General features: G+C 35.2%; 4 protein-coding genes across 4 annotated transcripts; 2 read left to right on the forward strand and 2 right to left on the reverse strand.

Moving 5' to 3' along the window:
• Positions 1-7,031: 7,031 nt before the first annotated feature.
• LOC110898414 (membrane magnesium transporter) lies at positions 7,032-9,006 on the reverse strand. The gene is made up of 4 exons (XM_022145196.2): positions 8,796-9,006; positions 8,646-8,698; positions 8,451-8,551; positions 7,032-7,310 (listed from the first exon to the last, which is right to left on the reverse strand). Exons 1-4 carry the CDS (start codon positions 8,872-8,874, stop codon positions 7,220-7,222), a joined length of 324 nt encoding a protein of 107 aa, XP_022000888.1. The 5' UTR covers positions 8,875-9,006; the 3' UTR covers positions 7,032-7,219.
• A 2,692-nt stretch (positions 9,007-11,698) lies between these two features.
• On the forward strand, positions 11,699-14,003 carry LOC110901158 (NAC domain-containing protein 1). The gene is made up of 3 exons (XM_022148003.2): positions 11,699-12,113; positions 12,940-13,220; positions 13,315-14,003. The coding sequence occupies exons 1-3, from the start codon at positions 11,699-11,701 to the stop codon at positions 13,852-13,854; spliced, it is 1,236 nt and encodes a 411-aa protein (XP_022003695.1). The 3' UTR covers positions 13,855-14,003.
• Positions 14,004-15,040: 1,037 nt separating this feature from the next.
• On the reverse strand, positions 15,041-18,881 carry LOC110898415 (trichohyalin). The gene is made up of 5 exons (XM_022145197.2): positions 18,023-18,881; positions 16,570-16,836; positions 16,316-16,489; positions 15,729-15,953; positions 15,041-15,641 (listed from the first exon to the last, which is right to left on the reverse strand). The coding sequence occupies exons 1-5, from the start codon at positions 18,557-18,559 to the stop codon at positions 15,171-15,173; spliced, it is 1,674 nt and encodes a 557-aa protein (XP_022000889.1). The 5' UTR covers positions 18,560-18,881; the 3' UTR covers positions 15,041-15,170.
• An 11,331-nt stretch (positions 18,882-30,212) lies between these two features.
• On the forward strand, positions 30,213-32,037 carry LOC118485800. Its single transcript, XM_035982256.1, has 5 exons — positions 30,213-30,331; positions 30,437-30,749; positions 30,853-30,930; positions 31,026-31,181; positions 31,894-32,037. Exons 1-5 carry the CDS (start codon positions 30,213-30,215, stop codon positions 32,035-32,037), a joined length of 810 nt encoding a protein of 269 aa, XP_035838149.1.
• The last annotated feature ends 40,052 nt before the right edge of the window (positions 32,038-72,089 follow it).

The raw sequence follows: 72,089 nt of genomic DNA on the forward strand, positions 1-72,089 counted from the left end.
GTTTAAACACTTGTTTCACCTTGAGTCGAATGATTACAATGAAAAGCAAAAGGTTACAATGCAAGCTTACAGACTAAACTCCCCCTCAGCCTGATACTCCAGGGTTGGTTGCACAAAATGAAAGGATTGAATTGAGGAGAAGAACTCACTCAAAACGAATCAAATATAACAGTACAGAGTACTGTTATATTTATAGGCAAACCAAACTACTGATGTACTTCAGCTGACGTCACCATGATAGTGACATCTAACAGCCTAACAACCTATAGACACTGATCTATACAAAACTACTGATGTCTAACAACTGATTGATAATACAATACAATACAAAACAAGTCTAACACTGTTCACGTTCCACTGTTGTAGCCTAAGCACTGATTACTTGAACATCAGTGCTTTCTTCAAAAGGTGATCAGTCTTTGAATGAGCAGTGCTTGGATCTTCAGCAGTACTTAAGAGACAGCAGTAGATAGAGCTCAACGTTTGCCCTTTAGCAGTCTTTAGTTGTTTCATCAGTGTTTGGTTCATCAGTTGTTCTTCTGAGCAGTGTTTAGAGTGTATCAGCAGATAGGTAGCCACTGTCAAGGGGAGAGCTTAGTGTAAACATCTGCTTATTGTGAATCCACTGTTGTGTTCAGGTTTTGGCTTTACATTATCTGTTCCTCTAGTAGGGTTCAATCCCAACAAACAAAAATTAATTAGCAGAAAACTCTCATCAAGCAACCATCATCAGGTATCTCGATTTGATAGCGCAATGTGATCAGCACAAACAAACGGAGAACAAATGCAGAAGAGTAAGTATCGAAACAAAAAACCTAAAAAATATTACTAAGCAGGCCCAACTTTTTAGCATAAACAATGCAAGTGATGTAACAACGAATAATAAAAAACCTATAGCAAACACGTTCTTAGCCCTTAGGTTCTACAATAAGCGTAAGGCCACATCCCAACCCAATACCAGTAGCGAGCAATCAACATGATTTAAGGTTTTAGATAATATGTTTTGGGTGTATGACTATGAACCTTAATAAACAATCCTCAAAACTTTTATTCAAATTTTATATCATTCTATTATTCGAATCTTTTAGTTTTTGTGAAATATTTGTTAAATTTTATAAACAATAATGTTTCCACGCTAATGATTATTCTGGAAGATGACCCGCATTAAATTTAGAATTTATTCCTAATCTTTTGTTTTAAACTTGATTGAAGTTCTAATGTTCTATAAGGTTTTGATCACGAAATGGGAAGGTCAAGTTGTGCTCTATATATGCTTACTAACAACAATGGAGACTTTCTAAAACTTCAAGATTCATGAACCGATTAACATACTACCAAAAATATTATGCATCTAGCATACCTTAAGTTGCCGCCCCCTTTGGAGATATGAGAGCTGACCATGGCTGTGACCTAGCTGGTGTAGACCAGCTGCTATGGTGACTGCACTGGCTTCTGTCACTGGGAACATGATTGAAAAGAAAGCTAAGGAGACCTTTCTTTCACCCAACTTTGTAGTCTCTTCAACCTCTGCAACTAAACGCTCCAACCCTATTCATCATTGACCCACCCCCGACACCTCCAACGCAACAACCATCGTCACCGCCATCTCCAACGCAACAACCATCATCGCCGCCACCGGCACGTCAAAGCTTATCGTGGTCGTTGGATTAAAGCTAGCCTCGTACGCCTCTGTGTGTGTATGAAAATAGTTCGATGCATCGTCTCCTCTGCTAGCGGTGGTGGTGCGAGCGGATATAATGATGGTGCTTCCGGTGGTGGTGCTGTACCATCTGGCATCTCTCTCTCTGTCTATGAAAACCAGTTTGACACGTCGTATTCGCCGTTTAGCGATGGTGGTGCGACCGGAGATGATGGTCTCAGTTAGGAAGTGGGGGTTTTGTCGAAATTGTTGTAGGGGAAAGGGTTAAAGGAGTGTGGGGAGGTGTCCGGTGGCCGGATTTGGTGGTGCCTGGATGGTGGAACGGTGATGGCGAGTTGGTGTGAGGGTTTCTTAGATGAGAATAGGGTGGAGAGGATGGAAAAGTGAGGATGGGTGGTGTACGTGTCTTGGGATATGATACAAGTATAATAAAATTACCAAACTGCCCTGATACTGTTCACAAACTTGGTTTATTAGGGTACAAGGAGTGGTTAAACAGTTTAAAGTGGCAAAACATTAAACCGACCAATCAGAGCGTGCCATGTCAATTAGGCAAAAGTGTTTAAACTTTGCTGAAAATTGTTGGCATTGGTTTAAACACTTGCTGAGTGGCAAACTTTATTTTTATTTTATGTTTTTTTATATTTAAGATAAAATGGAAAAAAATAAACTTTTTAAAAATAAAAATAAACCATTACATTATAATTAAAAATAAAGCATTACATCTTAAATAAAAATAAAACATTACATTTTTAATAAAATCTAACTTAAAAAAAAAAAACTAAAAATCACAAGGCCATCCATATTTTTTTGCGATCTCCCGTTTTCTAGCGAGTGCGACTTCCAACATCTTCGGGTTAAGGTCGTCGGTAGGCCGATTATACCACTCAAAGTCCTTCTCGTACATTGTTTGTCGCAACGCCTCTCGTTGCTCATCGGCCAAGGTCAAATATTTTTCTTCTCGTACACGTTTAATTTCCATTATCTCTTTTTTCATGGCCTTGTACTCTTCGAATTTGCTTGTTATATCTCTTGGATCTTCGTTTTTTGAAGACGGCCCTTTGTCCTTTTTCTCCTTTCTCGTTTGTCGTCTTGGTGGTGGTGGTGAAGGATCCTCGTTTATGTCGGGAATAGTGAAACCGCTTGAGATTTCGACATTCGGTGATCCTCGGGCATAATTTCCCGAATCCGAAGACTTTCTTTTTAGACCCGAACCGGAGCTTTCTTCATTCAACAAAGGTACCGGCGACCACTTTTCACTTGTTCTAACAACCTCCCAAGCCGCAACATGAGCGAAGTCAATATTTTCTTTGCTTTTGTAATCCTTTAACGCTTGTTTCATTACGTATGCGTCGTCACTCCCGCTAGGACGTAAACGATCCTATAAACCGTATAAAAAAATTACCGTATAAAAAAAAGCCGTATAAAAAAAAGCCGTATAAATAAAAAAGCCGTATAAAAAAAAGCCGTATAAAAAAAAGCCATATAAAAAAAATTAAACCGTATAAAAAAAATAAATCGTATAAAAAATAAACCGTATAAAAAAAATAAACCGTATAAAAAAAATTACCGCTTGATGATATAGACCGTTGAATGTGTTAATTTTTGTTTGCATCGTCACCCATTTTGATCGAACTTGGTGGTGGGTTCGATTACTTCCGCCGACCGTTTCGTTAAAGTGGTTAAGAACTTTCTTCCAAAAGCTATCCTTCTTTTGTTGATTGCCTTTTCTTTTATTCAAAGTGCAATGAACAAAAGCCTTTGCCAACGCCTCTTCTTGTCTAGGCGATCAATTTTCCCGTTTGGCTTTTGCTTTTTTTTCCGGTTCATCCGCAACATCTTCATCATCCGCAACATCTTCATCAATATCATGTAACTCATGTTCTTGTGTTTCCGGCACGAACTCCTCATCGGCGTCATCTTGTTCGTCTTGGGTTGGTGATTGTGACATTGGGTTTTGAAAAGCAAACGGGTCAAAAGCATTTTGCGCTTCTTGGGAGTAATCATAATAACCGGCTTGAGTCATCCTCGGACCGTATTGCATCCAATTTTGGGTGGGTTGGGTATCATAACCGAAAGGTTGATGCATGGGTTGGTTAAAATAAAATGGAGGTTGGGTGTGACTCGCAAACCCAAGTTGCGGATTAAACGGGACACTACTACCACCCGAACCACGTTTATCTTGAGGCCTCGACTTTGAACCGGACCCTACCATTTTCTTCTTGCCTTCACCCTTCTTTGAGCCTTCCATATTTTTCAAAGTGTAGAATAGAATGAGAGAGTATAGAGAGATAGGTGTATTTTTTTAAAATGTGTGAGTGGTATTTATATAGGGTGAAAAAAAATTTTAAAAACAATTTTTTTTTTTAAGGTCAAACGGTAATATTACCGTTAGGGGGGTAATTAATTTGCCAGCTTTCTTCTTTCTCGATCGGTAATCCCTCACCGCCCTTTATGTTTTGCCGCAGATGATGTTGGTTGGCGGCAGTGTTTGCCGCGCGGCAAACAGCTTTGCCGCCCCCATCTCTCAACCACAGCGTATGCCCTTAATATATAGGATAATTTGCACGTCAAAGTTTAAATATCAAACTCTTCACAGTACGTAACATGCATGCATGCATGCCCCAACCTACGTGCTTTGCAAATCAATTCAACAAATAACCACGATTAACTATAAACCGTCACAACCATTCAAAAACGAAAATGAAAACAACTATTAACCGTCACAGCCATTCAGAAAAAAAAAAACCCTCATTAACCGTCACAAAACCGCCATGCAACCGTCGTACCCGTTCCGAACAGGCACGTACCCCTACATACTCATATATAAACAACACACTTTCACACAAACAAAATCAGCGAGATACACATAATTACTCTGTCCTAAACAAAACAAATTCGAGAAGAAGATATGGAAAACGTGGAATACGGTTGGGGCGTTGGATCAGTCGTCGCGATGCTTTTGGTGGTCGGATGCTTGTTGTTTCTGCCGCTGGGGATGGGACCAGTATTGACTCCTCCGTCGATTCCGGCGCTGGTTCTGGTTCCGGTGTTCTTGGTTGTGGTTATCATCTTTCTCTCCGTTGCCTCTGACCCGAATCGTTGATTAGTTTTGTTCTTCTTGGATGTATCTCGGATATGATATTATGAATATTGTGATTGCATGTTGGAATTTATTATTGTTATCATTATGAGTAATATGTATGCCAGCATGTTGTTTTATCTGTGTTGAATCTCAGTTTCTTTTTATTGATTCAAAATTTTAAATCCAATATTATTAAAAATGAATGATTTAACGATTAAGTGTTTTTGAATTCGTAGGTTGATTCGAAAAAGTTGTCATTTCATTTGCGTGTGCGTGTTGAGATTCCGGTCTTGTCTGAAACAGTATATATATGTTTGTTATGTTTATGAAGATTATATATTCAGATCAATGTGATTGGTGTCTTTGATATTTATATATTTTAAGATTCTGTACAATACAGTTTTTAGTTATTAATACGATGGGATTACTAAACCCTTGTTCGTTTAAATATTGTGATTGTATGTTGGTATTGATTACTAGGATTTTATATATATATCCACTACAAAAAATATGAGCATTAGCAACAACCTTTTTAGCAGCGACACCAAGCATGTCGTCGCTAATGGTCACAATCTGAAGCGCTCACATAATACCAAGTCCTGACCGTTGATTAGTTGAAGGATCGGCTAGGTTTTTTTGTCGCCTCCACTGCCAAACGAAAAACAAGCGCCAAGATTTCCCCCTGCCTTAACCCTAAACCCTCACTTTCTCCCCCCAAATTCACGCTTTCTCTCCCAAAATTCCCTTCCTTCTCTACCCCACGCCGCGCACCACACTGCAAACCGCCTGGAATGTCTATGAAAAAAAGCCTTTCCATTTAGCCCCCAAGAAGAAAGTGACAACACAGGTTCTTTTCGTGTTGCAGACACCTTTTCTTTCCTGTGTTTATTTAATCAATCTGGTCTGATTATTAATTTTAAGTTTTTGGTCGCAACTTAAAAAGTTTGGTAACAATGTATTTATGTATATAAAATAGTCATTCTGAAAAGTAAAAGGTTTTAAACTTTGATACTAAATTGAAACACTGTGTACTATCTCAAAGTTCTCAATATTTGTGTACGTACCGTTGTAATTTAACAACCTCAAATGCATATAATTTCCATACTATATATTACACCCGAAAAAACTGACCCGCAGGCACGAGTTTGGTATAAATATAATGGCGTCTTGTAAGTATGGTTATTTTGTGGGAAAACATTTGTCCTTTGGATTGCTTATTTCTTAAGGTTACGCATATGTGGAAAAATTTATTGATAAGTTATTGTAACTTATCGAACGCTTTGTCCAGCCGGCGCAATGCGCGAAACGAAGAAAAAAAAACTGTTTTTGCTAAAAGTCTCAAAAGTCGCTGCTAAAGTGATTCATTTTTAGCGACGACATCAATAGTGGCGACAAATTGACACTAGCGATGGGGCAACAGCGGCGACCTTTTAGCGACGATAAGTCGCTGCTAATACCTTTAGCGACGATTTTATGTGATAAATCCCTGTTTTTTTAATCCAATTTTTGATGTTAGAAGCAGAAAATTATGTGATACAATGTTGGTTTTGATTAATGAGTAATATATATTTTTTTAAATCATTTACCTATGTTATCCGATTAAAAACCGGTGAGGTAATCTCGTAATTGGTATGCAACTAAGGTTTTTCATCTTGAATACACGTAATAATTGTATATAATCAATGGGTTTGATCGGGTTTAAACAGTAAGGCGGGTTTAACATGCATAGCCACGAAACCTGTATAGCCCAAACCCAAGCCCGTTTAACTCTACATTGTTTTCGTAGGTCCTTATCAGAAATTACCAGCCCTACTTAATTGCATTATATAGATGTGAGGGTGTGTGATTGATCCCCATCTACTTGTTATTCAATCTTGGGTAATTTATAGGGTTTACCACTCTAACCCGACAAAATCGATTTTTCTAAGATCTCTAGCGTCACGCTTTCATCGCAATTGTGAAATTCCAGTCTGAGTTTGTACAGATCCACTTCCAATTTCAAATTCCCACAAAGCAAGCAGTGCGCTCTAACGTTCAATTTTGTATTGCACGTAGCAAATTGCGGCATTAGCAATGCATCTACATCACTAAGGTTCCAGTTCTCTTCCAAATTCTCCATTTCGGATGAGTTCAATATTATTGTTGCAGAGCTCTTAACGATACGAGTGGCATTCATACAATGTAAGTTTCTTTAAGAAAGTAAGATGTCATTTTGACCACTGAACAAGTTATTAATGTGATCATGTGGTTGCAAAGATGATTATGGACTTGAAAACAATCTGTGAATAACTGAAATGTGCTGTGAACAAAATAACTAACCAAAACAGAGAATTCAAATCGTTTTTAACATCAAAGAACAAGTAACTTTCGAGCTATTGTCTGTCTAGTACAATACAAGTTTCTCTAAGATCCATGAAATGGATGCTACAAAAGACAGATTACAATTACCATGATAAAAAGATGTCTAGTCCTTTTCACTTGAGCTTCAAGCCGGTTTCCGTAGGGAATGCCCTTCCACGATGATTGAAGATCATAAAGTTCATGTTCGAGGGTAGAGACACCACCCTGCATTCCAAACAAGTTATATAATACCACAATGGAAGATTAATACATATCATACAATTGTTTATATAAACTTTAGGTTATAAACATTTGTGCCTTCTAACATCTAATATCCAACCAAATGATCAACCCAATAAACGATTATCCTAAAATCACTAAATGTCTACATTTCAGTTCCACTCCAGTCGCCACTCATTATTGAAGAACAGTAAGTCCATTTATAGTTTAAGTTTCCGATTACAAGTCATTTCATTTGTAACTTTTTTCAATTTAGAGTTCATTTACACTTTATCCAATTTCGAATCGAGTTCAGTAGTCAAATTCAGCCAACATCAGAAATTTGAAGTTAAATTCACATTCGACTCGAATCAAGCTTCAGAATTTCAAAATCTAAATATTTCAATTTCAGTATTCGAAATGCAATTCGTAAAACACCCCTACCTATTTCTATGCAGTTAATATCGGAGATATATCGGTCCCCTAGTAAAATATCGGTGTCAGATATCGGTAACCTATGCAGTTAATGCGGTAAAATATCGGATATCGGTCAAGGACCGATATTTGAGATATAGGTTATCTCGGTGAGATATCGGAAATTATAATATAATGCAGAATTTATACATATAGCAATTTAACCCTAATAATTTAGTGATATATCGGTTATATCGGTCAAATATCGGTGATATATCGATTATATCGGTCAATGTCGCCGATAATATCGGTACCGATATTCTGACTGATATTTGAGTCATTTGACACCGATATTTTACTAGGGGACCAATATAACCGATATATCACCGAGATTAACTGCATAGTCGGTAACGATATTATCGGCGATATTGACCAATATTTGACCGATATATCACCGATATATGACCGATATATCACCAATATTTGACCGATATAACCGATATATCACTGAAATATTAGTGTTAAATTGCTATATACCTATATAAATTCTGCATGATATTAAAATTGCCGATGATAACCTATATCTTAAAAACGGTCCTTGACCGATATCCGATATTTTACCGCATTAACTGCATTGCTATTTCAATTCGACTGTCGTATCGTTGCACATACTTACATACGAAATCAAGTTTCACAGGCTAAATCAAACGCTACTTTATACACAACAAGTACCTATTCTCATCGGCATCGGGTAAAATAGACCGGAAATTTCCCTGCACCGTCAATCCAGCAAACAAACTCAAAATCATCACTAACACCAACTCAACCAGCACCTGCAAACAACCAAAAAAAAAACACAAATCAGATCTACAAAAAGCCCTAAAACACAAACACATACAAATCACACACAAATAGAGAGATTATTACTTCAAAAGGAGGTCCAGTAAACTCATCTTCAGTGATCTTAAGCAAAGCCCTATCTAATCATCAAAAAATAAAGAAATATAAAGCATTTGAGTTTTTGATTTACGATTAAAATTAATTAATAAATATTAAAGATGAAAGAGAGTTAGTTACATTGAATGGTTTGATAAGCAGCGTGTAGAAGCATCAGAACGGCGAGTACGCCGACGGCGAAGCTCACGCTCATCGTCATCGTTGAATCGATCGCCGGCGATTGTGGAGATTGGATTTGGGGGTTTTGGTTTTGGTCTCGGATTGATCGGATAATTGTTGACGAAAGTTGCCCTTCGACTTGAGGTTGAATTATCGATTTTGGTCCTTTGGTTATCGTTTAGCTTTCATTTTAATTCATAGTTTTTCTTGAAATGGACGAACGCAGGGCCGGACTTAGAATTTTGGAGATCTAAAGCAAATTAAAATTTCGAGGCCCTTTTTAATTTTTTTAGGATAGTAATTTCGGTTTGTATCTGACATGAAATATATTAAGAAGAAACTTATAAAAAACTTAACCATTATATAAAATAGATGATTTCCCTAATAAAATAATGTTGGGATCTAATACATAAATCAAATCTAAGTTGGTCAAAAGAGTTTAACCTAACAAATAACAACTTACATTATGTGTGAAAAGAATTAAAACATGCCACTTATTTGTTATTAGTTAGAAACGATTTTTTTAAATAAAATTTTACATGAACGTATCATGTTAAAATTTGTATGGACAAAATATTTTAGCTTATTAAATTAAGAGGAGTGATTAAAAAAGATGCATTTATAACCCTTTACTAAAAGAGTGAGTGATGTATTTAATAATTTTGAAAATGTGTAACAGGTAGGATTCAAACCCAGCCCTCCACAAAAATCAAATCTTGTCCTTACCACCAGACTACACTTGTTTTAATGTCAACAAATATCACTGCAAATATAATATTCTTTTATATATATATATAGATTCATTTTTTTTTAAATTTTGGAAGCCCTATTTTTTCGGAGGCCCTAAGCCGTCGCCTAGCCCAATTACACTAACGGGCCGGCCCTGCCGAACGAATATGAAGAAAGTCTTGTTTGTGTTTGTTTCTTTAAGAAATAATGTGTTCACAAACTGTGCACGAACACTTACCGAACAAGATTTTTTCTTACATAGATTCTACTAGATTCTTATTTTTTTCAAATAAAAGATTAGAAAGTAAAAATGCCTAAAAATCAAAATGAAAGCGTCCATTGTCTAATGGATAGGAATTATCCAAACACACTTGAGAGGGTTGGTTCCGGTACAAACCACATTTATCCTACAAACCGTAAGAACAGATCCTAGCACTTAAAAAAGTTAAATTAGCACATACTAAAACAATACATACATAAAAGTAGCATTTTTAAATTATATTAGCACATGAAAATTAATCAAGATAATTGATTTTAGCACATATGTGAAATGATATCAGCACTTTCTTTATCAGCACATTGAAAACAAAAGGAAGATCCAAATAAAGAATTAATTGCTTGTTAGCATAATTATAAAGAATTCAAGATAATTAATATTATTTTGGTTATTTCTCTATAATTGGTTAGATGCTACATGTCACTTTTTAAATGGTTCTTACAGTTTGTATACGAAATGTGGTTTGTATTTGATCCTACTCCCACACTTGAGATACTCTTGATCTCATAATTACCATAAAATAATGTACCCAAAAAAATAAAATAATGATATTAAACTTGAAGTCCCCGTTTAATCTATCCAAAACAAACTCGAAGTCCTCATTTAATCCACCCAAATAGTAGTTAATTAAAATAAGTGAAGTAATACTAATATTTAATAGGTGCTTGGGATTGCTTATTTTCATAAACTTTTAACTTATTAACTTTATGAAAAGTTAAAAAGTTGTTTGGGATTGCTTATGTTGTGAAAGAATAAGTTAATAAGTCACGATGTTATAACTTATTAATTTTTGGGAGAAGTTAAAATAAGAAATCCCAAACACCCTCTTAATACATTTATATTTATTAAATAATATATTACTAGGAATTTTAAAGTACTTTAGTTAAAAATAAAAGTCAAAAACTCTAATTAACTTTCGAACACAAACAAATACAAACGTACACGTTATCGAACATTTACGAACATAAATGAACGAATGCGGCCTCTGTTCATGTTCGTTTGTTTAATTAAACAAACGGAATTTTTTGCTTGTGTTCATTCATTTATTATACGAACGAACACAAACGAACTTCTCGCCGAACGGTTCACGAACTATTCGCTGAACGTTTGATTCGCTTGAAACCCTAGTTAGGCATATTCCTGCAAGATACACTTGTAGAGTAATTTTGATAATTACGCTACAAGATCAAAATTACTCTACAAGAACATTTTACAAAATTACTCTACAGGATCAAAATTACCATACAAGATTATTTGTAGAGTAATTTTGATAATACTCTACGAGTAAATAATTACGAAAATGTCACCGTGTTTTTCATCAAAACATTCGGTTTGTATGTTTTATACGTTTTTTCTTTTTTGTTTTTTTTGAACGGCAAATTTTGGATCACTGACGGACCACTGGAGTATTATCGTGCCACCAGCAGAACCATCCGATCATATCCATCTCCACTAGGCAAATTTTATACGTTTTTTCTTAATATTACTTATTTATAGGCGGTGGCTTTTGTTTGTTATACGGTTAGAGTTTGAACCTGGGTGTAAACCCGGTTAAATTAGTATTAAGAGAACAAAAATATTCTACCCATTTACTTATTTACAAGTTGTGGCTTTTGTTTGTTATAAATTAAAAGTATGGTTAGTAATTTGACGAAAATAATGTTATAAAAATACAGATTTATTATTAAATTAAACTACTAAGATAAACAAACAATATCATAAAGATAAATGTCCTACAATATAATATTATTAATAATAATATGGTTACACTTATCGATTTCCAAGTATATATAGTATAGGTTTTGGTCCAACAAAATTCAAAAGACTCTCTTTAGAAGCTCCAGCTTCTTCTCCGGCCATGAACCATGAAACAAGTCATAACACCGCCTCCGACGAGCGACAAAAACGCAAAGCCGCTGATACTCTAATCGGTGATGACGACGGTGTTAACCACTCTCAACCACAGCTCTTGTATGCATCACAAACAATAAACATACAACAACAACAACAACCATCTGCTTCAAACGGTGAACCTTCCATTGCTTGTTGTCAATGTGTTAATTGTAAATGTGGATGGCATGAGGCCATGACGACGAAGGCGACCACAACCGAGGGGGTTGATCTTGATTCTCTTCCTATTGGGTACCGGTTTGTCCCTACTGATGAAGAACTTATTATAGATTATCTTGAGAAGAAGATCAAGAATGAGTATCTTCCGAAGACCAAGATTAGTGATGCTGATATATATGAATATCACCCAAAGGATTTACTAGGTACGTATCATCATGTTAATTTCATGCATGTTTATATGATAATACCAATGATTTTTACTTTCTGTAAAAAAAGTTACACATGATTTATTTAATGTTTAAAAACATCTTAATATACATTTGTTTATTTTATTTGTATACGTCTTAATATGAAATTTATTTATTGAAACTCGAGTTGTATTCGTAATAACTTATTTTTTATACCGTGAGATAAAAAAATACATTATTTCGAATACATCCTTTTTTTTTTCCTAGTTTTAGTAAAGTTTATATCGATACATAGACAATTTTTTTCAATAAATTTGTGTATTCAGATTCTTGATAAGTGTTAGGCATTAATTACATCTTATCTTATTAGAGATAAAGAAATTTTGAAATATTAAATGCAATTTTAAAAGGAAAAACTAATAACAAAATCAAAACGTAGTGTTAGGATATGTCGCCTGTGAAATAGTTTCAAAATCATATATATACCCCATGTAATCGTACTCTCTTGTAGGTAAAAAAAAGGTAAATTGCGATTTTGGCCCATACGGTTATATCACTTTTACTCTTTTAGCCCAAAAAAATCTTTTAACATCTGAGTCCCCGACGTCTTTTTTTCTAACCCTTTTGGCCCCTAAAAGTAAATGGATGAGGTTAGTGTTAGGGGCCAAAAGGGTTAGAAAAAAGACGTTAGGAGCTCAGATGTTAAAAGATTCTTTTTGGGCTAAAAGGATAAAAATGATATAAACATAGGGACCAAAATCGTAATTTACTCTAAAAAAAGTTCGTCAAATATAGTGTACGTTTTTTTTTTTTTTTTTTTTTTTTTTTTTGTACCTTGCAGAGGAGTACCCGCAAGCCATAGAATATGGATGGTTCTTTTTCACGCCAAGAAGCAGGAAGTATCCAAATGGTTACCGGCCAGACCGACAAACTGGTTCCGGTTATTGGAAAGCCACAGGTCCTGATAGAATTATCAAAGCGAATGACAAAACAATCGGTCGAAGGAAGTCGTTGGTTTATCATGAAGGGCGTCCACCACACGGGATTAAAACAAAGTGGAAGATGCATGAATATGTGACCGAAGGTTATGTAAGAACCCGATTAAACTCGAATGACAATAAGGTATAGCATTAATCCTAGCTTGTTTTGTTTGTCATAATGTTTTTATGTTATATCATATGTTGATGTAACTTTGGTTATTGTTTGCACTTTGCAGCTTGATGATTATGTTCTTTGTAAGATCTATATCAATGGTCGTGTAGTAGCCGCTAATAATCTGGATGAAAATGCCACAACTAACGTTCGGGTGGAAAACGAGCAAGCTTTGGTTCCTCAACATGCGTGTGTGGTCTCTAATCAAGTCAAAAACGACGTGATGGTACAAAATTATCAAACTATGGGATCTCTCTATGACCAAATGCCATCTTACTTGAGGTCTCACTATTCTTCAACAAGATTTAACCATGAATACTCATTGCAGCGTTCATATGTTGCACCGACACCTCAGCAGCCTCCTACTCCTCGTGGGCAGGTGCATGCGGTGATGTATCAATCTGGGTCGACTAGCAACCCAGTGCCACCACAGGTCGCACCGCCTTTTCAAGAAGGCGGTGCTTGTGACACTGGTCGCCTTTTAAGAGAAAGCATTGAGCGCACGTATGCGCTCAATGGAAACGATGATTTTTTTGGCGGTAATTATGGGTTCGAGTTTGATAATGAACACATAGATGTTGATGAATGGAAGAAACATATATGAAGTAGCAAAGGTTGAAGAGTCTAGGTGTTAATGGAGAATGGTGGTCATAGGTTTTACTTATGTAGATATTAGATTACTTTTTATTTGAGTCTTATGAACTTATTTTAATTGTTTGGTGTCTTAAAAACTTAAACCTCTTATCAGTAGAATATAACAAGTGGTCAGTTCTATACATGCATTAGCATTAATCATGTTAGTTATATGTACTTCTTACAAATATTATTTGTCTTCTCCGTGATTATGTGAAAAGTCTAAATGCCCAAAGGAAACATATGGTTTTCGAGCATCCTTAATGCGGATACCCGTGAGCTCATTGATGCTTAGGTGAAAGAGAGAAAGGGCTGAGGCGACAAAATAGCAGACGTCACAAGGAGAGATTATGGGCCCGCCGGTTGGGGGGGGGGGTTGCTTATCCTTGTATTATTGCTCAACACTTTACATCATATATGAATATGAATTGCCATAATCTTAGACACTAGTTACATGTTCCATGACTAGAAATCCAATATATGGGTCTAAAACCTAGCTAAAAGCTTTAGAAGCTCACCAAAATGATTCATTCATGTTTCCATTGCGTTGTGGAGGGTAGGCTTTACACAACACAACTTATGGACTTGGGTCGTAAGCTTTAAACTTCGGCCCAAACCGAACATACCACTTAGGGTGTGTAACTCAAACTGTATAAGGTCAAACCCCTACAACCTTGGAACATATACTTTATACTTGGCCCAAGTAATTAAGCACACCTCATCGGCCCATTTGTGTTCCGTCCATGGGCCAAACTTGACCCGTCGCAACCCAACCCAAAAAACAAAACATAGAATTAAGAGTAAATTACTTTTTGAGTCCATATGTTTTAGTGGTTTTAACCAGTTTAGTCCAAAATAAAAAAAAAGTTTAACGCCCTGAGTCCTTAACCGTTCATTTTATAACGTTTTGATTCCCTGTTTTTAGTGGTTTTAACCACTTGAGCCCAAAATTAAAAGTACAAGTGTTAAAAAGTTGGACTCAATATGTTATAAAATGAGCGGTTAGAGACTCAGGCGTTAAAATTTCTGATTTTGGACTCAAGTGATTAAAACCCCTAAAACATAGGGACTCAAAAATTAATTTACTCGAGAATTAATCAACCATTCTTAATATTCTACTTTACAGTTATGGTCCTTCTACTTTAAGGAATGCTTCAAAGACCCATCATTAGTAGTTGCACTGAAAAAGAAAAAGAATCCCAGTTTCATGAGTTTCAACTAGTGCATTATTAGGCTAAAACTGAAAAGTTATACACCATAAGCAAGAAAATTTTCAGTTTTAAGTAGCTAATCCTCCACTCTTGCAGGTTCAGGGCAATGCAATGGGAAAATTGCATTACTACTCTGCCTTATCGAACCTGCTGAAGATGATGAATTCCCAATATCTTTGAATGGAGATCTCACCCCTTTTCGTCTCCCCTCACTCGATATTTCATTACCGTTCGGTCGGTTTTCCTTCAATCTCGAAATCAATATCCTTTTCTCCCTTGCAAGTTGTTTCCCGAGTGACAACGGGTGCGAGTCTTTCTTACTTTGCTCCACCTTTTCTTGCTTGTTCATTCTACAACTCGACCCGTTCTTTGTCTCCCGCTCGATTTGTTTACTTAAAGAAACAACCGTCTTTTTGGACGTTGACGCGACTTCCTTTGCTTGATCCTTCTTTAACTTTTCAAGCTCACCTTTAACCAAACTAACCTCGGTTTGAAGTTCATTTGCCTTTGTTTCATACGCGATTGCCTTCTCTCTCCATTCTTCAACCTTTAACCACCAAAACGAAACAATTTCGCTTAAAAACACACGCGGGGTTAACGTTAAGCCTACACATACGCATAAACGTTAGCTTACATTAGACGTGAGGGTTTTGATTTCTTGATTGGAAGCAAGAGCTTGAGTCTCCCAAAAGTCCTTTGAAGTTTGAAGCTCTTCCATTTCTTCTCTCAGTTTTCCAAGCATATCTTGCATTTGTGACCATTGTTCGGTTTCCGCTCTCACTTGCTCCACTATTTTTCTCACCAACGTCTTGCACCGACCCGAGCATCTGTTGTTCGTTTCTTGTGAGACCAACGGTTCCTGTTCCAAACACGAGTTCTTTATCTTACACAAAGAAAATCAAGAAACTTTTGAGTAATAAATCTTTTTTTTTTTTGAACGTCCAACATAAGAATCGCCGGGTACTCCGTACGCGGCACCCATTGGCCGAAAGGTAGCCCGCGGCAGGCCCAACCTGCACGCACGGAGCCCCTAGCCCACCATGCCACCAGTTCCGGGGAAAACCCGACCCTGCACCCGCCCGAGGGCACGACAATGCAAAGCCGGTAAAACCTGGGTGGATCAGGAATCGAACTCAAGACCATTCAGTCAGGAGTCTTTCCCTCATTTCCATAACCACTGAGCAATAAGCCCAGGGTTAGTAATAAATCTTGATCAAGTACCTTTACTTGGTTTGAGAATCTGTTAGAAAAAGACAAATGGTCAGGAAAATCGATCCGTTTTGATGTAGAAGCCGAACTAGCAACCGAACTGTTTATGATCGATCCATACTCCTTCTCCATCCGATCTAGCATACCCTTCGATAACCCCTCCATTTTTCTTTCCAGCATGTCCACCTGCATATATACAATATATAATAAAAAAAAAACAATTTATAACAAACATTGTCATTGATCAAGGGCTTAGTGAAGCTTACATCATTTGACTTAGTTTGACTTTTGAAAGTCAAAGTAACACCATCTTCATTGACTTCACCAAACTCATCATCTGTTAAACCTCCAAGCTTCTCTAATCTTCTTTGTAAACGCAACGCTTTTTTATCGAAATTCTTACATTTTAGAAGCTCGCGATCTTTCCTACCGTTATAGCTACTTTGCAACTCCTCCAATTTCTCTGCTAATTCTCTCATTTCTTCCTCCAACACCACCTCCATGTTCTTCCCTTCACAAAGCTTCTTTCTCCCCTGTAAAATGATCAACTTTAATACTCAAATTCACAACTATGTGATACATATTTCTGTGCATTAGCTACTTGTACGATTCGGGGTCAAGCGCGGCTCAACCGTAAAATAAAGGGGAAATTTCATATATCCGTTGGAAGTTTTGCTATTGTGTCTTTTGAAAAAACCGTATACAAAAAACGGTAGCATCATATTCTCACGTGTTACAATCCTAGGGTTAAGTTATTGTACAAATGAGTCTTAAGATACAAAATATCCTTAACATAGTAAGTAAAGTTTAGATTTTTTTTTCTTGAGTTAAATGTCATTTTAGTCCCTGTGGTTTGGGCCGTTTTGCTAGTTTAGTCCAAAGGCTTCATTTTTTGTCTGTGGGTCCAAAAAGACCATTGCCATTTTAGTCCACTGGGTTAACTTCATCCATTATTTATGTTAACGGGAAAGGCAATTTGGTCATTTTATATGGCCGAATTGCCTTTCTAGTTCACATAATTACATATAAAATGACCGAATTGCCCTTCTCAATAACAGAAAAAATGGATGAAGTTAACCCAGTGGATTAAAATGGCAACAATGAAAACTTTTTGGACCCACAGGTGAAAAATGAAACATTTGGACTAAACTGGCAAAATGACCCAAACCACAGGACTAAAATGACATTTAACTCTTTTTTTTTTTTTTGAATTTTTTTCCCTAATTATTAAGCACGTATTTTAGTCTAAGAATTCAAAAAAAAAATCATGATTTTACACTAGTTGAGCAATTATGTAATTTTGTAGAGTAATTATAATTACTATCCAAATTGTAGAGTAATTATAATTAAATCACGAATTTTTTTCTTTTTTACATTTTGCAATTAAACATCATTTTTAAGTAGTAGGGAGAAATTTTCCTCATTTGCTTCTTCCGTTAATTCGCTTATTACGATAAGAGTATTTTGTATAATAAGACTCATTTCTATTTATCTTTACACTACAATCCTAACAAAAAAAACATTTCTCTATTACGAAAATGGTCTGATTTTAAAATCCGTTTTACCCCTAAAACAGTTGAGCCGGCCCGGCCCGATTCTGGTTCAAACTGGGAATCAAAACCATCATCATCAAACCAAAAACCATAATCTTCAAATTCGATAAAATTTGAATTCAAAACAAAAAAATGTTAAGACAAAAATGTTGTGAAAATTACTTACATTAGCAAGATTTTGCAAAGCAGATTGAAGAGTCCTCTCAATCCTGACTCTATTCTTCTCCAACTTTTTCAACGCCAACTTCCTCTCCATTCTCAAAAAATTACACTCCGCCCGCAATATCTCCGCCTGAAACTTCCACCGCTCCTCCTCCAACCCACCACCACCACCTTCCTCCACCACCACCTCCTCCGCCTCCACCCTCTCTCTCCTCTCCGCATTCAACACCACAATACTCGGAGCACTTCTCTCCACCCCAAACAAACTCCCCAACTTCCCTTTACTCCGTACCACCTCCGCCACCGCCACCGTCGCCGGTGGTGTTATACTCACGGTGGTTCTGGGTTTTCTCCGGCGAGTAGTATGTCTTCTGGGTAGGTTGATGATTTTGGGGCTGGGTGGTGGTGGTGTTGTGTGCCATTTCACTCTCCTACAACTCCTTCTTCTTGTTGTTGTTGTTGACATTTTTTTGGTTAGTGAACTCGGTTTACAAAGATTATATTTGGGTGTTTTTGTAACCTTGGAAGAAGGAAAGAACATGGATTTTGAATTGAAAGTTGAAAGTTAAAGTGGGATGTGATTAGATTTATATGAAGAAGGTGTTTTGTTGTTTGTTCGAAGTTCGAAGTTCGAGGTGTTTAAATAAAACCAACAAGTTGATGGATGATAGTAAGAAGACTGAAAAGTAGCAACGGGGGTGATACGGAGCCTCATGCTTTTATTGTTGACACATACTTCTTGTTTATTTATTCACAAGATGTATAAATTCATGTGGTTGTTTTTTAATGTTTATATACTTTTGTATTTGTAGATATACCTTTTTTGGTTTTTTATAATGTCATTTGAAAAAAAGTAAACTTCTAAATGGTTTTATATAGTATTATTTGAAAAGAGTAAACTTCTTTAAGACTTTTTTTAGTAATTAGTAATGAAGCATATTTGTATTAATTAGTATTAATTAATTAAGTATATATTAAAATGTGTTGTTTGATAAATAGTTACTTCTTTTTGTCGAACTTTTATTTACAAATTTGAATTTTTATATAGTATTATTTGAAAAAAGTAAACTTCCTAAAGACTCTTTTTAGTATTTAGTAATGAAGCAGATTATATTAATTATTAATTAATTAAGTATACATTAAAATGTGTTGTTTCATAAGACTAGACGGTATGGGGGCCGGCTAAGGCCCGGCGAGCCCCGGCGTCGGTCCCCGACACCACCTCCCTCCCTTCCGTTCCGTCGTCCCCGGCTCCCCACAGACGATTGTGACGGGCCTCTCCCCTCTCTCCTTCTCTCACATATACCTATACATACATACATATATATATATATATATATATATATATATATATATATATATATATATATATATATATATATATAAAGAGGTTTATCCCCCACCCCGTAGGTCCATCACCCTCAAGCCCTTCCTACGTGGCGGTAACGTGGCGACCCATACTCTTAAGGATGGGGCTCTCTAAACCCTCTAGATCTAAATAGTTACTCTTTTTTGTCATTTAATGAACTTTTATTCACAAATTTTGATTTTTTTATATAGTATTATTTGAAATAGTAAACTTCTTTAAGACTTTTTTTAGTGTTTAGTAACAAAGCATATTATATTAATTATTAATTAATTAAGTATATATTAAAATGTGTTGTTTAATAAATAGTTACTCTTTTTTGTCATTTAATGAACTTTTATTTACAAATTTTGAATTTTTATATAGTATTATTTGAAAAAAGTAAACTTATTTAAGACTTACTTAGTGTTTAGTAACGAAGCATATTATACTAATTATTAATTAATTAAGCATATATAAAAAAATGTGTTGTTTCATAAATAGTTACTCTTTTTGTCATTTAATAAACTTTTATTTACAACTTTAGAATTTTTTTTATATAGTATTATTTGAAAAAAGTAAACTTCTTTTAAGACTTTTTTTAGTGTTTAGTAACAAAGCATATTACATTAATTATTAATTAATTAAGTATATATTAAAATGTGTTGTTTCATAAGTAGTTACTCTTTTTTGTTGTTTATTGAACTTTTATTTACAAATTTTGAATTTTTTATATGGTATTATTTGAAATAGTAAACTTCTTTTTAGACTTTTTTTAGTGTTTAGTAACGAAGCATATTATATTAATTATTAATTAATTAAGTATATATTAAAATGTGTTGTTTCATAAATAGTTACTCTTTTTTGTCATTTAATGAACTTTTATTTACAAATTTTGAATTTTTTATATAGTATTATTTGAAAAAAGTAAACTTATTTAAGACTTTTTTTAGTGTTTAGTAACGAGGCATATTATACTAATTATTAATTAATTAAGTATATATTAAAATGTGTTGTTTCATAAATAGTTACTCTTTTTTTCATTTAATGAACTTTTATTTACAACTTTTGAATTTTTTATATAGTATTATTTGAAAAAAGTAAACTTCTTTTAAGACTTTTTTTTAGTGTTTAGTAACGAGGCATATTATATTAATTATTAATTAATTAAATAAACATTAAAATGTGTTGTTTCATAAATAGTTACTCTTTTTTGTCATTTATTGAACTTTTATTTACAAATTTTGAATTTTTTATATAGTATTATTTGATAAAAGTAAACTTCTTTAATACTTTTTTTAGTGTTTAGTAACGAAACATATTATATTAATTATTAATTAATTAATTATATATTAAAATGTATTGTGGGGGGGGGGATAGTGCACGGTCCTCTCAACCGCCGAAGTGATCCCACTCCGGGAGCCGCTACCCGACCAAGCTAGCTTCGCGGTGAATTCCCCTTGCCGAGTTCTTACCCTGAGCATTTCCATGTAACTCCCAAGACTCGAACCCGGTACCTCTGGGAAGAGGAGGGTGTCGGTAGCCAACTGGACTACCCCAGTTGGTTATTAAAATGTATTGTTTCATAAATTGTTACTATTTTTTGTCATTTAATGAACTTTTATTTACAAATTTTGAATATTTTATATAGTATTATTTGAAAAAAGTAAACTTCTTTAAGACTATTTTTAGTGTTTAGTAACGAAACATATTATATTAATTATTAATTAAGTATATATTAAAATGTGTTGTTTTATAAATAGTTACTCTTTTTGTCATTTAATGAACTTTTATTTACAAATTTTTAATTTTTTATATAGTATTATTTGAAAAAAGGAAACTTCTTTAATACTTTTTTAGTGTTTAGTAACGAAGCATATTATATTAATTATTAATTAATCTATCTATACTTTCTATAAAATGAGAAATCCAAGTGACATTAGAAAAGCTGATGTGTCAGCAGGAGAGGGTGTCCAACAAGGCTTTTCTTATCTCATTATTACATCATAAAGCCTAATATTAAAAGAGTTTAAAATTCAAAGTTGGCCCACATCAAACCATTGCCTTGTGTATTTTCAAATTTTAAAGGTCTGGCCCACATTCTAAAGGGCAACCACTGCCCATCTACGAGAAAGTAGCAGCTGGTTCCTTTGGCAAATGTATACTTAGCAGCAGCAGATGTTGTTATCTTCCGTAATACTTTTATATCAGCAGATGTTTAACGCTAATTACCGGGAACTTCAAATTTAAATATGCATGGGAATAAGTAATTAGCAATTAATGCATGTCACTCAGATTCAAACTCCTGTCAATCATCCTTCTTATATAAGGCTTTTCTTCTCATTTCCCTCTTCATATTTCATCACGCTTTCATCTTCTCTGATTTTGAAATTTGAAATTTAATCACAACCCGAATTCCGAATTAGAAGCATGTCAATATCAGTTGACAGTAATAATCTTAGTTTTGTTAACGATTTGAATCCTGCTAAGGATATGTGGAACATGAAGGCGAGAATTATACGAAAATGGAATCAGGGTTACAAAATGGAGATCATCTTCATTGATGAGAAGGTAATTTATATCTATGCTTTTCCGTTTTATTTTAGAAAATGTAGTGTTGTATGCTAAGAACATAATTTCTTTAAATGTTCTTCAGGGTGCTAAGATTCAAGGAGGTATTAAGAGTCATCTGATACCTGTTTTTTAATGGACAGCTGCAAGAAGATGCTGTTGTGATTCTTTCGAAGTTTGGTGTTGGTGAGAATAAAGATTTATATAAAGTAGTAGTGCAGCCTTATAAAATCAACTTTTATAGATGCACAACTGTTACTCGTGTGAGAAATTGGCAAGGTGTTGAGTATGGTTTCAATTTAAGAGCTTATGAAGATATTCTTCAAGGAGAGGCGTTAAACACTTTGAGTGTTGGTAATGTATATTTTTGTAATCATGTCTTGCTTGTATAATATTAGAGAGTTTTACTTATATTCTTGTATAATGTGATCATGTAGATGTTGCTGGATCTGTGATTTCTTGTGGTGATCTTGAAATCTTTGATCGACCTCCAAAGGAGACTAAGAAGATGAATTTCGATATTGAAGATTTGGAGTAAGTTGTTGTTTATATGTTCAGAGTCATGTAGTGATCATAAAATGTATTTAATGATGTTAATAAATAAGATGAAGAATGTTTGTATTTAATGTGGGATCATGTAATGGTAATAAATGAGGTTTATATTGTTTGTATGTAAGGCTGAATCATGGTAATAAATGAGGTCTACAGTTTAGTCTTAGTGAATATAGTACTGAAATTGAAACCATTTGCTACTTTAATAAATGTTAGAGTTTTCCTTATTTATTTTTTGTTTTTATTCATTCAATGTTGTTTTGATATGAATATTCTTTTCATGTAGTTGTAAGGTTTTGCGGTGTACTGTGTGGAATGGTTATGCTCTGCAGATTAAGGACTTCATTTATAAAATCCCACCTCATGAGCATGTGATGGTTGTTATACAGCATGGAAAGTGTAAGGAATGGAAAGGTATTTTTGTTACTTTCTGCAAATCATAACTATACTGTTTATTTCTGGCAATATAAAGACAGGTATACATTAAATATCTATATACTTTTCCGTGTAGGTGAATATACTGTTCAAAGTGACAAGTTTGCAACACGAATTTTTCTGAATCAAGAAATTGATGAAGTTGATGAGCTAAGGAGGAGGAAATTGTCACACCCCAACCAATGGCGGAAACATCGGGATGAGACGAAGTGTGAAGATTGCTCGAGACATCATAACGCTAATAATTGTGACAAGTATTTAAATAATCATTTCATTTCAATTCTAAAGAATCAAGTACAAGGTTTTGAAACAAAGTACAACAACATGAATAATAAAATGATACAATACAAATACAATTCTTTCTAAGTGTGTATCTAAGCATCCTACTAGATTCCATGCATCGTCAACATCCACCTGTAACATGTTAAATAAAGTTCAATGCAAAAGCAAAGGCGAGTATACAAGTTTGATACGTACATAGCAAAAGATAAGTTTTGAACAATTCCTCATAGCAAGCATGTGATTCAAGATAAGCCTTTAAATATGGTATGTGTCTAACATATCAAACCAAGGAAACGCAATATGCTCATGACATAACCAAGATAAAGGGGCGGGTCGTTAATCCTATAGCGCTACATATGTCACGGTTTGGCTCGTACGAAGTTAATGATAAATTCAACACATAAGATAAATTCAACTCATTTTCGTGAAGGGGTGTCAATCTGCTCGAACCCTTGCTTTCAGCTACGGTTTGGAGGATGTTTTGAGAGTTTTTAGTGTTGCAAAAGTGGTAGGGAGGCTGGTTATAAGTGGTATTTATAGGGGGAAGGATTAGGGTTTCAATGGGTTGGGCTTTGGAAGTGTTTAGAAGGGGTTACACCTTGAAACTAGCCCACAAAACCCAACTATATGGGGCTGAATTTTGCTGAATTGGGGCTGCCATATTTCTTTATTTTTTTTATTTTTTAAAACATTATAATGAGTAATTTTGTTAATTAAGTTGTGTAATAATATGCAACAATGTTTCCCCTAACTTGTAACAAGGTGAAATATGAAATAAAACATGATTTAACTAGGTAAAAATGTGTAATGTACAAGTATGTAACATGTTTGTAAGTGACAAGTATATGCCACATATTAGATGATTAACCATTGTATAAATAAGCATATTATTAGGGGTTTTTAGGTATCAACAATATAAGGACAAGCATGGACATGCATCGTGAATAAGTATAAGTATGAATTACAAATAAGGATTCGATGTACAATGAATTCGAACGTATGAACATGTATGAATATGTAGATGGTGAATTTAAAGAAATACGAATTTTATTTATGATCCAAGTCTCGGATTTTACAACGAAAAGACGACTACAATAATACAAGATTTCCAAAAATAGCATTACAAGGCGAGCTTTCTAATTATGGAAAGTATGAAAAAGCAGGGCGTTACAGTCTCCCCTCCTTTAGGAAATTTCGTCCCGAAATTTATTCAAGAGGAAGACCTTGGAGAAAAAGCATTTTGGCTAAAAGAATCGAGACTTGGGAGTTTTGAAACGTTTAGAAAAGTACGAAATTTTGAAGAACGATAGGATAGGAATTTGTTTGACTAAAATGGGTTGAGGCGTTTAAGCATAGGTAAAACGGGTATGCGTGCGCATAGGCAAAGGAGTTTAAATAAGTTTGAATGTGAACGGGGTTCATATGAAAGAAAGGATAATGGAGAATAATAGGAGTATGGGGTGAACAATTGACACTAAATGAATGCAAGTATATGAATGATATAAGTATTAGATAGACGAAAGTAGCGTGTTAAAGATGAAGTCTCGGCATGGATAATCGGATATGATGCGTTTGTGAGTTGTTTAAAGCTTGTATTAGGTCCAAAAGGTCTGTAAAACACTGAATTTCTCATGGCACGTTTTACGAAAGTTTGGTAACATGGTGAAAACACTTATATATAGGAAGTACCAGCGGCGTATCCACCATGTTTTGACCATGTTACGCCCGTTTCGTCTTCGGTGTCATGTTACGTTCCGTGTCTTACCATACGCAGTAGCACACTCTATGGTTCTCATACGCCTATCACTATAATCCCGTGTGCACCCGCGATTATTTTGATCGTCGCATGATCTGCACAGCTTGTACTAGTTGTGTATGAATCCGGGTATACATAAAAAAAAATTAGAATGTGCACATGTAAGAATGTAGTATGTAAGCAAGTCCATGCTTAAGTATGTAGGGGACCCACGCAAGCAAATCTCTTGGATTACCCTCGCGTATAGGTACGAATGTATGAATCATGAGTATAGATGAAAGTATGAGCATAAGTTTAAGTATGAATACGCATGTATGTATGAGCATAAACATAAACGTGTAAGTAGTATGTGTATAAGTACAAGCATAAACGTATGAACATAGGTGTAGATATGAATAATAAATATTGCGTATATAGTGTACGTTGAGACATTGCGGATAAAAAAAGGTTAAGTATGTAGATACGAACGATGTAAATGATGTTATCGCGAGATATCGACTAAAATGTGTAAGATGATGTGCATGTATAGTTGTCTAAACAAAACGTTGAGTTGTTGAATCAAAATTAGATTGAGCTTGGTTTGAAAGGTAGGATATAGTTTGTATATGTAAAGGAACATAAAGTACTCGTTGGTCATGCATATCGTATTTTGTAATGAATGGAAATGCTACCTTTGTTTTAAAAGAGTTTACGAAATCCGAAGATGGTCGGTCCCCATGAAGTCTTCTTGCCCACATGTTTTGGAAAATAGGTGTAGGAAAAGGTCTTCGAAAAAGTAAGTTCGTTTCATCAAAACAAGAAATTTTGGAGTTTTTGTGAATACGTTGATCCTTGGAAAAGGGATTTATCAAAGGTCTTAGTGTTCATTTTAAAGGGTTTTGACAAATGGTTCGTTGATGTTGGAAATATTCTTTGGTAAAACGATCTCATAATATCTATAAGATCCTATAAGTAATTGAGAAAGGTTGGTTTGGTTTCAATTAAGAATGGAAGTCTCTAGTATGACGATATAATGTGAGCAAGTTTTAGTGATTAAGTCGAATATGAAGTTCATGGGCAAGAGTTTCGTTGGACCGAGTTACTTGATAGGTAGCATTTCGTAAGGTTTTGGAGTTCGAGTAATAAGACGTTTTAAGACATGATTAAGAATCTCGTGTATATGAGTTGAGTGAAAATAGATTGTAGAATAAGAAGTACGTTTGATAAAACAATGTATTTTGAAATCGGTATGAGTGGGTATTTTGAATAATGATAAACAATTTGGGTATAAAATATGATCGAGTTTGCATAATAAGATATTTTGAAGAGGCGTTTTGGTAACGATCACCTAGGTAAGGGAATCACCCCTAATTCGTTGGTGAGGTCGTTTTTTTTTTTTTTTTTTTTGAAAAGGGGAGTGGAATTAACCGTCAAGGTAAGGAAATCACTCCTATCTCGATGATATGTCTCCACTTGTCGTTACAAGGATTATGAATTTAAATTATATGAAATCATGCATATGTATAAATGTATGGAAAAGATTCAATATGTTGTGTGTGTAAAAAGAGAATATCGAAAGTAAATTCAAATATGAAAGATCGTATCGTAATAAATGAATAATAGAAACACATGTTTGATCAAAATTTGGATGGTTCCAAAACGGAACTTTGACTAACCAAAGTGGTCGAAAAGTCTTTTGAATTTGAGGAGCATGCTTTGGCCTAATAGACAAAATACTCTCGCCGACAAATCGGTTAACGGTATTTACCCTTCCGGTTACTACATGTCCCAAATCAATCGAAATTTCGAGACTTGGCGGGATTAAAAAAAATATCAAGGAGTGGAACTAGTCGCCAAGGTGCGGGTTTCACCCCTAACTTGACGATTTCGTATCCTAAGTGTGGTTGGTACTCGTCGGGTCAAAATTTAGTTTCGACATGTTGACAAGGGTCCACTAGAATTTGAAATTTGAGATTTACCATTAAGATGTGGATTTCACTCCTAGCTTAATGGCGATATCTCGTGTAAAAAGAAGAATAGATAGATTGAGAGTCGTTCACCAAATTGTGGGTTTCACGCCTATTTTGGTGAATTCGTCCCATTTGTATAATGCGAGTGTTTACGGATTTAGAATAGTCGAGTAAAATGCATGAGGGAAAGAGTATGTTAAAGGAATAAACAAACAAATTTAAACGCACAATGAAGCATATTAAGAATAGCACATAATGAATGGGACAATAAAACATGTATTAGCACATAATAAAGCAAATATAGCATGCCAAGTGTTAACACATAAGCGACATATATGCTTAAAAGATAAAAAGGAATAAATAAGAACAAATAAGGTAGCATGCAAGTAGTTTCAAGCAAAACATAAGAATAAAGCTCTAAAACTATAGACTAGGCTAAAGCATTCCTACTTTCCCTAATTCCCTATAGTTATGGCTCTGATACCAATCTGTCACACCCCAACCAATGGCGGAAACATCGGGATGAGACGAAGTGTGAAGATTGCTCGAGACATCATAACACTAATAATTGTGACAAGTATTTAAATAATCATTTCATTTCATTTCTAAAGAATCAAGTACAAGGTTTTGAAACAAAGTACAACAACATGAATAATAAAATGATACAATACAAATACAATTCTTTCTAAGTGTGTATCTAAGCATCCTACTAGATTCCATGCATCGTCAACATCCACCTGTAACATGTTAAAATAAAGTTCAATGCAAAAGCAAAGGCGAGTATACAAGTTTGATACGTACATAGCAAAAGATAAGTTTTGAACAATTCCTCATAGCAAGCATGTGATTCAAGATAAGCCTTTAAATATGGTATGTGTCTAACATATCAAACCAAGGAAACGCAATATACTCATGACATAACCGAGATAAAGGGGCGGGTCGTTAATCCTATAGCGCTACATATGTCACGGTTTGGCTCGTACGAAGTTAATGATAAATTCAACACATAAGATAAATCCAAGTTTAAAGCATCAAGCCATCACGTATACAAGCATGTTATAGGAATGTTCATGTGTTTAAGCAAAATGTTCACGTGTAAGTTGATAGATAAACATGTTACACCCCAAAAGTGGTAAAAGTAAAAAGGGGGAAATACGAGTATACTCACAAAGTTTGCATATGTTTTCCGACTATCCAATGTGACAAAGTTGACGAGGTTGGAAGGTTGAATGCGTAAAGGTTTAAGTTCAAGCATGTTTAGAGTCGAGATTCGGAATGAAAGTGACATGAAAATATTATATCAAAATATTCATCTTCGCACATAATACTTGTATGACACTTGGTAACCACAAGGGTTATAATGATTTCATGAGTTGAACACCCATAAGAATCATAACAAGGTTTAGGTCCTTAGATGATAACCTACTACTTTGACAAATGAATATGATTTCAACATCAATGATTCGAGTGTACATAGATAGTATTTAGGTTGTATAATATATACATATTATTAAGTCCAAATGTTCAAGTATTCAAGTAAGAGGTAGAACATTACATCTTCATTTAGGTACCTCAAGTTGAGTCATGGGTGTAATGGATGGGGTAGGAAGACAAGGCTTCCATTTAGGTACCCCTTTGATGTTCACCACTACACTTGATGTAAAAACAACCAAGGAGGGTCATGAACTAAGGTCTTTACATGTATGTAAAGTAAACTAACTAATAGAAATCATCAAATCATGTGAGGATTGTATGTTTGGACAACCCAAGTTGTTCCATAATCACTCATGTATCAAAGACTATGTTTGACATGATTTGTGGGTTGAAACCCTAGACAAAACACCAAGTTTATGAGGTTTAATCCTCTGATTTCAAATGTCTCAACCTTGTTTTTAAGCTTAACCAACCATGGGATAAGTTGTAAGCATTAGGACATAGGCATGAGATGTGTTAGACACAAGTTGCATAGGTTTAAACAAGTTTTGAAGAACATAAAAATCAAACAGAAAGTTTATGGACTATTTCGGGGCATTTCCAGGTCTGATTTCTCCAAGGAGAAGTCTAGGAATCGAACCCCATGATTATCCAAGCAAGTAGGAAAAAGAATCCAGTGAATCGGATAAGAATTGAGTGAGTTATGCTCATTTTCGTGAAGGGGTGTCAATCTGCTCGAACCCTTGCTTTCAGCTACGGTTTGGAGGATGTTTTGAGAGTTTTTAGTGTTGCAAAAGTGGTAGGGAGGCTGGTTATAAGTGGTATTTATAGGGGGAAGGATTAGGGTTTCAATGGGTTGGGCTTTGGAAGTGTTTAGAAGGGGTTACACCTTGAAACTAGCCCACAAAACCCAACTATATGGGGCTGAATTTTGCTGAATTGGGGCTGCCATATTTCTTTATTTTTTTTTATTTTTTAAAACATTATAATGAGTAATTTTGTTAATTAAGTTGTGTAATAATATGCAACGATGTTTCCCCTAACTTGTAATAAGGTGAAATATGAAATAAAACATGATTTAACTAGGTAAAAATGTGTAATGTACAAGTATGTAACATGTTTGTAAGTGACAAGTATATGTCACATATTAGATGATTAACCGTTGTATAAATAAGCATATTATTAGGGGTTTTTAGGTATCAACAATATAAGGACAAGCATGGACATGCATCGTGAATAAGTATAAGTATGAATTACAAATAAGGATTCGATGTACAATGAATTCGAACGTATGAACATGTATGAATATGTAGATGGTGAATTTAAAGAAATACGAATTTTATTTATGATCCAAGTCTCGGTTTTTACAACGAAAAGACGACTACAATAATACAAGATTTCCAAAAATAGCATTACAAGGCGAGCTTTCTAATTATGGAAAGTATGAAAAAGCAGGGCGTTACAGATATTTTCTATTATATATAGATGGAAAAGTCAAATACTTGGTTTCATGTCATTTGTATACTAATTCTAATCATTTGTGGTATTCAAAAGACATATATTGAAGTTTGGACAACGGAGTAGTTCTACTTCTCAGACAATACTATCGTCTCAGAGTATTTTTCCATTACATAAAGAATTTGTAACTGAAGGTGTGAAGAAACACGTTGATGAGATTAGCGAGATAGAAGAGGTTTCACTTCTTTGTATATAGTTTGGTTATTTGTTTGGTCTGTCACCTGCGTGTTTTTACAGGAAGTGTGATGTGTTTTTACAGGAAATGTCTTGTGTTGTGGTTGCGACAATTAAGATTGTGCAAGAAGAGTATGGTTGGTTTTATGCTGCCTGTCGTAAGTGTTTCAAGAAGATGATGGGTAAAAGTGAATACTTTCAGAATGTTGAGAATGTTTCAGATGATATTCTTCGATTGCCTGCGACTTCTTTGGTTTGTATCAGATGCCATACTGAATGTACATCGATCACCACAAAGTAAGCAATGATGATTATTTAGATTTATATTTATATAAGTAACATTCTAAGACTCATATTTGAATATAGTTTTGCAGTTTACTTAGTTAGTTGTGTATATTTCAGGTTCAAGGTGCAAGTGCGGGTTCAGGATGAGAGTGGTAGTGTTTCTTTTGTTATGTTTGATAGAGATGTTCAGAAGCTTCTTGGATTAGCGGCGAGTGACATAAGAGAGAGGCATGTTAAGGCCAATGATACTGGATTCCTTCATGAGATATTTCGATTGGTTGATAAGAAGGCTGCTTTTAAGATTGATGTTTCAGAGTTCAATCTTAAAAATGACTATCGTGTTTATACTGTGCAAAAAACAACTAAGGATCCAGTAATAATTGCTGAGTTGGTTGGTGGAGATGGTAATGGTGATGAAAATACTGATGAGGTAGCATATAAAATTACTCTTTCAATCTATTTATTTTTCTTTTGAGTTTTAAACACTGGATTGTGTACTTTTTTATATGATATCATATATTATGATCCTTTAGGTTACTCAAGAGGTAGCTGACGTTAAAGACGTTAACCTTTCAGACTCTTCTCAGGTGTCTGCTGAACGAAGTTCAAGGGTGAGTATTTATTTTTAAAGTATGTTTAGTACGTTTAAAAAGAGTTCATTATTTTATTAAATGAGATCAATAGTTGTTTTGTGATCTGTTGGAAGGATGTTGTCTCTGTTACGGCCGACTCTTCAGTCGTTGAAGTTGAAAAGGATTCTGGATCAAGTCCCAATGGAAAGCGGATGGCTCAAGATGCTGATGTTGCCAACGTTGGTGAGCTATCCACTAATGTGAGAAGAACCCGGAAGAATCTGACTAAGGTTAACAATTAGATTCTTATGAAAAAACAATTGTTATGAGAGATAAGTAGAAACCACTTATTTTTGAAGAATCCTTGTGGTTTTTATTTATGTCTGTTAACTGTTGTTTTAACAAACTGTGGTTAAAAGTTTTGTTTGTAATGCCTACAATGATGAATATGTTATGTAATGTCTATTGGTTGAATATCAAGTAAGGTTAACCTTTATTATACATGTTTGGTGATATTGATGGACTGGATAAGTAGTAGGGTTGTATATTATTGTAAGATTGATGAATGAAAATTTAATCAATTGTTTAGTCGGAAAACTGTTAGGGTCTGAGATACATTAACATCTGTTAGAGGCTAAGCACTGTTATAGTCTGCTAACATCTGTTAACCCCTAACACTTGTTAAAGATCTGTTAAAGGTTAAGCACTGTTATAGGGTGCTTCAACAGACTATATGAGCTGTTGATCATCATCCGGTGTAATATCTGTTGGTGCATAGCAGAACTTAGGTTCATCATACATTTTGCTTCATCAGCAGAGGTTATAGCGTGCTATAACCTACTAACATCTGTTAACCCTTAAGCACTGTTAAAGATGTGTTAAAGGCTAAGCACTGTTATAGCGTGCTTCAACAGACTTTATGAGCTGTTGATCATCATCTGTTAAAGATCTTATATTATAGATCTTTTGTTGAATTGTCTAATATCTGTTGGTGTACAACAGAACTTAGGTTCATTATCCATTTTGCTTCATCAGCAGAGCTTCTCTTTAGCAGACTTTGCTTCAGCAGTCTTTGTGTTAACAGACCTTTCGGTTCATCAGCAGAGTTTGTTTGCCTCATGTGCTGAGGTTGTTTCGTTTAAGTGACAGACTTTTCTTTTAACAGTGGTTGTCTTCAACAGATGTTTTGGTTTGCAAAGTTTAGCGAAACAGATGTTGAGTTTGTCCCTTTGGTAGGAGCAATTTTTAAAACACTGTTATTTGTAATTCCAATTTGTATACTATTTTATTAATTTTGAGTGTTATATTTCTTTTTGTTGAGTGACCGGGAAATGTAATGGAAAATAGTAATGTTTAGATGCAAAATATAGTAATTTTTACTTAAAAAATATAAAAAGGTAAAACCACAGTTTTGAAAGTATATACTAAGACTACATAACTTCATTCCTAAGTTAGTTTCCAAACAAGAAATTTGTCCATCAAACATGTCAACTAAAACATAAATTATAACAGGCTGAAAAGGTGTTCAAAGATCATGTCAACAAACTTCAAAGTGTATTTTATCTTCTCTTACACTTTTTCCTTCGACTATCTCAAACCTCAGCTTTTTCCCCACAGATATTCCCGTTTCATCCATGATACGCTGCCAATCTGTATGCATCACTAGATGGTTGTTGTCGTCAGGTGTTCTAGGATCTCTCCTAACAACCAGTTGTACCAAAAACTTCACATGACCAAATGACAGCACAGCTTTACGGTAATCATTTAGCTGGTGTTCTCGAACAAAGTTCCTCGGTATTTCCTGTAAAGGTAAATTTTTTCTTTAGTTATTCATTCAAAATAGCATATACTTTAAGTAATAACAGATAGATCCAAGATTATAAGTAAAATCAACTATATTAAAAGTGGATATGTAAATACCAAGCTGTGTGTCTGTAAAACATGGTATTCAAACTGTTTTTATAATGTGGACGCCTTTTGCGGTGTTGGTGATTGGTACGGCTGCAGTGATGTTTTGTCTCTCCGTGAAGTGCAATCCCGTCTTTGTTAAAAACCTTCACAGTAAAATTAAAGTCGTCTTCAGGAGTACTTCCCATCCATTGAAACAGCAGTTGGCAGCTTTCCTCAATATCATTTTCGAAGCAAAAAGTTATCCATCCTGGTCCCATAAAACCAGCAGCTAATCCCTTTTTGATTTCAGGAGAGAAAACATAATGGACATCAACTTTACTACTCTGCTTTGGTCCATGTACTTTGGCAACCAGGTTATCAATTTTTAATCTCCTTTGCGACAACAGCTTCAGCAAATCGTGTGGTAAATGCTATAATTTTCATAAATTTTAGAAATGTCATATTAGATTTTATATAGGATACAAAATATAAATTAGAAGTTTTGGTAACAGTTCAAAAGATACACTGGCAATATATAAAAATAAGTAGGAATTTTTAACCTGCTTGCAGTATGTTTCTTCTTCAGCCTGTATCAAGCATTCATGAACATAATCTCTGTTCGATCCATCTTTTCTAATCTCCAATCCCTCATTGTCCAAAACATTTACCTCAAATTTTGCTTGCTTCAATTTTTTTAAACACAGCTTGTCTATGTTGTTATTTCTATAAGTTTCAACGAACCGGGTCCATTCTGGCCCGTTTATCCTCTTACTTTTATGACCGATGCTCTGTACTGCAATCTTATACTTAAAACCCGTATAATCAACCAACTTTATCACTTCACACTTTCTTGGTAATTGGTTAGCCATTATCTTTGGAAGTATCTATGTATATAAAATACACAATATTTAACATGTGGAGGGTTCAAATGAGAAGAAATTTTTTCTAAGAAGAAAAAAGAATAAGTTTCAACCAATAAGAATGTTTCATTTTACTTCATTTACTATTTGCATTTAATTTTAATGTAAGGGTATATTTGTAAAGTTACATATATCATTAATAACTAGTCTTCCTTTTTAATAGCTAACTACATTAAATTTGTAACTTATTTTCAAAAAATATATATTTTTTCAAAAATTAGAAAAAAATAATTTAGAGTGTAGGATAAATTACCAGGTGTGTATGATAAATTACGAGTTGTGTAGGATAAATTTAAACATGTGTAGGATAGTTTTCGAAATGTGTAGGATAACTTTTTATATGTGTAGGCAATGAAAATTAGTGTAGAGAATAATAGTCTTTATGAGTAATTAATTATTTAAAGATTGTAATAAATGAGATTAAAGAATAACTACTTAATATTTTACAATTTTACCCTTTGTTCTTTTTCTTCTCAACTAAATTTTGTTCTCAAATGAACCTTCCCCTATTTAACATATCTTTAATTATATAAATACAGTTTTTAGCATACAATTGTGATTTGAGCTAATTTGTTCTAAGAATATAGCTTACCAATCACTCATTTAGGTCTGCCAATTGAGAGACGTTGATAATTATCATAAACTCCATCTGAAAGTAAAAAATACAATAACAGTTAAATACTATACTATAAAATCAATTGTATTTGAAAAGCATTCTATTTAAGGTATAAAAAAATATTCAACACTCTGTAGGACCAAACTTATATGTTGTGTATTTCAATATGGTCCCTACAACCAACAATATGAATCTAACACTGCGTACTTAAATGGAATGAATCAAAATGTAACTAAATAGGTTGATATAAATCTTATTATAAAATAAAGAAAATAAGTTCATATAAGTTTATCTATTTTAACATCAGTAGATTATGATTTTGATGTTTATATAATTTGAAATGAGGAAACTGAAAGGAACATGTTAAAGCATACCTATAAAATACACAAGAGAACAAAAAAAAATACCTGATCTAAAACTTCAAACTTCTGATCGTCAAGTCTGAGGAAGAAGAAACTGTAGAGTTTTTTCGCCGGAGAAGAAGAGGTGAGATTGTATTGGGATTGTTGAAAATAAGATATTTATCTATTAACTTGTAATTGTCATTCAAAAAAAAAAATCTATTAACTTGTAATTGTTTATTTATTTAACTTATAATAATTTTTAATATCGGGATTTAAAAACTATTTTTAATTATATAAATATAAATATAAATATATTAAATTAATAGATAAGTTTTTCGTATTTACCAATATAAATTTATATTCAAACAGTGGTTATTGCTGTCTAAAAATTGCGATGTTTTAATGTAAAGGGGGTAAAGTATAAATTTTACAAAATTTAATTTCAACCAACCAGTGTAAATGTAACATCTGTATCAACTCTATTTAATATACTTTTGAACTCCATTATTGAATATAAGCTCCAGAAAAGATATTCGGAAGTTTTCTCAAATAACTTTCTTATCAAAATCGGTAAGGTTCTATTCCATATTATAGATTACACGCTATAAAATCAAGTATTGTTTTTTTGAATTTATTGTTTGTATTATATATGTTAGATTAATCATTATTTGATGTTATGAGTATGTGTTTGTCACTAACGGCGTTTCATATTCTCTCTTGAAGCAAATAATAGTTTCTGTAATCAGGTGTATTTTTATTGATTAAGTACTGCATTAACTTAAATGAAGTTACTGATAGCATTCTCTGTCACAATTTGTGCATGCATCTTCGTGATGTTGTCTTCTACATTACGATTGATAAATCAACTATATAATTTTTGGTTAATGCTCATTTGCTTAATTGCTGTGAGAGATGATGATTTTCGTTTTGTGCTTTGTTTTTATAATACCTTTAGTGTGTGAATATACCACTTGATTTTTATAATAACTTGTAAGTTTAAATTGTTTATTTGCAGATATGAACCTATCCAATCAAACACCATACTTTCTTGCTACTATTAGGAATCTATGTTAATTTTTGATGTAAGATGTTTGTTAGATACTGTTGCAGAATATACCACTTGATTTTCAGACTCTGTTGTGGGGCAAGGAGGTCCCGTATGGGCGACTCGTAGAGTTACTTGATGGTGACAAATCATGGTTAGTACGAGTAAAGAAGAGAGATGATCATTGTATATTTACAGATGGATGGACAAAGTTTGTTAGAGATTGTTGTTTGAAAACGAAAGATGCTGTATTGGTGAAAGCTATTGGACATTTGTCGTTCGTTGTCTCATGTTTTAAAGAAAAAGTGTACGAGAACTCTTACATTTCAGCAAATATTAGCCCTGAAGTTGGAATGACTGTAAGTAACGATATATTATTTCGTTACTTACTCTAAATATTTTATGCTATCTCAACAGCTTGCTAACATCTATTTGCCCTTTTAACGTCTGTTTCCTTATAATCTTAACATCTGTTGACTAACCTTTTTAACTTCTGTTGACTAAGTCTTTTAACCTCGGTTGACTAACATCTGATATTTAAGATCTGTCCACGTTGCAACATCTGCTGGACATAATGGATGATAGTTGTTACGAAACCTCTGTTGGATAGCAACAGAGGTATGTAATAGTTGATAGCCAAACAGTGGTTAGGTTGTGTAAATACTGTAACTACTATTGACTAACCCTGTTGAGTAATTCTCATTTTAACTTTTGTTGACTAATTCATTGTAAATTCTGTTGCTCAATAGTTCATATCAAATTTGCAAGTCTGTGCTAAATATTCATTTGCTTATTCTATAGCTAATTGCTGACAAATTTTGGAAACAATTCTATGGTAAAAATTACGAGTATGGGATGGAAACTATCTATGTTGGTGAAAGGTTTTGGAATGTGATGATGAAAGGATGGACTGATGGATGCGGATTTACTGATGGATGGTCAAAGTTGATTGAAGAAGTTCCCATACCAGTTGAATCTTGGTTGGTTTTCACCATGATTACATCTAAAACATTTGAGCTTTCCGTTTTTCATTCCGAGACTGGAACTGTGGTTTCTTTCAAAAAGGTTGATGTAGTTGTTTTGGATGATTCAGTTTATGGAGATGACGGATTTGATTTATTGAATGCAGTATAAAATTTTGATGATATAATACATTGTTTGATAACATGACGGTGATAAGTGACTTTTATTATATTATTCTAATAACTTTTGAAATCTCATTTTGTAGGCTAAACACAAACAGCTTCTGGATTCCGGGGAAGTTGCTTTGGATGATGAGGATGCTGGAGCTTTGGTTGGTAATCCTAAGCAGCTTACGAGTTTTGAGGATATTTTTAATGTATATATACACATGTAATATTTTTATATTATTATGATTTAAAATATGGTTTCTTATATATGATTCTTCTTATAAATATAGTTTGCTGATGATGGGCTATTTGATTCAAAGATTGCGTGTCTGGTTGATGAGTCAGATGTTAAAAATGCTGTAAATTTATAATTTTCTACGCATATATTTTATTGTATTATAAGTATAAGAAGATTTTTTTTTTAAATTTTGTTGTAGCCTGAAGATCATTCTGTAAAAATAGCTGATGATGGTAACGATCGTCAACTACAGTCTAAAGATTTTCCTGTTGGTGATATTTCTGCTTCTTCAAGTGTTGATAGACCATGTAAAGTTTGAAAGGTTCGTTTAGTATCATCCACTTCAGAATCAGTCTTACACTTCACTACACATGCTGAAGACAGACTTTTAAGCTTTTGCAGTCATTGCTTTGTTTCGTTATTTCAATAACTTCAGTTATATATCAATATTTATAAAATTCACGGTTCAATTTTATGTTTTTTAGCAACTGCCATCAGATGTATCTTCTGCGTTGGATCTGCATACTGATAATCCTAAGCCTATCAAGATCCAGAATCTTAAATGTGAAGTCCAGGAACTGTTTATAACATCTCAAAAAACCAATACTGGATTCAACTATGCTGTTGTTGGATGGTCTTCTTATCTAAGATCTTGCAATATTACTTTTGGTGATGAACTTCCGTTAGAGTTTCACAAGTCTACTCAATTGCTGAAGTTAAAAAAAGTTGTGCATATCGTGACAAAGATAAAGTCCTCTTAGTTTCATGTCATGATTGTTTGTGGTTGTACATTTGGTTCGTTGCTGGTACTAATTTTGCTTCTTAGACATGTTCTATATGTAGTTATGTCTATAAACAAGTTTCATTGTCAATGGGTGGGTGCTACTTTTTTGTGGATAGTACAATGGAAATACTCATATGTATGTTATATATTAACTGATGATGCTTGTCTATAGTTGTCTTTTACCTATAATAGATGTCTTTTAGCTATAATAGATAACACGTTTTGGTACAATATCTACACATATGTATATGTTCTATCAATATCTGTTTACTAACTTTTGTAGTTTCTGTTGACTGACCTTTTTAACATGGCTTGACTAACATCTGATAGTTACTATCTATCCATCTGGCAAGCTCTGTTGGAGATAATGGATGACAGTTCTTATTAAAGTCTGTTGGAAAGCAACAGAAGTTTTTAAAAGTTACTAGATAACAGTAGTTTGCTATCAACATAATGGAATTGCTGTTGAATAAATCTATTGACCATTAGTGTATATCAATTTTATAAGTCTGCACTAATTATTTTTTTACTCTCTGTTGAATTCTAAATGAGATGTTGACCAAATGTCTAGCAAATGGTTACCAAAAATCAAACAGTTGTTAACCAAAAATCAAACAGATGTTGACCAACAGATAAACAGATGTTGACCAAAAGTGAAACAGATTTTGAACCACTAAGAATCATAGTTTTGCCAACAGTGGTTTGACTTTGGTCAAACAGAGTTTTTGAAAACAATGGTTTCACATTAAGCAATCATCAATGGAATTGGTCAACTTTATTTGCAAAAATTGGTTTTAACTTTATTTTAATTTAAATTACAAGTACCGTATATTTCTCATTCTTATTGCAAGAATTGTCTTCGATCTAAAGTTAATAAAATATAGTATCTCAGATGGTTTTGAAAACAATGGTTTCACTTTAAGCTATCCATCTGGTAAGCTCTGTTGGAGATAATGGATAACATTTTTTAGGAAAGTCTGTTGGAAAGCAACTGAAGTTTTTAACAGTTAATAGACAACAGTAGTTTGCTATCAACATAATGGAATTGCTGTTGAATAAACCTATTGACCATTAGTGTATATCTATTTTATAAGTCTACACTAATTATTTTTTTACTCTCTGTCAATATGGGCTATGCATGGTTTTCTAAGAAACGACCCGTGTTTGCACACGGGTCTTATCGCTAGTACTATATAATAAAAGAAACCATTTATAGGACACATGTCAGTCATTGGAGCCATCTATTTTTTAGCACATTAAAATTAAATAATTATTTATGGGATATACGAAGAGATATGCATTTAATATATATAATTATTAAAAACATGTTAGATTATATTATTATTTAGAAAAGATACTATTAATATTAAATTATTATTTTTATAATATATTTCCTTAGAGCATTCACATCCAAATAATCAAATTGTGTGTGTAGTGTTTTTAAAATATAAAAAGTATAAAAAGTGGTTGTGAGTGGAGGAGAGAGAAAATGTTACTGTTCATCTGTATATTTGGGGGGACACTGTTCACTCCCTATAATTTTTTAATATATTTTGAAAGTGCTTGTGAGTGAAGGAGAGAGAAAAGATAATGATAAAGGTATAAAAAATATTATTTAATTGAGAGGGAGAGAGAAAATGTAGTGTTTTTTTAAGGTAATTTAGGGTGAAAATATGATGGATTGGATATGAATGCTCTTAGATATAGGAATAGATTACATGATACCTTTATTTTATCATAGAGAGATTTTATTTTAATATTTACGTTTATACTTTTAAATAGATTCAATCTTTATAATTATTAATATGTTTTTTAAATATATTTATTTTAAATAAAATATTATATATTTTTTAAATATGTTTTATAAAAAAAGAATATGACTTAAGATGTGATTTTAAGGAGAGAAATATTATTATCATTTAATAGGAGAGAAAATGCAGGAAATCAAAATCTAAAATTAATCAGAAATTAACTCGTGTATTACACGAGGTTTTTTAAAGATATAACTTTTTATTATTTACCATATAAAATTACATTTATTCAACCCGTGTAATACACGAGGTTTTTTAAAGATATAACTTTTTATTATTATTTACTATACAAACTTACATTTATCCAACCCGTGTAATACATGAGGTATTTAAAAATATAACTTTTTATTATTTGATATATAAATTCAACCCGTGTAATACACGAGTTTTTTAAATATATAACTTTTTTTTATAAATTACTATACAAAATTACATTTATCCAACCCGTGTAATACATAAGGTTTTTAAAAATATAACTTTTTTTATTATTTGATATATAAAATTAGATTTATTCAACCCGTACAATACACGGGGTTTTAAATATATAAATAATTTATTATTTAGTATTTTTTTCATTATTGGATGTATAAAATTATATTTATTCAACCTGTATAACAATACACGAGGTTTTTAAAGATATAACTTTTTATTTTTTAGTATATAAAATTACATGTATTCAATTCGTGTAATAAACAAAGTTTTTAAAGATATATTATTTTATTATTTAGTATATAAATTTACATTTGTTCGGCCCGTGTAATACACGGGGTTCTAATCTAGTTAAGTATATATTAAAATTTGTTGTTTCATAATAGTTACTCTTTTTTGTCATTTAATTAACTTTTATTTACAAATTTTGAATTTTTTATATAGTATTATTTGAAAAAAGTAAACTTCTTTAAGACTTTTTTTTAGTGTTTAGTAACGAAGCATATTATACTAATTATTAATTAATTAAGTATATATTAAAATGTGTTGTTTCATAAATAGTTAGTCTTTTTTGTCATTTAATGAACTTTTATTTATAAATTTTGGATTTTTTATATAGTATTATTTGAAAAAAGTAAACTTCTTTAAGACTTTTTTTAGTGTTTAGTAACGAAGCATGTTATACTTATTATTAATTAATTAAGTATATATTAAAATGTATTGTTTCATAAGTAGTTACTCTTTTTTGTCATTTAATGAAATTTTATTTACAAATTCGAATTTTTTATATAGTATTATTTGAAAAAAGTAAACTTCTTTAATACTTTTTTTTAGTGTTTAGTAACGAAGCGTATTATATTAATTATTAATTAATTAAGTATATATAGTTACTCTTTTTTGTCATTTAATGAACTTTTATTTACAAATTTTGAATTTTTTTATATAGTATTATTTGAAAAAAGTAGACTTCTTTAAGACTTTTTTTAGTATTTAGTAACGAAGCATATTATATTAATTATTAACTAATTAAGTATATATTAAAATGTGTTGTTTCATAAATAGTTACTCTTTTTTGTCATTTAATGAAATTTTATTTACAAATTTTGAATTTTTTATATAGTATTATTTGAAGAAAGTAAACTTCTTTAAGACTTTTTTGAGTGTTTAGTAACGAAACATATTATACTAATTATTAAATAATTAAGTATATATTAAAATGTGTTGTTTCATAAATAGTTACTCTTTTTTGTCATTTAATGAATTTTTATTTACAAATTTTGAATTTTTTATATAGTATTATTTGAAAAAAGTAAACTTCTTTAAAAATTTTTTTAGTGTTTAGTAACGAAGCTGTCGTAACCCCCGTCTCCTAACTACCCGCGAACGGGCGGCCGCAACCAGTTTTGGTGGTATCGGTGTTTATCATTTTAGCAGCGGAAATTAAATCAGGACCGTAGTTAGGAAATATTTTATCAGAGTAAAATACCACGCTTTTATAATATTAAACACACGGGAATATCCCAAGTTTCAAGTACACACATTTTATAGGGATAAACCCTATTTTATTTAAATAAAATATGTCTTTATTTTAGGTAACTTTATAGCCACTTTCCCAAGCCTTCAGTGTTGTCCAGCTGGCTTCTATTTGGCTTTCACATTTTGTTACCTGAAACGCGTTTAAAAACATTTTGTTAGTGGGAAATACTGGTGAGTGAATCTCAGTTTAATCAAGTTAAGTAAAACCATTGTACAATATTGAGGGCGGTCGCGCAATTACATTTGTTTCCATCTACTTTAATTAACACCCACGGTACTGTCAACCCGACTTGTGGTCATGTTACTACTCACAATGTAGTAACAAATTTTGTATACAAAACCCCAACATACCGACGATAATTGTAGAATACAAATACTCAATCACTGTTTAATATAGTATTAATTAAGTGAGGTTTTGTAAAAATAATTTACAAAAAGGAGATTACTAACATTGTTGTCTTCGGGTTTCCTTTAAGGATTTCCTGGTGATTATCTATAATTTACACAAATGCACACGCGTTACTATAATAACTCAATATTTACATTAGTAATACCCTCCCCGAGACGACATTCCAACGACTATGTCGGGCAGAACCACGACAGCTGTTACGGAACCCTGGATCAATTGGGCAGCGTATCTAATACGTAACCGGGGTTATGATACTTACAATGGGGCAGAACTTCGTTATTTAGGGGGTTATTATGCCTGGAAATTATGTTTACTCTTCAGAAATTCGAGAGAAAGAAAGAAGTGTGAGCGAGTTGGGACTGAAGCCTTGCGAATCCATTTATAGGGCTGATCAGACACATCGTCGCGCCCCGCAACGGAAACCACAAAGGGCTTCGCGGCCCACGACAGCTTGTAGACTAGGCTATAGCCCTGCTGAGTTGACACGTAGCTTCGACACGAGTCCGACACATGGCAGCACCGGGTTAAGCCTGGTGGCCAGGCTGTCGCGCCCCGCGACGGCTCTCGAAGTATCCGTCGCGCCCCGTGACGACCCATTAAATTTTGTTTTTTATTTTTATTTTTATTTTATTAAATTAAAGGTATTCAGGGCCCGTTTCCGTATACGGGGTGTATTTTAGGACTTATTGGGGTACTCAAATATTTTTAGGGTGTCGGAAATTATTTAGGAGGGTTGTTATATCCTCCCTACCTTGTTTTAGAGCTCGTCCTCGAGATCTACTGGAACAGGTGCAGGTATTTTCTTTGCATTTCTGATTCAAGCTCCCATGTGTATTCTGGTCCTCTTTTGGAGTCCCATTTCACTTTGACCAGAACTAATATCTTGTGTTTGAGGTTCTTGACTTTCCTGTCTTCAATCTGTAGAGGCCTCTCTACGAACTTTAACTGCTCATTTACCTTGATATCCTTAAGAGGTACCACCAGTGACTCATCAGTTAAGCATTTCTTGAGATTAGATACATGAAATACATCATGTATTCCTGCCATTTCCTCTGGTAGTTGTAGCTGATAGGCTACAGGTCCTATTCTTCTAATAATCTCAAAGGTCCAACATACCTGGGGCTTAGCTTTCCCATTTTGATGAATCTTACCACTCCTTTCCAAGGAGAGACTTTCAATAACATTTTGTTGCCTACTTGAAATTCCAATGGCTTTTGTCTGTTATCTGCATAACTCTTCTGTCGATCCCGTGCTGCTTTTAGTCGTTCCTTGACTTGAATGATCTTGTCTGTTGTCTCTTGTACTATTTCTGGTCCAGATAATTGCTTTTCCCCAATCTCTGCCCAACAGACTGGAGTTCGGCACTTTCGTCCATAAAGTGCTTCAAATGGTGCAGCACTGATACTTGTGTGATAATTGTTATTGTAAGAAAATTCGATTAATGGTAGATGATCATCCCAATTACCTCCGAAATCAATTACACAAGCTCTAAGCATGTCCTCCATTGTCTAAATTGTCCTTTCGCTTTGTCCGTCCGTTTAAGGATGATAGGTTGTGCTTAGATTCAACTTGGTTCCCATGGCTTTTTGGAAACATGTCCAAAAATGAGAGGTAAAACGGCTATCCCTATCAGAAACAATTGATAAAGGAATTCCATGTAATGAAACTATTTCATTTACATACAGCTTAGCTAATTGTTCCATACTGGAAGTTTCCTTCATTGGTTGGAAATGAGCTGACTTAGTTAGCCTGTCTATAATCACCCAGATTGTATCATTACCTTTCCTTGTTTTGGGTAATTTGGTAACAAAATCCATTGTTATCAATTCCCATTTCCACATTGGCATTTCTAACTGTTGCAATAGACCTGAGGGTTTTTGATGTTCAGATTTAACTTGTGAACAGGTTAGACACTTAGAAACATAAGCTGCTATATCCTTTTTCATTCCTATCCACCAAAAATTCTTTCTTAAATCCTGATACATTTTATCATTTCCAGGATGCATTGTATACTTAAACTTATGGGCTTCTTCTAGTATACGGTGACGTAGGTGTCACACCCCAACCAATGGCGGAAACATCGGGATGAGACGAAGTGTGAAGATTGCTCGAGACATCATAACGCTAATAATTGTGACAAGTATTTAAATAATCGTTTCATTTCATTTCTAAAGAATCAAGTACAAGGTTTTGAAGCAAAGTACAACAACATGAATAATAAAATGATACAATACAAATACAATTCTTTCTAAGTGTGTATCTAAGCATCCTACTAGATTCCATGCATCATCAACATCCACCTGTAACATGTTAAAATAAAGTTCAATGCAAAAGCAAAGGCGAGTATACAAGTTTGATACGTACATAGCAAAAGATAAGTTTGAACAATTCCTCATAGCAAGCATGTGATTCAAGATGAACATTTAAATATGGTATGTGTCTAACATATCAAACTAAGGAAACGCAATATGCTCATGACATTACCGAAGATAAAGAGGCGGGTCGTTAATCCTATAGCGCTACATATGTCACGGTTTGGCTCGTACGAAATTAATGATAAATTCGACACATAAGATTAATCCAAGTTTAAAGCATCAAGCCATCACGTATACAAGCATGTTATAGGAATGTTCATGTGTTTAAGCAAAATGTTCATGTGTAAGTTTGTTGATAGATAAACATGTTACACCCCAAAAGAGGTAAAAGTAAAAAGGGGAATACGAGTATACTCACAAAGTTTGCATATGCTTTCCAATTATCCAATTATTGACGAGTTGATGAGGTTAGAAGATTGAATGTGTAGGGTTAAAGTTCAAGTATGCTTAGTGTCGAGATTCGGTATTTAAAACAACATAAAAGTAAGATATGAGAATAGCATGTGAAAATAATCATCTTCAACACTTAACACTTGTATGACACTTGGTAACCACAAGGGTTATGACAATGTTTTCATGAGTTGAACACCCATAAGAATCACAACAAGGTTTAGGTCTTAGGTGATGTTCTACTACTTTAACATATAAACACGAGTTCAACATCAAAGGTTCGAATGGGTGTATATCTATATCTAGGTTAAGTACTACATATTATTTAGTCCAATAATTCAAGTAGGAGGTAGAAGATTAGGATCTTCATTTAGGCACCTCGTGTTATCATGGAAGTCATGTATGGGGTAGGAAGAACTAGCTCCCATTTAGGAACCCCTTGAATGTTCACCACTTCACTTGATGTAAAAACAACTAAGGAGGGTCACGAACTAGGATAAGTACAATAATACAAACAACCTAACTAACGAGAAATCATCAAATCATGTGAGGATTTTATGTTGGAACAACCCAAGTTGTTCCATAATCACTCTTCATCAAGAACCAAGCTTGAACATGACTTATGGGTGAAATACCCTCATAAAACAGAAAGTATTTGAGGTTTTAACCTCTGATTTATAGTGTCTCAACCTTGTTTTTAAGCCTAACTAACCATAGGAGTGGTTATAAGCATAAGGACATAGGTTTGAGATGAGTTAGACTCAAGTTGAACAAGTTTAGTAAAGATTTAGATGAAATCAGAAATGAACAGTGAACTTTGGAGCCTTTTTGCCGGAGTTCCAGGGACTTATTTACTGTAAAAAACCCATGGAATCGAAGCCAAGGTCAATCCAAGCACATAGGAAAAAGAATGGACTAAATCGGACAAGAAATGAAGAAGTTATGCTCATTTTCGTGAAACTTGAACAATCTGCTCGAACTTCAGAATTCAGCTGCGTTTTTTGTTGATTTGAGAGTGATTAGAGTGTTGTAAAAGTGGTAGGGAGACTGAGATTAAGTTGTATTTATAGGGGGAAGAATTAGGGTTAAGTTGGGTTAGCATTTAAGATAGTTAGTTGGGGTTTACAATAATAAAAAAAAAAGAAAAACATCTAATTGTTATGTTGGCCGTAAATGGCTGTTAACAACCATCATATATTTTTTTTGTCCTAAACTAACATATAAGTTGTTTATTTTGCATATAATATTAAAACCTACATTAGAACATAGAGTGGTGAGTTAATTAATGAAATTGGTTGAAAGTTGAACATTCAAAAAAAGAACCCATAGTTCCGATCGGAACTACTACTGACTTACATCTTTTTATTTATTTATTTTTTTGTTAGTTGAACATTAGTTAAATGCTTGCAAGTAAATGGTGAATATAATATTTGTTGATGAATATAATTGTACTTTAAACAACAAAATCAGTTCAGCCATTTAAAAAGGCAGTGAACAGACATGTAGCCATGCCTTCTTTCTATATTATTTTTTTTTGTTTGTGACATCTAACTTATACGTTAGATGTAATTATTATTATTATTATTATTATTATTATTATTATTATTATTATTATTATTATTATTATTATTATTATTATTATTATTATTATTATTATTATTATTATTATTATTATTATTATTATTATTATTATTATTATTAACCACATATTTAATAGTTAACAAGCATGTATAAGTTATGAGTACTAGTATGTTAGGTATCGGTTAAACGTATGTATTCGAGATTGATAACCTATAACCCAAGTATTGCGACACGCATAAGCATGTATAAAAAAATATAATTTCATTACGATAGAAGTCTCGGATTTACAATGGTTTGAAACGAAATACGAAATACAAAAGGAACAAGCTTCCAAAATTAGAAACACAAGACACGTTTTCTATTTACGGAAGGTTACGAAAAAGCGGAGCGTTACAGTCTCCCCTCCTTTAGGAAATTTCGTCCCGAAATTTATTCAAAAGGGAGGCTTGGAAGAGTTTTTGGCAAAAGGTGGTCATTAAGAATTGAGACTTGGAAAATTTGAAACATTTTGAAAAGTATGGTGTTTTGAAGACGACAAGGTCAAGTACTTTGAATAAAGTGATAACGGTTTACGAAGTCCGTTTACACAAGAAATAAGGATAGAAAGACGATTTTTTAAAGTTAAGGCGACAAGTTCGGATTCGAACGTTTAAATGGACTTGATTGTGAACGAGGTTCATATAAGATCGAGAACAAAGAATAATGGGGAGTAATAGGAGCATGGAATTGAATGAGTGATTCTTAATGAATGCAAGTATAAGAGTAGCATAAGTATTGGTTAGACGAAGTAGTGTGTTAAGAATGAAGTCTCATCGTGGATAATCGGATATAATGCGTTTGTGAGTTGTTTAAATTTTGCATTAGGTCTAAAGGTCTGCAAAACACTGAATTTCTCATGACACGTTTTACGATATTTTGGTAACATGGGGAAAACACTTATATATAGGAAGTACCAGCGGCGTATCCACCATGTTTTGACCACATTACGTCCGTTCCGTATTCGGTGTCATGTTACGTTCCGTGTCTTACCATACATAGTAGTACACTCTAGGGTTCTCATACGCCTATCACTATAATCCCGTGTGCACCCGCGATTATATTGACTGTCGCATGATCCGCATAGCTTGTACTAGTTGTGTACGAATCAGGGTATACATAATTTGAAAAGTGAGAACGTGTATGTATAAGAATGTAGTATGTAAGCAAGTCCATGCTTATGTATGTATGGGACCCACGCAAGCAAATCTCTCGGATTACGCTCGCGTATAGGTACACATGTATAAATCATGTTTATGAATGAAAGTATGAGCATAAGTTTAAGTATGAATACGCATGTATGTATGAGCATAATCATAAACGTGTAAGTAGTATGTGTACAAGCATAAGCATAAAAACATATAAGTAGTATGTGTATAAGTATAAGCATAAAACGTATGACTATAAGTGTAGGTAAGAATAATTAAATTTACGTGTATAGTGTATGTTAGGACATCACGGATTTAAGTGCATGAAAGCGTTAAAAGGTTTAGTATGTAAATAAGAACGATATAAATGATGTTATCGCGAGATATCGACTAAAATGTGTATGATGATATGCATGCATAGTTGTTTAAACAAAACGTTGAGTTTATGGAATCAATATTAAATTGAGCTTGGTTTGAAAGGTAGAATATAGTTTGTATATGTAAAGGAACATAAAGTACTCATTGGTTAAGCATAATGTATTTTGTAATGAATGGAAATGCTACTTTTGTTTTAAAAAGTTTACGTAATCCGAAGATGCTCGGTCCCCATGTCTTCTTGCCCACGTGTTTTGTAAATTGGTGTAGGAGAAAAAGAGTTTTCGATAAAAATAAGTCCGTTTCATCAAACATGAAATTATGAATTTAGGAGGTTCTTGTGAAAAGAAATTTAACAAAAGGGCTTAGTGATTGTTAAAGGTTTTAACAAATGATTTCTTGATGTCGAAAAGAGTATTTGGTAAAACGATCATATAACATCTATGAGATCTTATAAGTAATTGAGAAAAGTTAGGTCGATTTCGATTAAGAATGGAAGTCTCTAGTATGATGATATAATGTGAACATATTTTAGTTAATAAATCGGATATGAAGTTCATGGGCAAGAGATTCATTAGACCGATTAAATTGATAAGTAGCATTTCGTAAGGTTTGGAAATTCGTGTAGTAAAACGTTTAAGACATGATTAAGAATTTCGTGTATACGATTTTTGTGAAATATATAATGGAATAAAGAATACGTTTAATAAAATAATAAATTTTGAAAATCGCATGAGTAAGGATTTGATTAATGATAAACAATTTAGGTATAAAATATGATCGAGTTTGCATAATAAGACATTTTAAAAGAACGTTTTGGTAACGATCACCTAGGTAAGGGAATCACCCCTAACTCGTCGGTGAGGTCGTTTTAAGAAAAGAAGGAGTGGAGCTAATCGTCAAGGTAAGGAAATCACTCCTGTCTTGATGGTATGCCTCCATTTTGGCGTTACAAGGAATGTAAACAAAATTGAGTGACGTTTTGAAATCATGCATATGTATAAATGTATGAAAAAGATTTAATATGTTGTGTGTGTGTGAGGAGTAAATATCGAAATTAAATTCGAATTCGAAAGATTGCATCGTATAAAATAAATAGTAGAACACATGTTTGATTAAAATTTGGATGGTTCCAAAACGGAACTTTGACTAACCAAAGTGATCGAAAAGTCTCTTGAATTTGAGGAGCATGCTTTGGCCTAATAAGTAAAATACTCTCGCCGACAAGTCGGTTAACGGTATTTACCCTTCCGGTTACTACATGTCCCAAATCAATCGAAATTTCGAGACTTGGCGGGATTTATGAAAAAATCAAGGAGTGGAACTAGTCGACAAGGTGCGGGTTTCACCCCTATCTTGACGATTTCGTATCCTAAGTGTGGTTGGTACTCGTCGGGTCAAAATTTAATTTCAACACTATGACGAGGGTCCGCTAGAACTTGAAATTTGAATTTCTCCATCAAGGTGAGGATTTCACTCCTAACTTGATGGTGAATTTCGTGTAAGAGAAAAGGAAAGTGGATGGATTGAGAGTTGTTCACCAAATTATGGGTTTCACGCCTATTTTGGTGAATTCGTCCCATTTGTATAATGTGAGGGTTTACGGATTTAGAATAGTCAAGTAAAATGCATGAGGAAAAGTGTATGTCAAAAGAATACACAAACAAGTATAAACACATAAGAAAGCATATCAACAATGGTACATAAAGAATAAAGAATGAAATAATAAAACAAGTATTAACACATAGAGAAATATGTCAAGAATAACACATAAAGATTCAAACAATGAAACAAGTGTTAACACATAATAAAACAAGCACTAATGCGTACGAATAACATGTCAAATATTACACATGAGTAACATACATGTTTAAAAAAAAGCATAGATAAGTAACAAATAAGGTATCATGTAGTGGTTCAAACAAAGCATACGAATAAGGCTCTAAAACTATAGACTAGGTAAAAAGCATGCAATTTTTCCTAATTCCCTATAGTTATGGCTCTGATACCAATCTGTCACACCCCAACCAATGGCGGAAACATCGGGATGAGACGAAGTGTGAAGATTGCTCGAGACATCATAACGCTAATAATTGTGACAAGTATTTAAATAATCATTTCATTTCATTTCTAAAGAATCAAGTACAAGGTTTTGAAACAAAGTACAACAACATGAATAATAAAATGATACAATACAAATACAATTCTTTCTAAGTGTGTATCTAAGCATCCTACTAGATTCCATGCATCATCAACATCCACCTGTAACATGTTAAAATAAAGTTCAATGCAAAAGCAAAGGCGAGTATACAAGTTTGATACGTACATAGCAAAAGATAAGTTTGAACAATTCCTCATAGCAAGCATGTGATTCAAGATGAACATTTAAATATGGTATGTGTCTAACATATCAAACCAAGGAAACGCAATATGCTCATGACATTACCGAAGATAAAGAGGCGGGTCGTTAATCCTATAGCGCTACATATGTCACGGTTTGGCTCGTACGAAGTTAATGATAAATTCGACACATAAGATTAATCCAAGTTTAAAGCATCAAGCCATCACGTATACAAGCATGTTATAGGAATGTTCATGTGTTTAAGCAAAATGTTCATGTGTAAGTTTGTTGATAGATAAACATGTTACACCCCAAAAGAGGTAAAAGTAAAAAGGGGAATACGAGTATACTCACAAAGTTTGCATATGCTTTCAAATTATCCAATTATTGACGAGTTGACGAGTTGGAGCCTTTTTGCCGGAGTTCCAGGGACTTATTTACTGTGAAAAACCCATTGAATCGAAGCCAAGGTTAATCCAAGCACATAGGAAAAAGAATGGACTAAATCGGACAAGAAATGAAGAAGTTATGCTCATTTTCGTGAAGCTTGAACAATCTGCTCGAACTTCAGAATTCAGCTGCGTTTTTGGTTGATTTGAGAGTGATTAGAGTGTTGTAAAAGTGGTAGGGAGGCTGAGATTAAGTTGTATTTATAGGGGGAAGAATTAGGGTTAAGTTGGGTTAGCATTTAAGATAGTTAGTTGGGGTTTACAATAATAAAAAAAAAAAGAAAAACATCTAATTGTTATGTTGGCCGTAAATGGCTGTTAACAACCATCATATATTTTTTTTTGTCCTAAACTAACATATAAGTTGTTTATTTTGCATATAATATTAAAACCTACATTAGAACATAGAGTGGTGAGTTAATTAATGAAATTGGTTGAAAGTTGAATATTCAAAAAAAGAACCCATAGTTCCGATCGGAACTACTACTGACTTACATCTTTTTATTTATTTATTTTTTTGTTAGTTGAACATTAGTTAAATGCTTGCAAGTAAATGATGAATATAATATTTGTTGATGAATATAATTGTACTTTAAACAACAAAATCAGTTCAACCATTTAAAAAGGCAGTGAATAGACATGTAGCCATGCCTTCTTTCTATATTATTATTTTTTTTTGTTTGTGACATCTAACTTATACGTTAGATGTAATTATTATTATTATTATTATTATTATTATTATTATTATTATTATTATTATTATTATTAACCACATATTTAATAGTTAACAAGCATGTATAAGTTATGAGTACTAGTATGTCAGGTATCGGTTAAACGTATGTATTCGAGATTGATAACCTATAACCCAAGTATTGCGACACGCATAAGCATGTATAAAAAAATATAATTTCATTACGATCGAAGTCTCGGATTTACACTGGTTTGAAACGAAATACGAAATACAAAAGGAACAAGCTTTCAAAATTAGAAACACAAGACACGTTTTCTATTTACGGAAGGTTACGAAAAAGCGGAGCGTTACAGTAGGTTTCCTAATTTGGGTATCCACATTTTTTTCTTTTGGAATCTCCAAATTCCACCTGTTCCTTGTTCTAATTCCTTAATCATTCCTTTCAACTTTTCAGTATCATCCTCGATTACTGATTCTTGTGCTTTTCTAATTTGCTCATTTAAATCTACTTGCAGATTTAATTTAAGAGAACGTACTCTTTTTGGTTTTTCATGATACTTTCGACTTAAAGCATCAGCCACTACATTTGCCTTTCCTGCATGATACTGGATATTACAATCATAATCACTAAGTATCTCCATCCAGCGTCTTTGCCTCATATTCAACCCCTTTTGCCCGAAAACATACCTTAAACTCCTTTGATCTGTAAAAATGGTAAACTTACTACCGTACAGGTAATGTCTCCAAATCTTCAGGGCAAAAATTATAGCTCCTAACTCTAGATCATGGGTTGAATAATTTTCTTCATGATTCTTAAGTTGTCCAGACGCATAGGCTATAACCTTTTGACGTTGCATTAACACACAACCATAACCTAACTTAGAAGCGTCACAATAGACTACAAAGTCTTCAGTTCCTTCTGGTAACGCTAGTATGGGTGCATTGGTTAATCCGTGCTTAAGAATTCTAAATGCTTCTTCCTGTTTTAGTCCCCATTCAAACTTAACAGATTTACAGGTTAGCTTAGTTAAGGGAATGGCTATTCTAGAAAAATCTTGAATAAATCTTCTATAATAACCGGCCAATCCTAAGAAACTTCTAACCTCGGTTGGTGACTCAGGGGTTTTCCATTTGGTAATTGCCTCGATCTTGGTGGGATCCACATGAATTCCTTCATGATTGACTACGTGTCCAAGAAACTGTACCTGTTCTAACCAAAACTCACACTTAGAAAATTTAGCATAAAGCTTTTCTTTTCTCAATAGACTTAGAAGTGTTGCAAATGCTCTACATGTTCCTCTTTACTCTTAAAGTAAATAAGAATATCATCTATAAAGACTATTATGAATTAATCCAAATATGGCTTACATATTCGGTTCATCATGTCCATAAATGCAGCTGGGGCATTGGTTAAACCAAATAGCATGACGGTAAATTCATAATGGCCATACCTTGTTCTAAACGCGGTCTTAGGAATGTCCTCTTCCTGTACCTTTAATTGATGATATCCTGAGCGTAAATCAATTTTCGAGAAAAATCGAGCTCCTTGCAATTGATCAAACAGATCATCGATTCTTGGTAATGGATACCGATTTTTAATCGTGACCTTGTTCAATTCACCGTAGTCAATGCACATACGCATCGATCCGTCTTTCTTTTTAACGAATAAAATCGGTGCTCCCCATGGCAATGAACTTGGCTGTATGAATCCTTTCTCCAACAATTCGTCTAACTATTTCTTTAATTCCTGCATTTCTGCGGGTGCCAAACGGTAAGGTGCTTTGGCGATTGGTGCTGTTCCTAGTAGCAGATGGATTCTGAATTCGAGTTCTCTGTCTGGAGGTAGTACTGGTAATTCTTCTGGAAAATACATCTAGAAACTGAGACACCACTGGAATATCCTTCAATTCCTTTCCTTTAGTGTTAGTGATTATAGAAATCAAATACACTAATGATCCTTTTCTTATGTAACTTGATGTTTTCATCACAGAGATGAATTTTGTGGATCTAGATGTCTTATTGATGTGTGTAAAATGCAACATAAAAATTACATCAATTGGGGTATAAAACTAACCTTTTTTTAGTACTAATGTTGGAAAAAGTGTGCTTTTGTCTTCCTTTTGTAGTTTCAGGGTTAAAAGAACTTAAATGAACAAAAGAAGAAAAAATACAGCCAAATCTAACAATAATACAAGAAAAGGAATAAACGTGGCATGCCCGACCCCTCGACAACATCTTCCCAAGCAAAAACAAGAGATCAGAAGGCTAAACACGCCCCGTGCTCATTGAACACGGGGGCGTGCCCAAGAGTCTGCAGAAAAGACAAAGTTGTAGAAGCTTCTATTTCCCAACACGGGGGCGTGCCCAGCGGACACGGGGCCGTGGTCAAAGCTAAAATTCGCAGAATCCAAGCAAATCTTGATAGTACAGATACGCTTCTACACACTGGGCCGTGCCCAGCAGACACGGGGGCGTAGTCAACTAATGCAGACAAACTGCATTTAGTGAAGAAAGAGAAGATGGATGGACACGGGGCCGTGCCCAATGGACACGGGGCTGTGTCCGGGCTTCTGTGCAGGCTATAAATAGAGGTGCTTGGTTCACTTCAAAGGCATCTCTTTTCAAACCACCTCTCTCACACTTCACCTACCCACCACCACCATCACAACCCACATCCACCACCATCATCCATCATAGAGTGTGTGTAGTAGTCTCAGGATCCAAGATTGATAGTAAGAGTTCTTGACAATCAAAGGCCATGTTTGCCTAAGTCTCTTACATCACTTGGTGAAAACAAGCACTTAGTGTAATACTTTTTATTTTTAATCTTTTCGCACTTTTTATTTGGTTGTATATTAATGATTTTAATAACTAGTTTGTTATGTTGAAGATGAAACTTCCTTATCATTTGTCCGTGGTGTCTTGGCATTATTTTACTGTCTATATAAAATAAAAGATTTACACCATTCATTTCTCCATGGTCTATATGGAGATATGTTGGCTACCTGGTCGGGGGTTAAGGGAATGGTTTGGTAAGCGTCTTGCCTTGTTCAGTGTATAAATCCTGCAAGGACCTGGGTCAAGCTTAGTAGGACCTCCTTCAATACCCACTGGTATTGGATGGCGGGGGTTTGAATTTCTTGATCCCCTCATATGCAAGCTACTATTAAAACATTAACCCGACTACTTAGGATTGTATCCCTGCTGACTCAAACTACTTAGCCGAGGGTAACGTCACCTTCAAAAGAGGGGCCTACCTCATTACGCATTAATAACTTAATTAATTATCTTTCAATAATCCAACCCTTTAGGATTGTATCCTTGCTGACTCAAACCACTGGGTTGAGGGTAACGTCACCTTCAAAAGAGGGGCCTACTACTATAACTAAGATAATCTCTTTAAAAGTGCAAAAGTGCGGAAATAATCAAAGGTTACACTAAAGGCGAGTCGGATCCAAGTGATTCATCTTCTCTACCTATTTTTTTTCAGCATTTTTAGTTTTTATTTTCATGTTTAAACCTTTTTCTAAAATTTTGATATGATTAGACGTTGAGGATAAACCGGTACTAAAAGCTCTTGTGTACTTAGACGCATAGGCTATAACCTTGTGCCCAATCAACACGCCCCGTGCCCAAGTATCAGATACTGAAAACAGAACTGTAAGATCCCGATGGTTGGTAATTTCTGAAACAACCATGAGCGATACTGATATTTTTTACTTCCGGTCCTCTTATGGTACGTGGTGTAAAATTTGTGGCGGAACTCATGAAGATTTAAAATGCTATTTTTTAAACTATAAGCCCCACTATATAGACCTATTGTTTTCCTGTAGCCATAAGAGGGGGCGAAAGTAAAAATAATCCCTATCTCTCCCTCGAATGCTCTCAATCATCCCTTCTAGATGAAATGCTTCTTGACGAATTATTTCAAATGAAAGATTTAATTCTTGATTGGATAAAAGGTTTGAGATGGACCTAATTAATTCATCTCAAGACGATACCCAAGAAGAATTGTTGAGATCGCATTCGGATAAAAACAACTTCGTAGTTCCCGAAACTACCTCTAACTCTCGTGAAGACTTGAACGATAGTCGTCCCTGTGTCGATTGTGCCGTGAAGGACTCCCCATCGACTTCCGTCGATGCATATATAGACCTGAGCGATTCGACATACACCTTCTTTAACGAGAGCCCGGGAAAGGGTTGGACTTGTCCACCTACATTTAGCATAGGAATCACCCTTACCGATAACCTCTTGCGTTCTCGTCTAAATCTAGAGCAACTAAGGTATCTCAGGCACTTCGGTGTTGTTCCGTCCAGTAAGGAACCACCCGATCCGGATAAATTCCTTAAAAAATATACAAAACTTCATAAACAGCCTCTAGGCACGGGGCCGTGTCCAGGTCAGCACGCCCCCGTGTCCACCAAAAGATTCCCGTCTGACTTTTTGTCAGAATACGGACAAAATGTGTCAGGATCTTGTCTACACAAGGGGCCGTGTCCAGCCGACAAGGGGCCGTGTGCAGCGTGCTGTCGTTTTCTATAAAGGCAACAAGATTCCTACACATTTGGACCATTCCAAAGACAAAGATCTGGTGGGATCTTCACACATACCATCCTAGGTATATTCTAAAAGAAGGTTCTCAACAACCATCTTGTCTTTTCTACTTTTGTCCATTGCCTTCTTCTTCAATTTTTCCTCAAACACCTCCATTAGAGCTTGAAATCACCATGGTTTCAAGCTTTATTGTAATGTTTGCTAGATTTTTATTCAAGGAATCTTATTAAAAATAAGTTTTACAACATTGTTTTAAGTTATTTCTGCTTAAAAATGCTTCAAAAGTCAAAAAATAATTTGAAACTCTAAGATTCCTTGTTCCAAAAATCTGCAGATAGGTGAACACGGGGCCGTGTTCATTGAGCACGGGGCCGTGTCTGAGGTACTGTCCCAGTAAATTTAACTCTTTTTCGGTTTGTTTTCCTAGAATGGCGAGTAGAGCTAGCGGAACATCTTCATCGCACTTCAGGAACAGCCGACAAGGGAGAAGGTCATCATCGGTAGAAGACTCTCTCGTAAACTACGTATACTCTTTAAGAGAGGCCATTGATGAGATGACGGGAGTAGAAGAAACATTGGTCGACCGTATCAATCATTTAACGGTGGGGCTGGAAGGATGTCTTCGAGAGGTCAACCTTTTGCACCATAGGTTGAATATTCTCGCTTCTCCTCCTTTGGTACCAATCATCACCAAAAGGGCATGGAATGTGGTACCGGAAGTCATCATACCGGCTGAGTGGTACACCATACACCCGGAGCCCCCTCGAGACATATTACAAGGGGTTCCGGTGAGTGTCACTCCTCCTCCACAAGATGTTGAGGAAAATGATCCCCGCCTTCTTCCTCCCAAGAGAGATAGAAGAATGGCTTAACAACGTCTAGGGGACACCCCTCGGTTTGGAGTTCTACGAAGCCTTTAAATACCGGAAAGCTATTTCCGGGTTTTTGATTCCTATAATAAGGGTGGAACTCCTTAGGATGATTTTATGTATCACTTGACCTATCTATCTTAGGACTTTTAATTTTCTATTTTTCTGCTTTGTTTTTAATTTTCTAGGACCCTATGTAATGTGTTATTTTTAATGAAATGATGGTTTTAATTAAATTAGTGTTTGGATGATGTTGTAATGGGTAAAACACACTCGGGATGGTGAAGGATACTAAGGGAAACTTGAACCAACACCCCATGCACAAAAACAGCGCCTCCCGACAGTTTTTCTTCATTAAAGCAAGTTCAACACGGGCCGTGCCCAGCTAACACGGCCCCGTGCTGAAAGATCTGCAGGAAACACCCAGTTCAGGTAACTGGACACGGGGCGTGTTCGCTGAACACGCCCCCGTGCCCAGCCTTCTGTTACTTTCTGATAATTTCTGTTACTGGCAACCAATGTTCTCAAACCCGGACCGGACCGGCCGGTCCGACCGGTCGGGCCGGGATCCGTGGTCTTCACCGGGCCGGTTCACCACAACAGACCGGATCTGCAGTTAGCCGGAGGTTCGGCCGGCGGTTCGGCCAGAAATTCGCTAAGGGTCGGACTGGATCTATTTCTTTATTATTATTTTTGGCCGGAAATTCGCTGAGATCTGATGAAACAAAAAATACTTCCACCAAAGAGGAGAAACAATCTTCAAGTTGGAGATTTGATAACCTTCAGCCCTTCTTTCATATGTTTCATACGCAGGTTATACAAGGGTTTTATGAGATAGAAATGTATATGATTTGTGAAAATGAATAATGTATGGTATAAGATGATGATGATACAGATCTGTAATGTGAAAAGAAACAAAATGTCTGGTGAATGTGAGGTGAGGCTAGGGTTTTATGAGAGAGAAAATATACATAGGATATGGGCTAGCTTTTCCGAGAGTTGGTAAGCCCAATCTTTAAGTTGGATATTAAACATAGATGTTTATATTTAGGAAAAAGTGAAATTATTGTTAGACTTTATATATTCTATATTTTTTATGTATTTTTTAAAATCCGGTTCTTTAATCCGGTTCGACCGGTCAGACCAGTGAACCGGTAAGGAGGCCGGTTCAACGTCCGATCCGGTTATGAAAACATTGCTGGCAACTTGAACATGGGGCCGTGACCGGACACCACGAGCCCGTGTCCAGATGCGAAGTAACATAAAATTTTGTTTTTAACACACCTTTTACACATTCAATCAACCTATAAACTTTTTTTTGGAACACATTGAGGACAATCTGTAATTTAAGTGGGGGGGGGGTGCTAAAACCTTAAATTTTGCAAGTCCTAATTACAAGCCTTACACAAAACTCTATTGGAACCGCTAAACACCCCAATTTTTTTTTTCAAAAACTTTTCATTTTTTAACTTGTCTTGGTTTAATTTGGGAATAACAAGTTCTAAAAATGTTATATTTTTACAAATTTACAACCGATAGCGTCGTGATAAAAAGAACTAACATAAGAAAATTATGAAACGACATGACAAATCTAGTTAAAATTTGATTATATATACTTGATCACATAAAACCCATTCCCACAAAAAGTGAGTTTTGAGCCTTTATTGAGCATACAAATACACATCTTTAAAACTAAATGCTCATTTTTCGTTTCTTGTGTGAATAGCCGCTTGGTTTCTTACGACTCTAGAACTTGCCATGACGATACATTCCCAGTCCTTACCAACTTAAACCCAAGTAAGTAAATGATGGAGGCATTAGGACTAACCCATTTTTCTTTCAACACTATTATTTTTCTTTTTTTTTTTACCACCTACCCAAAATCCCCCTAGTTAACCCCTTTGAGCCTAAACATTTTCATTTCTAACCCATAAAACAAACACCCTTTACCCACCAAAACGCTTTTTCATTTTAAACCCTTTATTTTAGTAAAAAGCTCGGTTTTCATGTGACATTCCTTATAAAAAAAAAATTGATGAAGTCAAGAAATAAACAAACAAGTTCATCAAAAAGAACTTTGTTTGAAGAATTGCTTCATTAAAATAAAAGGTCACAAAATTAAAAAGTCTTATGAAAACCGATGCTTTTTATGCCTTTCGCCCTTTTCTACTAACCACTAACCCAAAACCACCTACCTTTAACCCAAGCCTAACCCTTCCCCAAAGTCCTCTTGATATTTACAAAGGTGTATAGTTAAAAAGGAGGAGGATTGATTGCTTGGCAAGCATATGGTAGAAGTAAGTTCCATGCCGGTCCCGAGTGTTTCACAAAAATATATCTTCGGCCGAGTGTTGAGTGATCTCCCGTGAGGTATGTGAACTTGTGTATATATGGAATTTTAAAGAGGCATGTTATGCCCAAATAAGTAATTTCTCTTATGTAATGATTAAATCATAACGAATAGGATTGTAAATAACATAAAAATAAAACCTAATAAACATCTTGGAATCCCGATACTCAAGACAAGCCCAAAACCTTCTCTTCTACTCATTCCATTTGGGAGTGTAAGCCACATTAAAAAGAGTTTTGCTTGAGGACAAGCAAAGATTCAAGTGTGGGGGTATTTGATGTGTGTAAATGCAACATATAAATTACATCAATTGAGGCATAAAACTAACCCTTTTTTTAGTACTAATGTTGGAAAAAGTATGCTTTTGTCTTCCTTTTGTATTTTCAGGGTTAAAAGAGCTTAAATGAACAAAAGAAGCAAAAATACAGCCAAATCTAACAATAATACAAGAAAAGGAAAAAACATGGCATGCCCGACCCCTCGACAGCATCTTCCTAAGCAAAAACAAGAGATCGGAAGGTTGAACACGCCCCGTGCTCATTGAACACGGGGGCGTGCCCAAGAGTCTGCAGAAAAGACAGTTGTAGAAGCTTCTATTTCCCAACAGGGGGCGTGCCCAGCGGACACGGGGCCGTGGTCAACGCTAAGATTCGCAGAATCCAAGCAAATCTTAATAGTACAGATACGCTTCTGCACACGGGACCGTGCCCAGCAGACACGGGGGCGTGGTCAACTAATGCAGACAAACTGCATTTAATGAAGAAAGAGAAGATGGATGGACACGGGGCCATGTCCGGGCTTCTGTGCAGGCTATAAATAGAGGTTCTTGGATCACTTCAAAGGTATCCCTTGGCAAACCACCTCCCTCACACTTCACCCACCCACCACAACCATCACAACCCACATCCACCACCATCATCCATCATCCATCATAGAGTGTGTGTAGTAGTCTCGGGATCCAAGATTGATAGTAAGAGTTTTTGATAATCAAAGGCCATGTTTGCCTAAGTCTCTTACATCACTTGGTGAAAACAAGCACTTAGTGTAATACTTTTTATTTTTAATCTTTTCGCACTTTTTATTTGGTTATGTATTAATGACTTTAATAACTAGTTTCTTATGTTGAAGGTGAAACTTCCTTATCATTTGTCCATAGTGTCTTGGCGTTATTTTACTGTCTATATAAAATAAAAGATTTACACCATTCATATCTCCAGGGTCTATATGGAGATATGTTGGCTGCCTGGTCGGGGGTTAAGGGAATGGTTTGGTAAGCGTCTTGCCTTATTCAATGTATAGATCCTACAAGGACCTGGGTCAAGCTTAGTAGGACCTCCTTCAATACCCACTGGTATTGAATGACGGGGGTTCGAATTTCTTGATCCCCTCATATGTAAACTACTATTAAAACATTAACTCGGCTACTTAGGATTGTATCCCTGCTGACTCAAACTACTTAGCCGAGGGTAACGTGACCTTCAAAAGAGGGGCCTACCACATTACGCATTAATAACTTAATTAATTATCTTTCAATAATCCAACCCTTTAGGATTGTATCCTTGCTGACTCAAACTGCTAGGTTGAGGGTAACTTCACCTTCAAAAGAGGGGCCTACTACTATAACTAAGATAATCTCTTAAAAAGTGCAAAAGTGCGGAAATAATCAAAGGTTACACTAAAGGAGAGTCGGATCCAAGTGATTCATCTTGTCTATCTGTTTTTTCAGCATTTTTAGTTTTTATTTTCATGTTTAAACCTTTTTCTAAAATTTTGATTTGATTAGACGTTGAGAATAAACCGATACTAAAAGCTCTTGTGTCCTTGGACGACCTCGGTATCTTACCAACGCTATACTACGCTCACGATGGGTGTACTTGCCCATATGTGTGTTTAATGTTAATAAAATATCGTGTTTTATAAATATAAAACTTGACTAAAGTGTAAAAAGGGCTAAAAATATATATAAAAACCTATCACACACTGCGCACATCACTTATCTCCTTTAATTGTGATCTTTTCACCTTTTGGTGAATTTACTTGGATTGACTTTTGATCACATAAAATACTGGCTTTATTGGCTATTAACTAATCCATTCCTAATACAACATCAAATCCTGACAGATTCCATTGGATAAAGGTTTGCAATAAAATTTTGATTTAAAAATTCTATTCTTGCTCCCTGCCAGATTTCAGAAATCCTAACGGTTTCCCCATTCGCTATTTCTACTAGACATTTTTGTGGGAGTTTAGTTAATGGTTGATTGAGAAGTTTGCAAAATGAAGTATTAATAAAACTTTGGTTCGCACCAGAGTCAAATAATACTTTAGCAAAAACATCATTAACTAAAAAAGTACCGGCTATCACGTCCGGAATCATCTTGGCTTCATCTGCAGTCAGAACAAATGCTCTAGCATTTTTGGTAGTCTTGTTGTTCATGGCTGGAGCTAGTTTCGGACAGTTCGGCTTGATGTAGCCTTTTTCTCCACAGTTGAAGCACATCCCATTATTAGGTTTCCTCCTACAATCCTCTTTCTTGTGTCCTGGTATCTTGCAGAAATTGTAGTAAGTGGAGCATTTTCCCGAATGCTTTTTCTTGCAGGCCTTACGGTAGGGTGCAGAGGTAGAACCTACATTTTTCCCATGGTTGGAATTACCGTAGCGAAATTCTTGGGTAAGCCTTTGAGCTAGGTTTCTCCTCTGGTCCTCCTCTCGTGTATGTACTAACTCATCTGTCAAGGTGTTTGCTAGTTCTACAGCTTCTTCTATGGTTTGAGGTCTAGCTGCCTTGACTACATGTCTAATCTCACTGATTAATCCCCAGATGTAACGGGAGATTAATACTGGTTCTGGTGATGCAAGGGTTGGTACTATTCTAGCATATTCAAAGAATAATGTAGTGTAACCCTTACTATCCACTCCAGTCATCCTAAGGTTTAAGAACTTATTTGCTATCTGTTCTTTTTCATTGGGAGTGCAGAATTTCCTTTCTACTATGTTTTTAAATTCCTCCCATTCCATATTGTAAACCCTGTCACTTCCCCTAGACTGGAGGATAGTGTTCCACCATTCTAAGGCTGAGTTCTTAAACAGATTGGAAGCAAACATTATCTCATCCTTTTCTGCGCACTTGCTTATTTTCAAGACTGCCTTAGTCTTTTCTATCCAGCGTAAGGCTGCAACGGCCCCTTCATTGCCCGAGAATTCCATTGGTTTACAAGACCAGAATTCTTTATAAGAACAACCATAAGATATGATACTTCTTCTTTTTGGAATGTGAACTTGAAGTATGGGTCCATTGTTTACGTTGTGTTCAGGTTCAGTTGGTCGTTTACTGCTATGGTTACTTTTATTATCCGCTTCCCTAACTGTTTTGATAATATATGGCATCGCATCTATTATCCCTTGTGCCACTATGTGTTGGATGACACTGTTATCCACTTGGTTTCCATTGTTATCATTGTTCGGGTTATCGTTATTCGGGTATTGTCATTCTGGTTTTCCTGGTTCACTTCGTTGTCCTTCTGAATTTTAAACATTTACCACGTATTAATGTCACAAAATAGTATTTAATACAACCAATCACATGACACGCATATTGATCAAAATCGTCGAACATTGCGACTTACTCTTTCTTATATTATTCATCTAATACAAACTGGGACTGGAATTTAAAATTACAATATAACTGAAATTGAAATTACACTACTAGTAGGCATCTATAGCTATATATATTTTTTTTTGAAGGTGACGTAACCCTCAACCCAGTAGTTTGAGTCAGCAAGGATACAATCCTAAAGGGTTGGATTATTGAAAGATAATTAATTAAGTTATTAATGCGTAATATGGTAGACCTCTCTTTTGAAGGTGACGTTACCCTCGGCTAAGTAGTTTGAGTCAGCAGGGATACAATCCTAAGTAGCCGGGTTAATGTATTAATAGTAGTTTACATATGAGGGGATCAAGCCATTCGCACCCCCGCCATCCAATACCAGTGGGTATTGAAGGAGGTCCTGGTAAGCTTGACCCAGGTCCTTGCAGGATCTATACACTGAACAAGGCAAGAACCTTACCAAACCATTCCCTTAACCCCCTACCAGGTAGCCAACATATCTCTATACAGACCGTAGAGATATGAATGGTGTAAATATTTTATTTTATATAGACAGTAAAATAATGCCAAGACACCACAGACAAATGATAAGGAAGTTTCACCTTCAACATAAGAAACTAGTTATTAAAGTCATTAATACATAACCAAATAAAAAGTGCGAAAAGATTAAAAATAAAAAGTATTACACTAAGTGCTTGTCTTCACCAAGTGATGTAAGAGACTTAGGCAAACATGGCCTTTGATTGTCAAGAACTCTTACTATCAATCTTGGATCCCGAGACTACTACACACACTCTATGATGGATGATGGATGATGGTGGTGGATGTGGGTTGTGATGGTGGTGGATGTGGGTTGTGATGGTGGTGGAGGGTGGGTGAAGTGTGAGAGAGGTGGTTTGTCAAGGTATGCCTTTAAAGTGAACCAAGCACCTCTATTTATAGCCTGCACAGAAGCCCGGACACGGCCCCATGTCCATCCACTTTCTCTTTCTTCATTAATTGCAGTTTGTCTACATTAGTTGACCACGCCCCCGTGTCTGCTGGGCACGGCCCCGCGTGCAGAAGCGTATCTGTACTATCAAGATTTGCTTGGATTCTGCGAATCTTTGCGTTGACCACGGCCCCATGTCCGCTGGGCACGCCCCCGTGTTGGGAAATAGAAGCTTCTACGACTTTGTCTTTTCTGCAGACACTTGGGCACGCCCCCGTGTCCGATGGGCACGGGGCGTGTTCAGCCTTCTGATGTCTTGTTTTTGCTTGGGAAGATGTTGTCGAGGGGTCGGGCATGCCACGCTTATTCCTTTTCTTGTATTATTGTTAGATTTGGCTTCATTTTTGCTTCTTTTGTTCATTTAAGCTCATTTATCCTTGAAAATACAAAAGGAAGACAAAAACACACTTTATTCAACATTAGTACTTAAAAAGGGTTAGTTTTATGCCTCATTTGATGTAATTTATATGTTGCATTTTACGCACATCAGTGACGGTGATATTTTTATCACTTATTGATGATCGTATGCAACATGTATTATATACATGTATGTATAGTATGTACACGTTTGTATAGCATCATGGAAGTTCTAGACTTGCGTCCCCGTTGTTTTCGGTAAAAGAAACAACCATGATACCCAGATGATAAACAACATAAAGACCACGTATCTCACAACCTCGGCAATCTATCAAACGAAATTTCGGTACCAAGACCATGTGCCAATGAGCGTTTCCCACACGGTCTTCAGTTCTTTATGTTTATATCGCCCTGTACACTTTAAAATGATTGTGAGCCTATCGACACATGATTAATAGAGCTACTTGATGTATGCAAAATGTAACATATAAATTACATCAAATGAGGCATAAAACTAACCCTTTTTTAGTACTAATGTTGGAAAAAGCGTGTCTATGTCTTCCTTTTGAATTTACAAGACCAAATGAGATTAAACGAACAAAAGGAGCAAATAAATACCCAAAACCAACATAAATACAAAGAAAAGGAATAAACGTGACATGCCCGACCCCTCGGCAGCATCCCCAAAGTAAAAACAAGGAATCAGAGACTGGCCACGGGGTCGTGCCTAGCTGAACACGGGGCGTGGTCAGGGACCTGTACAAAAGACAAAACTGTAGAAGCTTCCACGCCCACCACGGGGGCGTGCCCAGCTCAGCACGGGGCGTGGTCAACGCAAAGATATGCAGAATCTTGCCAAATATTGATAGTACAGATACGAAGTTAACCACAGGGCCGTGCCCAGGAGACACGTGGCCATCTGGGGCCCTCTGCTGAGACCTGCAATTAATGAAGGAAGAGAAAAGGCTGGCCACGGGGGCGTGCCCGCTGGACACGGGGCCGTGGCCAGAGTTTTATGCAGGCTATAAATAGGGGTGCTTGGTTCACTTCGAAGGCATCCCTTGGCAAACCACTACTCTCCCACTTTTCCACCACTCCACCACCACTACAACACCAACACCCACCACCATCATCCATCATCCATCATCCATCTTTAGAGTGTGTAGTAGTCTCGGGATCCAAGATTGATTGTAAAGGTTCTTGCCAATCAAAGGCCATGTTTGCTTAAACCTCTTACATCACTTGGTGAAGACAAGTATTTTATGTATTACTTTTGATTTTTAATCTTTCGGCACATTTTATTTGGGTTTGTATTAATGACTTTAATAACTAGTTTCTTATGTTGAAGGTGAATTCTTCCTATCATTTTTCCGTGGTGTCTTTATGTTAGTTTACTGTCTATATAAAATAAAAGATTGCATCATTCATGTTTTTACGGTCTATATAAAGGCATGTTGACTACCTGGTCGGGGGTTAGGGGAATGGTTTGGTAAGGTTCTTGCCTTGTTCAGTGTATAGACCCTGCAAGGACCTGGTTCAAGCTTACTAGGACCTCCTTCAATACCCACTGGTATTGGATGGCGGAGGTGCGAAGAGCTTGAACCCCTCATATGTAAACTACTATTAATACATTAAACCGACTTCTTGGGATTGTATCCTTGCTGACTCAAACTGTCACACCCCCAAAATCCACAAGCGGAGTATCACCGCAGGGAGTGTGACTGACCAGGATCCAGCCACCAATCATATTGAACAATATAAATAAATAAATAAATAAATAAAATCCAAACCAAACAATATAATTGGTGTCAAAACAATTTAACAGAGTCTAAGTTATCAGCGGAAGCAATAAGTTCAAAACCAAAAGATAAGTTTAAAGTTCATAAGTTTATCATGAACACACAACGGTCCATGTTCCACAACGACTTCTACCCCATGCAAGCTCCAGAAGTTTACCTATCGACCTGCAAGGCATGTAACAACGAATCAACAATAATGTTGAGCGAGTTCACAGTTGGTTGTCCATTTTAATGTTGTTCCAAAAACCGTAAGTTGTTTCATAAACCATGAGTTAACCAGTTCCTTGTTTCCCCAAACCATATACCGTGGGGGCTACCCCATGTTGTAAACCACTAGACCCGTTACCATATCGACTATTGACTGGAGTCATGTTTATATGCCCTGCGTCAATGTCTATCAACATTGACTAAGTGCCCAAGTACATTAGTCCACTCCCGTCCTCTGCGGCACGGTGTGAGGCTTGTCAGACCTAATACCGCTATTTAACTAATAACCCATTCGCCAATGGTCCGGCGATTAAGTCGATATAAAAAGGAGGGACTTCATGATAGAGTTTTGTCTAGCAAGTTCTATGTTGTCATCCTTCCCAAGGATGATGGAGGTACGTATTCTACCCAAGGAGAATATGCAGTTTGTATCCCACCCAAGGGGGATAGTTGTTGTTCTTTAACCCATTCCCAACCCACCGGGAATCCCATGCCTTATAGAAAGTGTGAACTCACCTTAGATTAGCTCGGCAGATAAAAAGAAGGTCACTTGAGTTAATTGTGGTTAACCACGTCCTAACATGGTTACCATATAAGTCAGGTCTATGTTCAAGTAACACACGTATGTTTCACACATAAACTAACAGTTTTACGTACACAGAAGGATCATGGCATACATAGTATCATGGCAGTTTAATGACAGTACATAGCATGTTTCACAGTAACATATATGTGTTTATCCAAAGTCTAAGTGTGCGATCCAAGTATTTGGGCTGGTGTGTCACGGCCCCCGCGCCCGGTTTGACCCGGTCCAGGAGCCGCGGGACAGAAAACCCATGGTATTTATTTTTACAGCGGAAGTCTTAACAGGATCGTTTAAACTTGAAAATGCCCGAGTATTATTTATTTAATAATGCGGGATAAACCCCGTAATTTAAAGTAGAGGAATCTCATAGGAATTCCCTTATTTTACAAAAACATGTTTATTTATTTATTTGAGCCACTACTTCAAGCTTGGAAGTGCTCCGTAGCACTTACCTTGATTCACAGTAGGTCACCTGAAACATGTTTGGAAAATATTTTGTCAGCGGGGAAATACTGAGTGAATCATTCATTTTGATAAAATGACACATAGTTATAAATTATAGCATAAGAGCGATTACAATGGCATTTATCTTATTTTTATCTGGCCTTGCCACCCGTGTGACGATGGTCATACCACTATTGGGTCCAGTCACCCAAGTAGTGACGTTATGTCACTGTTAGGTCTTATTAGCCTAACCTGTGTTAGGGCTTATTGCCTAACCGTGAGAAATTAGTAATGTGCACAATACCCCACTAGCCAGTGATTAAGATAACCACGACTTAATCCCTGTAATTATAACTTTTGAAAATAGTTTGGAGTATTGTAAAACAGTTGATAAAAAGAGAATGACTCACATTGCAAGTTTATACGGGCAGGGTTTTGCCTACTGGTAAGCCGAATAACCTAATTTAAACAATAATGCACACGAACCAGGTTAGTAACTAATACAGCATTTACGATAACTCATGAGATACAACCCTCACAACGAATGACAAAGTGCGATACTTAAATATCCAGCGGATTCGCAATGAATGACAGAGTATAGCCCGGATTTGGGCGACACCCAAACATCCTGTCGGAATCATGACGAATGACAAAGTATAACCCTAATGCGGGCATCACTTAAACATCCATTGGATAGTTTCAATCGATCGGATATTTAATCGTAGCAGCGATCGAGTTATTACCCGGTATTGTGGCAGCACCTCACTATATGAAAATATAGTTTTGGACAGTATAATTTCGTTTACAAAAGATTTCGTCGACACAGAATGAAAGCCCCTGAGCTAGGCTATTTATAGCCTGAAATTGGTGTTCTCGCGGCCCGCGTAAAACATAAGTGAAACCTTACGCGGCCCGCGTGGCCGCCTAGTCTAGGCGTAGGTCTGGTTAGTCATGGGCTTTGGCTTGACAGGTGGGCTGTACGTGGCCCAAATATGTATCCGGATAGATTTCAAGTTGACGCGGCCCGCGTAAAGACAAGTTTAACTTTTACGCGGCCCGCCTGGACTCCTAAAACTTATCCGGTTTGATTAATAAGTTGTAGCGGCCCGCGTAAGGTTAAGCTATCCCTTACGCGGCCCGCCTAAAACCCATTTTTTCTTGTTTTCTTGATTTTTCAAGCTGGTTAGGGTTTTAGGGGTCCGGTTTTCACGTATGGATAAATTAGGGATATTTTTGAAGGTCCTTACATCCTCCCCACCTTAATTAAAATCCCGTCCTCGAGATTTATTGAAATAAGTGTGGATATTTGCGCTTCATTTCTGACTCTAGCTCCCAAGTATATTCAGGTCCTCTCTTTGAATCCCATTTGACCTTGACCATCACCAGTCGTTTGTGTTTGAGGAACTTAATTTTTCTGTCCTCTATCTGTAGTGGTCTCTCCACGAATTTTAGTTTTTCAATTACCTCTACATCTTGAAGAGGTACGACCAGAGATTCGTCCGATAAACATTTCTTAAGGTTGGATACATGAAACACATTATGTACCCCAGCTAACTCTTCTGTTAGTTGTAGACGATAGGCAACTGGTCCTATTCGTTGGATTACTTGAAATGGTCCTATGTACCTTGGGCTCAGCTTTCCTTTATTTCCAAATCGTACTACTCCTTTACAAGGAGAAACTTTCAAAAGTACTTTATCACCGACTTGAAATTCTAGCGGCTTGCGGCGATTGTCTGCATAACTTTTTTGGCGATCTCGAGCTGTCTTTAGTCTTTCTTTGATTTACGTTATCTTGTCGGTGGTCTCTTGCACAATCTCAGGTCCTTATAATTGACTTTCTCCTATTTCTGCCCAACAAACTGGAGTTCTACACTTGCGTGCATACAGTGCCTCGAATGGGGCAGCTTCAATACTTGCATGATAACTATTGTTATAGGAGAATTCAATTAAGGGTAAATGATCATCCCAATTTCCACCAAAATCTATTACACATGCCCTGAGCATGTCTTCTAATGTATGAATTGTTCTTTCACTTTGTCCGTCTGTTTGGGGATGATAAGCTGTACTTAAATTTAATCGAGTACCCATGGCTTCTTGGAAACTTGTCTAGAAGTGTGAGGTGAAACGACTATCCCTATCCGATACAATAGAGAGTGGAACTCCATGTAGGGATGCTACTTCGTCTACGTACAACTTAGCTAACTTTTCCATGCTAAAGGTTTCTTTCATAGGTAGAAAATGAGCTGATTTGATTAATCGATCCACAATTACCCAAATTGCATCATTACCTTTTCTGGTTTTGGGCAACTTGGTAACAAAATCCATAGTTATCAGTTCCCATTTCCAAACAGGCATCTCTAACTGTTGAAGTAACCCTGAAGGTTTCTGGTGTTCTGCCTTAACTTGTGAACAAGTAAGACACTTAGATACATAACTAGCTATGTCCTTTTTCATACCTATCCACCAGAAGTTATTTCTTAAATCTTGATACATCTTATTATTCCCAGGGTGCATGCTATACCTAGATTTATGGGCTTTTTCTAAAATCTTATTTCTTAAATCTCCTTGCTTAGGTACCCAAATCCTTGTCTTATGGAATCTCCAATTTCCATCAGTTCCTTGCTCCAATTCTTTTATTCGTCCTTTCATTCCTTCAGCATCATCCTTGATTGCTGTGATTTGAACATTCTTTAATTGTTCCATTAAATCTAACTATAGATTTAATCTAAGAGCACGAACTCACTTTTGTTTTTCGTGGTATTTACGACTTAAGGCATCTGCAACTACATTTGCCTTTCCTTCGTGATATTGGATATCACAGTCGTAATCGCTTAGAATTTCCATCCATCTTCTTTGCCTCATATTTAGCTCTTTTGCCCAAATATGTACCTTAAACTTTTATGATCTGTATAGACAGTAAACTTACTTCCATACAGATAATGTCTCCAAATCTTAAGGGCAAAAATTACTGCTCCCAACTCTAAGTCGTGAGTTGTATAGTTTTCCTCGTGCTTTTTCAATTGTCTTGAGGCATACGTAATTACCTTTTTGCGTTGCATTAACACACATCCTAATCCTAGCATAGAAGCATCGCAGTAGACCTCAAAATCTTCGGTTACTTCTGGTAATGCTAAGATTGGGGCATTAGTTAACTTTTGCTTTAAAATCCTAAAAGCCTCCTCCAGTCTGGGTCCCCATACAAATTTTGCGGCTTTACAGGTTAGCTTGGTTAATGGCACGGCTATTTTAGAAAAATCTTTAATAAAACGTCTATAGTATCCGACTAATCCTAGAAAACTTCTAACTTCCGTAGCCGATTGCGGGGCCTTCCATTTGGTGATAGCTTCAATCTTGGAGGGATCTACGTGAATACCTTCGTAATTCACCATGTGTCCTAAAATTTGCACTTCCTGTAGCCAAAATTTACACTTCGAGAATTTGGCGTAAAGCTTTTCTTTTCTTAACAAAGTTAAGAGTGCATGCAAGTGCTCACAATGTTCCTCCTGACTTTTGGAGTAAATAAGTATATTGTCGATGAAAACGATTACAAATTTATCCAAATACGGTTTACTGATTCTGTTCATCATGTCCATGAATGCTGCAGGAGCATTAGTTAATCCGAAGGGCATGACTGTAAACTCGTAATGTCCATACCTAGTTCTGAAAGCAGTTTTAGGTATGTCTTCTTCTAGTACCTTCAATTGATGATATCCAGAGCGCAAATCTATCATAGAAAAATATCTAGCTCCTTGCAATTGATCAAATAGATCATCAATCCTAGGTAATGGGCATCGGTTCTTAATTGTAACCTTATTTAATTCCCTATAGTCGATACACATTCTCATCGATCCGTCCTTCTTCTTTACAAACAACACTGGAGCTCCCCATGGAGAGGAACTTGGTTGTATAAACCCTTTACTTAGTAATTCATCTAACTGTTTCTTTAATTCCAGCATTTCAGTAGGTGCTAACCGATAGGGTGCCTTGGCTATTAGTATAGTCCCTGGAATTAGATGAATTCTAAATTCTACCTCCCTATCGGGTGGTAATCCTGGTAGGTCTTCTGGAAAGACATCTGGGTATTCTGATACTATCGGAATATCCTCCAGTTTCTTACTTTTGGTATTAACAACTACCGAAACCATATATGCTATTCCTTGTTTTCTTGAATAACTGGCCAACTTCATTACTGAAATAAATTTCAGTGGCTTTTGTGGCTTATCTCCGGTAATCATTACTAATTCTCCTGTGGGTGTATGGATTTCTATGGAACTTTTATCACAGAGAATTCGAGCATGGTTGGCTATTAACCAATCCATTCCTAATACAACATCGAATGCGGCTAGATTCATAGGTAATAGGTTTGCAGAGAATTTATGGCCTAAGAGTTCTATCTTTCCTTCTCGCAAAACCTTATTTATTTTAACAGAATTCCCATCTGACGTTTCGACTGTGAAAGTCTGCCTAAGGTTGGTTAAAGGTAAATTAAGAGCTTGGCAGAACGAAGTATTTATAAAACTTTGGTTTCCACCAGAGTCAAATAATACTTTTGCATAAACGTCGTGAACTAAAAACGTACCAGCTATGACGTCAGGAATTAGTTCGGCTTCCTGAGTAGTCAATTGAAAGGCTCTTGCGTTCTTCTTAGTATTTCCTTCTGCAGGTTTAGCCTTGTTATCTGCTGGTTTGACCAATTTCGGGCAATCTGGCTTGAAATGCCCGGCTTCTCCATAATTGTAGCAGATTGTCGCCTTCTTTTTCCTGCAATCCTCTTCTCGATGTCCTGGAATTTTGCAGTAGTTACAGCACCCTTTGCATTTTCCAAAATGCCTTCCTTTGCAGGTACTGCAAAATGGGGCAGTGGAAAATCGCCCCGTTCCTCTTTTCCT

The sequence above is a fragment of the Helianthus annuus genome, chromosome 13 (assembly GCF_002127325.2).
Source record: "Helianthus annuus cultivar XRQ/B chromosome 13, HanXRQr2.0-SUNRISE, whole genome shotgun sequence".
Lineage (NCBI taxonomy): Eukaryota > Viridiplantae > Streptophyta > Magnoliopsida > Asterales > Asteraceae > Helianthus > Helianthus annuus.

Bases quoted from the DNA above. Each gene is read 5' to 3' on its own strand.
- LOC110901158 (XM_022148003.2), top strand. From the start codon at position 11,699: ATGAACCATGAAACAAGTCATAACACCGCCTCCGACGAGCGACAAAAA. The intron at 12,114-12,939 runs GTACGTATCATC...TGTACCTTGCAG, and splicing joins TCACCCAAAGGATTTACTAG to AGGAGTACCCGCAAGCCATA. The intron at 13,221-13,314 runs GTATAGCATTAA...TGCACTTTGCAG, and splicing joins TAAACTCGAATGACAATAAG to CTTGATGATTATGTTCTTTG.
- LOC110898414 (XM_022145196.2), bottom strand. From the start codon at position 8,874: ATGACGATGAGCGTGAGCTTCGCCGTCGGCGTACTCGCCGTTCTGATG. The intron at 8,552-8,645 runs GTAATAATCTCT...GGTTGTTTGCAG, and splicing joins TTACTGGACCTCCTTTTGAA to GTGCTGGTTGAGTTGGTGTT. The intron at 7,311-8,450 runs GTACTTGTTGTG...TTTGGAATGCAG, and splicing joins CCCGATGCCGATGAGAATAG to GGTGGTGTCTCTACCCTCGA.
- LOC118485800 (XM_035982256.1), top strand. From the start codon at position 30,213: ATGGGTAAAAGTGAATACTTTCAGAATGTTGAGAATGTTTCAGATGAT. The intron at 30,332-30,436 runs GTAAGCAATGAT...TGTATATTTCAG, and splicing joins TGTACATCGATCACCACAAA to GTTCAAGGTGCAAGTGCGGG. The intron at 30,750-30,852 runs GTAGCATATAAA...ATGATCCTTTAG, and splicing joins GTGATGAAAATACTGATGAG to GTTACTCAAGAGGTAGCTGA.
- LOC110898415 (XM_022145197.2), bottom strand. From the start codon at position 18,559: ATGTTCTTTCCTTCTTCCAAGGTTACAAAAACACCCAAATATAATCTT. The intron at 15,954-16,315 runs GTACTTGATCAA...TGTTTGGAACAG, and splicing joins GATTCTCAAACCAAGTAAAG to GAACCGTTGGTCTCACAAGA. The intron at 15,642-15,728 runs GTAAGCTAACGT...TGGTGGTTAAAG, and splicing joins TCAAAACCCTCACGTCTAAT to GTTGAAGAATGGAGAGAGAA.